The sequence below is a fragment of the Coregonus lavaretus genome (genome assembly GCF_964263955.1).
Source record: "Coregonus lavaretus genome assembly, chromosome: 1".
NCBI classification, from domain to species: Eukaryota; Metazoa; Chordata; class Actinopteri; order Salmoniformes; family Salmonidae; genus Coregonus; species Coregonus lavaretus.
This window is the reverse complement of record NC_139988.1, coordinates 53,369,262-53,430,833: the sequence shown is the minus strand read 5'-3', so window position 1 is coordinate 53,430,833 and position 61,572 is coordinate 53,369,262. Positions and strand designations below refer to the sequence as shown.

General features: G+C 46.2%; 2 protein-coding genes and 1 long non-coding RNA gene across 4 annotated transcripts; 1 reads left to right on the top strand and 2 right to left on the bottom strand.

The window, feature by feature from the left end:
• Positions 1-6,761: 6,761 nt before the first annotated feature.
• Positions 6,762-16,565, bottom strand: LOC311136866 (uncharacterized protein). Of its 2 annotated transcripts, XM_084171172.1 has the most exons (14): positions 16,503-16,565; positions 16,267-16,435; positions 15,454-15,980; positions 12,648-12,795; positions 11,759-11,812; positions 11,530-11,635; positions 11,344-11,412; positions 10,840-11,095; positions 10,395-10,448; positions 9,733-10,025; positions 9,062-9,082; positions 8,863-8,930; positions 8,184-8,342; positions 6,762-8,071 (listed from the first exon to the last, which is right to left on the bottom strand). In XM_084171172.1, the coding sequence occupies exons 10-14, from the start codon at positions 9,771-9,773 to the stop codon at positions 8,043-8,045; spliced, it is 318 nt and encodes a 105-aa protein (XP_084027298.1). In that variant the 5' UTR covers positions 9,774-10,025; positions 10,395-10,448; positions 10,840-11,095; positions 11,344-11,412; positions 11,530-11,635; positions 11,759-11,812; positions 12,648-12,795; positions 15,454-15,980; positions 16,267-16,435; positions 16,503-16,565; the 3' UTR covers positions 6,762-8,042. The 2 variants fall into 2 exon arrangements, 1 of the variants encoding a protein (XP_084027298.1); XR_014613896.1 differs by lacking the exon at positions 9,733-10,025 and having other exon boundaries at positions 6,762-8,342; positions 15,605-15,980.
• Position 16,566: 1 nt separating this feature from the next.
• On the bottom strand, positions 16,567-26,713 carry LOC311136875. Its single transcript, XR_014613897.1, has 6 exons — positions 25,749-26,713; positions 24,990-25,007; positions 24,150-24,806; positions 17,595-19,566; positions 16,870-17,000; positions 16,567-16,659 (listed from the first exon to the last, which is right to left on the bottom strand). It is a non-coding gene; the product is annotated as an uncharacterized lncRNA (long non-coding RNA).
• A 14,060-nt stretch (positions 26,714-40,773) lies between these two features.
• On the top strand, positions 40,774-44,644 carry LOC311135028 (epithelial cell adhesion molecule-like). Its single transcript, XM_084168881.1, has 8 exons — positions 40,774-40,985; positions 41,126-41,569; positions 42,524-42,625; positions 42,844-43,102; positions 43,363-43,428; positions 43,542-43,704; positions 43,857-44,096; positions 44,298-44,644. Exons 2-8 carry the CDS (start codon positions 41,512-41,514, stop codon positions 44,319-44,321), a joined length of 912 nt encoding a protein of 303 aa, XP_084025007.1. The 5' UTR covers positions 40,774-40,985; positions 41,126-41,511; the 3' UTR covers positions 44,322-44,644.
• The last annotated feature ends 16,928 nt before the right edge of the window (positions 44,645-61,572 follow it).

The window sequence follows — 61,572 nt, the reverse complement described above, 5'->3', positions numbered from 1 at the left end:
TGCTAATGCCGTACGCCACAGGATGTTTTTGTGCTGGTCAAGGGCAGTCAAGTCTGGGGTGAACCAGGGGCTATATCTGTTCTTAGTTCTGAATTTTTTGAATGGGGCATGCTTATTTAAGATGGAGAGGAAAGCACTTTTAAAGAACAACCAGGCATCCTCTACTGACGGAATGAGGTCAATATCCATCCAGGATACCCGGGACAGGTCAATTAGAAAGCACTACTCACTGAAGTGTTTTAGGGAGCGTTTGACAGTGATGAGGGGTGGTCGTTTGACGCGGACCAATTACGGACGCAGGCAATGAGGCAGTGATCGCTGAGATCCTGGTTGAAGACAGCGGAGGTGTATTTAGAGGGTAAATTAGTCAGGATGATATCTATGAGGGTGCCCATGTTAACAGATTTAGGGTTTACCTGGTAGGTTCCTTGATAATTTGTGTGAGATTGAGGGCATCTAGTTTAGATTGTAGGACGAACGGGGTGTTAAGCATATCCCAGTTCAGGTCACCAAGCAATACGAACTCTGAGGATAGATGGGGGGCAATCAATTCACATATGGTGTTCAGGGCACAGCTGGGGGCTGAGGGGGGTCTGTAGCAAGCAGCAACAGTGAGAGACTTATTTCTGGAAAGGTGGATTTTTAGAAGTAGAAGCTCAAACTGTTTGGGCACAGACCTGGATAGTATGATAGAGCTCTGCAGGCTATCTCTACAGTAGATTGCAACTCCGCCCCCTTTGCCAGTTCTATCTAGACGGAAAATGTTGTAGTTGGGAATGGAAATGTCAGAATCTTTGGTGGCCTTCCTAAACAAGGATTCAGACACTGCTAGAACATCAGGGTTGGCAGAGTGTGCTAACGCAGTGAATAACGCAAACTTAGGGAGGAGGCATCTGATGTTAACATGCAAGAAACCAAGGCTTTTGCGTTTACAGAAGTCAAAAAACGATAGCACCTGGGGAGCAGGAGTGATACTGGGGGCTACAGGGGTTGACCTCTACATCACCAGAGGAACAGAGGAGGAGTAGAATAAGGATATGGCTAAAGGCTTTAAGAACTGGTCTTCTAGTGCGTAGGGTACAGAGAAAAAAGGTGTTGTAGAATTGATTCAGGGCATTATGTACAGACAAGGATATGAGTACAGTGGAGGTAAACCTAAGCGTTGGGTAAAGATGAAAGAGATAGCATCATTGGAGGCACCGATTGAGCCGGTCTCCGCGTGTGTGGGTGGTGGGACAAAGGATCTATCTGAGACAGGTTGAGCAGGACTGGGGGCTCTACATTGAAAAAGTACAGTTAGAACTAACCGAAACAGCAATAGGCAAGGCATATTGACATGGGAGATAGGCATAAAGCAGTCACGGGTGTTATTCGAGAGAGCTAAGACAACAGCTGGTAATGGCGACGAAAGTTTGAGCTGAGGCTAAACAGATCAACAGGATGGGGTACTGTATAAATGAACAGTCCAGCAGGCATCAGCTGTGTAGCTGAGTGATCATAAGGTCCAGTGAACAGCAATAAGTAAGTCCGGGAGCAGTTCAGTGGCTGCTACGCTACAGTCGAGCTGGAGGCATGGCTGTTGATTGCGTGTGCTAGCGGGCCGCGGCTAGCAGATGGATCTTCGTGGTCGTCACAACGGGAAGCCTGTTGAAACCACATCAGACGATTACGTCGGCAGACCAGTCGTGATGGATCGGCGGGGCTCCGTGTCAACACTAGGAGGTCCCGTCCGGTTGGATAAAAGCGTCTGCTAAATGGCATATTATTATTATTATTATTATTATTATTATTATTGGGAGATGGGCCTGGCTCGAGGCTAGCTCAAGGCTAACTGGGGTTAGCTTCAGGACAGTGGTGATTAGTGGTGATTAGCCAACAACGACAGACATTCGGTTGCAGCTAGCTAGTTGCGATGATCCGGTGTTAAGGTCCAGTGATTCATTGATTCCGGCAGAAAATCCGATATGCTCTGGCTCGATAGCGCGATGTGCAGACTGGCCGATAATTGTCCAGGCTAGAGCTGGCTGGTAGGTAGTGCAGGCCACGGACAACCGTGAAGAACGCTAACGGTGGCTAATTTTACATTTACGTCATTTAGCAGACGCTCTTATCCAGAGCGACTTACAAATTGGTGCATTCACCCTATAGCCAGTGGGATAACCACTTTACAATGTTTTTTATGTTTTTTTGGGGGGTGGGGGGGGGGGGGGGGGGTAGAAGGATTACTTTATCCGATCCCAGGTATTCCTTAAAGAGGTGGGGTTTCAAATGTCTCCGGAAGGTGGTGAGTGACTCCGCTGTCCTGGCGTCGTGAGGGAGCTTGTTCCACCATTGGGGTGCCAGAGCAGCGAACAGTTTTGACTGGGCTGAGCGGGAACTATGCTTCCGCAGAGGAAGGGGAGCCAGCAGGCCAGAGGTGGATGAACGCAATGCCCTCGTTTGGGTGTAGGGACTGATCAGAGCCTGAAGGTACGGAGGTGCCGTTCCCCTCCCAGCTCCATAGGCAAGCACCATGGTCTTGTAACAGATGCGAGCTTCAACTGGAAGCCAGTGGAGTGTGCGGAGGAGCGGGGTGACGTGAGAGAACTTGGGAAGGTTGAACACCAGACGGGCTGCGGCATTCTGGATGAGTTGTAGGGGTTTAATGGCACAGGCAGGGAGCCCAGCCAACAGCGAGTTGCAGTAATCCAGACGGGAGATGACAAGTGCCTGGATTAGGACCTGTGCCGCTTCCTGTGTAAGGCAGGGTCGTACTCTCCGAATGTTGTAGAGCATGAACCTACAGGATCGGGTCACCGCCTTGATGTTAGCGGAGAACGACAGGGTGTTGTCCAGGGTCACGCCAAGGCTCTTCGCACTCTGGGAGGAGGACACAACGGAGTTGTCAACCGTGATGGCGAGATCATGGGACGGGCAGTCCTTCCCCGGGAGGAAGAGCAGCTCCGTCTTGCCAAGGTTCAGCTTGAGGTGGTGATCCGTCATCCATACTGATATGTCTGCCAGACATGCAGAGATGCGATTCGCCACCTGGTTATCAGAAGGGGGAAAGGAGAAGATTAGTTGTGTATCGTCAGCGTAGCAATGATAGGAGAGGCCATGTGAGGATATGACAGAGCCAAGTGACTTGGTGTATAGCGAGAATAGGAGAGGGCCTAGAACTGAGCCCTGGGGGGCACCAGTGGTGAGAGCACGTGGTGCGGAGACAGCTTCTCGCCACGCCACTTGTTAGGAGCGACCGGTCAGGTAGGACGCAATCCAAGAGTGAGCCGCGCCGGAGATGCCCAGCTCGGAGAGGGTGGAGAGGAGGATCTGATGGTTCACAGTATCAAAGGCAGCAGACAGGTCTAGAAGGACAAGAGCAGAGGAGAGAGAGTTAGCGTTAGCAGTGCGGAGAGCCTCCGTGACACAGAGAAGAGCAGTCTCAGTTGAATTACCAGTCCTGAAACCTGACTGGTTTGGATCAAGAAGGTCATTCTGAGAGAGATAGCAAGAGAGTTGGCTAAAGACGGCACGCTCAATAGTTTTGGAAAGAAAAGAAAGAAGGGATACTGGTCTGTAGTTGTTGACATCAGAGGGATCGAGTGTTGGTTTTTTGAGAAGGGGTGCAACTCTCGCTCTCTTGAAGACGGAAGGGACATAGCCAGCAGTCAAGGATGAGTTGATCAGCGAGGTGAGGTAGGGGAGAAGGTCACCGGAGATGGTCTGGAGAAGAGAGGAGGGGATAGGGTCAAGCGGGCAGGTTGTTGGGCGGCCTGCAGTCACAAGTCGCAAGATTTTATCTGGAGAGAGAGGGGAGAAAGAAGTCAAAGCATAGGGTAGGGCAGTGTGAGCAGGACCAGCAGTGTCATTTGACTTAACAAACGAGGATCGGATGTCGTCAACCTTCTTTTCAAAGTGGTTGACGAAGTCATCCACAGAGAGGGAGGAGGGGGGGGGGGGAGGAGGATTCAGCAGGGAGGAGAATGTGGCAAAGAGCTTCCTAGGATTAGAGGCAGATGCTTGGAATTTAGAGTGGTAGAAAGTGGCCTTAGCAGCAGAAACAGATGAAGAAAATGTAGAGAGGAAGGAGTGAAAAGATGCCAGGTCCGCAGGGAGTCTAGTTTTCTTCCATTTCCGCTCAGCTGCCCGGAGCTCTGTTCTGTGAGCTCGCAATGAGTCATCAAGCCACGGAGCTGGAGGGGAGGACCGAGCCGGCCGGGAGGATAGGGGACATAGAGAGTCAAAGGATGCAGAAAGGGAGGAGAGGAGGGTTGAGGAGGCAGAATTAGGAGATTGGAGGGAGAAGGATTGAGCAGAGGGAAGAGATGATAGGATGGAAGAGGAGAGAGTAGCGGGAGAGAGAGAGCGAAGGTTGCGGCGGCGCATTACCATCTGTGTAGGGGCAGAGTGAGTAGTGTTGGAGGAGAGCGAGAGAGAAAAGGATACAAAGTAGTGGTCGGAGACATGGAGGGGAGTTGCAGTGAGATTAGTAGAAGAACAGCATCTAGTAAAGATGAGGTCAAGCGTATTGCCTGCCTTGTGAGTAGGGGGGGACGGTGAGAGGGTGAGGTCAAAAGAGGAGAGGAGTGGAAAGAAGGAGGCAGAGAGAAATGAGTCAAATGTAGACGTACGGAGGTTGAAATCCCCCAAAACTGTGAGGGGTGAGCCATCCTCAGGAAAGGAACTTATCAAGGCGTCAAGCTCATTGATGAACTCTCCAAGGGAACCTGGAGGGCGATAGATGACAAGGATATTAAGCTTAAATGGGCTAGTGACTGTGACAGCATGGAATTCAAATGAGGAGATAGACAGATGGGTTAGGGGAAAAATTGAGAATGTCCACTTGGGAGAGATGAGGATTCCTGTGCCACCACCCCGCTGACCAGATGCTCTCGGGGTATGCGAGAACACATGGTCAGACGAGGAGAGAGCAGTAGGAGTAGCAGTGTTTTCAGTGGTAATCCATGTTTCCGTCAGCGCCAAGAAGTCGAGGGACTGGAGGGTAGCATAGGCTGGGATGAAGTCTGCCTTGTTGGCAGCAGAACGGCAGTTCCAGAGGCTGCCTGAGACCTGGAACTCCACGTGGGAGGTGCGTGCAGGGACCACCAGGTTAGAGAGGCAGCAGCCACGCGGTGTGAGGCGTTTGTGTAGCCTGTGCGGAGAGGAGAGAACAGGGATAGGCAGAGGCATAGTTGACAGGCTGCAGCAAATGGCTACAATAATGCAGAGGAGATCGGAATGAAATGAGCTAAACATCTGGGAAAGGAGAGAGCGGGGCCTCCCTCACCACAACTCCCAAATATAACTCTCCCAACTTCCACCTCAGAAACTATAATTGTTTCACTGAAACACCTGAATATAACTCTCCCAACTTCCACTTTAGAAATTAGAATTGTTGTAAACTACAGTGGTTCAATGTTTCTAGGAATAGACTCTAACTTACTTTATTCAGCTAGCTAACTTGGTACAGTATTCTTCCATGAAAACCGCCCAGGGCACCGTATCCTATAACGCCATAGCTAACTAGCATGCTAGCATCCAATAACACACGGTTTAGCACCAATACTTGGTTACAACAAACTACCAATAGTGTGTTAACACACTAAACAGATAATTCGTGTCCGTGTCTAGTTCCTTTCATAACGCAGCAATAATTAAACGTTGGCTAGCTAGCACAAAGTCAGTCATGCTAGCTACACAAGTGGACTACACATCTCGAATGTTCAGAAAGGGAAGCTTTATGTTGCAAAATTCTCATTGACTAAAATTATATTGTATTTAGCTGCTACAGTACTGCTAGCTGGTAGTGTTGGCTAGCTAGCAATGGCTGTGGTGTTGACTTTGTTTGAAAAACGGCGTCGCTGCGAACGAGTGTAGCTGGCTAAAATGATATTGTATTTAGTTGCTACAGTACTGCTAGTGTTGGCTAGCTAACAATGGCTGCTGTGTTGACTTTGTTTGAAAAACGGCGTCGCTGCGAACAAATGTAGCTGGCTAAAATTATATTGTATTTAGTTGCTACAGTACTGCTAGTGTTGGCTAGCTAGCAATGGCTGCGGTGTTGACTTTGTTTGAAAAACGGCGTAGCTGCGAACGAATGTAGCTGGCTAGCTAACCTCGATAGTTTCTCTATACTACACCTTTATCTTTGATACAAATATGTAGCTAGCTAACATTACACTAATCAAATCGTTCCATTGTAATGTAATGTGTCATATTACCTGCGGAGCGAAGTACAGCATGACTACTCACCTCGCCTGCCGTTCCGTTTATGCCATCTTGGATATCTACCTGGTAACAAGTGAGGAATTCTTCACAGAAACAATACAGAGGAATGAAAGTCATCCAACTACTTGCCTAATAGCAAGTAGCTAGTTAGCTGGCTAGTTTCAGCCAGAGGTTCTGGATAAAAATGTATGAAGAAATAATAGAATCTGTTCCACATTGGGTGAGGCGGGTTGCAGGAAAGTATATTTAGTTAAAGGATGGAAAGTGAGATTGAGAAATATATACGAAAAAGACTAAAAAAAACTGGCTATTTACATGAGGACACTACAGAAAACACGACCGCACTGCTATGCCATCTTGGATATCTACCTGGTAACAAGTGAGGAATTCTTCACAGAAACAATACAGAGGAATGAAAGTCATCCAACAGTAACACATACATCTGGCACAGTCACTACATACTTACAAATGCCCTTAGACATGGATACAGAGATACAGACATAATCCAAATAGGTTTCATAATCTCTATCAGATTAATTATTTTTTTATTTTATTTTTAGTCATTTAGCAGACGCTCTTATCCAGAGCGACTTACATGAGCAATTAGGGTTAAGTGCCTTGCTCAAGGGCACATCGACAGATTTTTCACCTAGTCGGCTCTGGGATTAGAACCAGCGACCTTTCGGTTACTGGCACAACGCTCTTACCCACTAAGCTACCTGCCGCCCTAATAGCACTATGTGTGTCCATGCGACAATGGCATCATTATAAGAACCTAATCCTACAACATCCTAAATGACCTCCCCAAGGTACAGTATATGTCCATAGGATATGCCCAAATACAGTGAGGGGAAATAAGTATTTGATCCCCTGCTGATTTTGTACGTTTGCCCACTGACAAAGACATGATCAGTCTATAATTTTAATGGTAGGTTTATTTGAACAGTGAGAGACAGAATAACAACAACAAAATCCAGAAAAACGCACGTCAGAAATGTTATAAATTGATTTGCATTTTAATGTGGGAAATAAGTATTTGACCCCTCTGCAAAACATGACTTAGTGCTTGGTGGCAAAACCCTTGTTGGCAATCACAGAGGTCAGACGTTTCTTGTAGTTGGCCACCAGGTTTGCACACATCTCAGGAGGGATTTTGTTCCACTCCTCTTTGCAGATCTTCTCCAAGTCATTAAGGTTTTGAGGCTGACGTTTGGCAACTCGAACCTTCAGCTCCCTCCATAGATTTTCTATGGGATTAAGGTCTGGAGACTGGCTAGGCCACTCCAGGACCTTAATGTGCTGCTTCTTGAGCCACTCCTTTGTTGCCTTGGCCGTGTGTTTTGGGTCATTGTCATGCTGGAATACCCATCCACGACCCATTTAATGCCCTGGCTGAGGGAAGGAGGTTCTCACCCAAGATTTGACGGTACATGGCCCCGTCCATCGTCCCTTTGATGCGGTGAAGTTGTCCTGTCCCCTTAGCAGAAGAACACCCCCAAAGCATAATGTTTCCACCTCCATGTTGGACGGTGGGGATGGTGTTCTTGGGGTCATAGGCAGCATTCCTCCTCCTCCAAACACAGTGAGTTGAGTTGATGCCAAAGAGCTCGATTTTGGTCTCATCTGACCACAACACTTTCACACAATTTGAATCTCTCTCTCTCAAGCTGGGCCAGGACTCTGGAGGATTATGTGTCTCTAGTCCACTGACACCTGCTCCAGATGCTGTACATCTGCAGCCTATAGCTCTGCAGACATGGAGATTATATACCAACAGGGCTGACGGACAGATGTGTCTCTATTGTCCTGCAGAGGTCAGGTAGACCAACACAGCACTAAGGTTTTGTCCTGCTTCTGAGAACTGCTGTGGATTTAATTTGATGTGATTACCAGTACAGTTAGTGTCTAGCTAGTATTTTGAGGTTGTGGGTTGAACACACCATGTTACTGTCTGTGAAGGTATTTAAGGTACTCACTTCCCTGTGTCTTCTTGCGGGAGCGGCAGATGCAGGCGAGGGCAGCCAGTAGGAGGAGGAATGGGATCCCGATGCCCAGAACCAGGCCCAGGATCAGGGGCTTCTTATCCTCTGCCACCTGGGCCCCGTCTATCCCCGTCCTGTTCAAACCACCCAGGTCTAAATAGTGGGCCAACAGTGGAACGTTAAGTTAAATAGACCATTGACACATTATTATGTCATACTTAGGGCCAAGATTATTTCCTGGCCAGTTCCCGTGTTAACAAAATCGAGGAGCTGGCCAGTGCATGGTTAGTTAATATATGGTTAGTGGAAACTCTTTTCCATAACCATAGTATGAAATCACCACGTGAAATGACCAGGAAAAACGTATGTCCCACACACAAATATAGGCCTTAACGCTTTAAAACATAATACGAAAAAGTAGTCCCTCCCATTTTCAATCTGTTTTCCTCCTTGCTGTCACATGCTGCGTAAACAATAGGTGTAGAATAACAGTGAAATGCTTAAAGGCCCTTCCCAACAATGCAGAGAGAAAGAACTAGCGCATTTCTGGACTGGAGTTTTTCCTGGTCAGGAAAAACAAATTATCCTTCAGCTTTTTTTATGTCCCAGACACAAATATAGGCCTATGTAAAAATTGTTCGATTGGACAGGCTGCCCACACGCTCCCTCTCACCTGTCTCAGTCTCTCTCCTCCAGCTCCCTGGTTCTTCCAGCCCATGGAAACGTTGAAGACATTGAACTCTGTCAACAACAACAAGGCCATCAGATGACCTCACATTCTATGATGTGGTCATGATCACCATGGTAACACTGACGCAGCAATGTCATGTGGGCAGTATTGGGGGATTTGTTTGAGAAAATAGAAGGCTTACCTGGTGGATTGGCAGAATCCCCTGCAAAGGAACAAATGAAAGGTTATCATCATTATACAAAAACAATCTGGTTAACACTTTACTTAAAGGCTCAATGCAGACATTTTTATATCAAAAAAATTAAGTTCCTTACTGTAATAGTTTTCCATTAAAATTGTCAAAAATAAACAAAAATTACTTTTTAGCAAAAAACTATTTCTCAATAAATAATTTTGCTAGGACTGTCTGGGTGTGGTCTGAGTAGGGAGGGGAAAACTGAAAACTAGCTTTTATTGGCAGAGAGGTTTGGAACTCTTTGTTATTGGTCTATTAACTTATTTACCGCTTGGTGAGGTCACCAGGCAAGCCGAAACTCCACCCATGCGAAACGTGGTGATTAGAAGGTCCTGTGTAGATTGTATTTTCAGCCAGCAACTATCCGCAAATAACACTGATCAAATCTTTTCACACTTTTACAGTGTTAGTTTATAATAATGATACAAAGCACAGGAATAACAGAATGTTGACTGCACTGGGCTCTTAATAAAACCTTTATATGCATAACAGTCCATATAGAAATGCTCCCTATATTGTTCTGTCTGTCTGTATTTGTTCACCTGAAATGTTCCCTGCAGATGGCTGCCCACTATGCTGTCGTATTGGCAGGTGCCACCGTTGAGGCAGTTGCACACCTGCAGGATGGGGGTGAACTGAGAGCTGAACAGCTGGTCATTAACTCTGATGATCAGGTAGACAGGCTGGATGTCGAGTGGTGTTCAGGTCAATATGCCATCACCTATAGGGAGAGCTCACTTTTCCCAACAAAGGCTTGTGGTGGTCTGGGGAAGAGCAGTGAGAAGCTTATAGTGTTGGCATCTTGAGCGCTGATCTGCATGTGAACAGTGGATTTGACCTTACAGCGGATCACTGTGGGCTCAGTCACGATGGGAAAGGAAAGGAAAGCCGGGGAACAGAGGCATGTTCCCTACATAGGAGAGAAATTGGAGCATGTCAATGACCAATAGAGAAGCATGCCAATTGACCTCAATCACCACTACACTGCATTTGATGAATTCTTACAGAGCGGATGGTATAATGCGTTGGAGTAGGATGAAGTTGCACATAGACGCTGATCTAAGGTCCATTTTGTGTTTACCCCCTTAAACTAGCCCAATTAGGGTAATAGTTCAGATTAGAGTCTATTATTGGGGAGGGTAAGCTGCTCCTAGATATTTGTCCATGGGGCAACTTTTACCCAGAGCATACAACAGTATGTGACTCAAAGAGGAAGGGCAAACATGTAGAATAAAGATATGAATTCTTGGACCTTTGGCTAATATAACAGTTGACTCACCAAACACCATAACCAGGTTGTGGTCCAGCTCCTGGGACTCCAGACTCTGCAAACCTAGGTCAGTGTCGTTAGAAGACAGGATGTCATGAACACACTGCAACCTGACTGCATCATACACTGTACAGACAGGACCTTATCATTTATGTAACCGAGGGGCTCTGTGTGTATTAGCACCAACTTATCAGACCAAGGCTGAAAGACCGCTCCTTTAAACACCTAGCAATGTCTGTGAATGGCTACTAATACTTGGCACTCCATGTGTGACTCTGAGTGGAGTTAGGAGTACTTAATCTGTGTGATACACTATATTAGGGGAGAGAGACCACATTAGCATGGTACTTAGAATAAAGCAATGTATTGGACATGCATTCTAAGTGGTATGTTAGTATGGACGTTCAATGTGCCTCCAACTCCTTCAATGTGACTTGACTCAAGCCTCACTCACAGGACAGGCCAAAGGGGTGCAGACGCTCCTCCAGGGGAAGGTTATGTTGGGGAATATCATCAGCTTCCCGTCAGACTGCAGAAAGTCATCGGTGTGGTTGGAGCTCCAGAAGCCCAGCAGGCCCACGGTCCAGCTGTAGAAGGTCTGGGGGACCTCCACCAGGGCAGCCAGCTGCTGTCCACCATCACCTCCATCCACCCTCCACGTGCAGCCCCCCGGCGTACACCGCCACTGACCGAGGTACGGTGCACCACATCTACAAGGACAGCAGTAGGGCACTGTTATGTCAGCTCAAGGGGATATGAGGATTGCATTCTATTGCTACTGTAATATTGTATGTAACAAGGGTTGGAGAATGATGTTCCAAGTGGTTTGTAAGGTTTTATAGAGGTTTACTATATTCTTAAATTGCATTATCTAGTCTGGTGGAATAAAAGTACAAGGTTTAATAGTAATCTTCTTGTTTCTGTGCCAAGTTTGTTTTGGTACTAAATGATTTCTTACCGACAGAGACCTCCACATCTTCCACCAGGACCCCCAGTCCCTCTCTGACTCTGCACACCGCCACTTAACCTGAACACACACACACACACACACACACACACACACACACACACACACACAGGTAAGGATAATCAACCACATGAGATTTACAGCCCATAATACAACCCATCAGGCACACACACTGACCTTGCCAATGCCCTGGTGAAAAGCAGCCATCCTCACCACCGCGGGGACCCGTCTGACCTGTCCGTCTGTCTCCAGCTCGCCCGTCTCGCGCTGCAGCGTGAAGATACTGGAGCCGGTGTGGGAGGAGAGGCGCACAATGACAAAGTCGCAGAGGGCCTTGAAAGAGTACTCAGTCATTTTACTCATTTAGCAGACGCTCTTATCCAGAGTGACTTAAAGTAGGTAGTACCTTTTCATTCAGTCCCACTGAAGGTGATGAAATGAAGGTTGCTGTACACCATGCCTGCAGACAAAACAGATACACATGAATAGGAAACCATTCACTAACCAAGTGTCACGATCGTCGGATATAGAGGACCAAGGCGCAGCGTGGAAGGTGAACATACTTATTTATTAAATGAACCACGAACAAAACAACAAATCGATTCATGACGTCCACAGGTGCAAAACACGGAACAAGATCCCACAAACACTGTGGGAAAACCACCTGACTAAATATGGTTCCCAATCAGAGACAACCAGCAACAGCTGATACTCGTTGCCTCTGACTGAGAACCACTCTGGCCAACATAGATATACAAAAACTAGACTAGACACAACGAGCACAAAACATAAACTCTACACACCCTGGCTCAACTTAAAAGAGTCCCTAGAGCCAGGGCGTGACACCAAGGCTGTATACAGTACATTTACACTGACAGGCAGGGTGCGATGGATCTGTCTATTATCACATAATGGGGCCAATCATGTGGGCTATATATTATAATAAACTGGGTGGTTCGTGCCCTGAATGCTGATTGGCTGAAAGCCATGGTATATCAGACCGTATACCATGGGTATGACAAAACATAAATTTTTACTGCTCTAATTACGTTGGTAACCAGTTTATAATAGCAATAAGGCACCTCGGGGGGGTTGTGATATATGGCCAATATACCACGGCTAAGGGCTGTGCCTAAGAACAGCCCTTAGCCGTGGTATATTGGCCATATACCACACCCCCTCGTGCCTTATTGCTTAAGTATATTGTGATCCAAGTAAATAATCATTAATTCAATGAGTTGACAGGAGTTGAAAGTAAATGAACCCCATTTCGCTGAGTAGAGGTAAGCTCTCACCAATGCCCTGTGTTGCCTTGGCCGCTTTTATGCAGCAGTCGGCTCACCCAGCCATAACCTTGGCAACGGTCCAGGAGTGTCTTGGCCAGATAGAGGTGGCACAGAGGAGACTGGATACAACACCACTGGAACGGAAGGAGCTCCTCATCTAGAAATGGAGGGAGAGAAATAAAATGAGATTTGGCAATAAGGATGAATTTTCTAGTTTAAAAGACATGCAGTTGATTATTACATCATTGAATGCCATCATTGAATTGAACAACATTCCAAATGACAGGTTGAGCTTTCACTATATGACTTAAATGAGACGTAACCTACAGTGAGCCCCAGAAGTATTGGGACAGTGACACATTTTTGTTGTTTTGGCTCTGTACTCCAGCACTTTGGATTTTAAATGATACAATGACTATGATGGTCAAGTACAGACTGTCAGCTTTAATTTGAGGGTATTTTCATCCACATCAGGTGAACCGTTTAGAAATTACAGCACTTTTTGTACATACAGTGCATTCAGAAAGTATTCAGACCCCTTGACTTTTTCCACATTTTGTTACGTTACAGCCTTATTCTAAAATGGATTAAATCGTTTTTTCCCCCCCTCATCGATCTACACACAATACCCCATAATGACGAAGCAAAAACAGGATTTTCGAAAGTTTTGCAAATGTATTAAAAATAAAAAACTGAAATATCACATTTACATAGGTATTTAGACCCTTTACTCAGTACTTTGTTGAAGCACCTGGCAGCGATTACAGCCTTAAGTCTTCTTGGTTATGACGCTACAAGCTTGGCACACCTGTATTTGGGGAGTTTCTCCCATTCATCTCTGCAGATCCTCTCAAGCTCTGTCAGGTTGGATGGGGAGCGTTGCTGCACAGCTATTTTCAGGTCTCTCCAGAGATGTTCAATTGGGTTCAAGTCTGGGCTCTGGCTGGGCCACTCAAGGACATTCAGAGACTTGTCCCGAAGCCACTCCTGCGTTGTCTTGGCTGTGTGCTTAGGGTCATTGTCCTGTTGTAAGGTAAACCTTCGCCCCAGTCTGACGTCCTGAGCGCTCTGGAGCAGGTTTTCATCAAGGATCTCTCTGTACTTTGCTCTGTTCATCTTTCCCTTGATCCTGACTAGTCTCCCAGTCCCTGCCGCTGAAGAACATCCCCACAGCATGATGCTGCCACCACCCTGCTTCCCCGTAGGGGAATGCCATACGAGACGCTTGGCATTCAGGCCAAAGAGTTCAATCTTGGATTCATCAGACCAGAGAATCTTGTTTCTCATGGTCTGAGAGTCTTTAGGTGCCTTTTGGCAAACTCCAAGCGGGCTGTCATGTGCCTTTTACTGAGGAGTGGCTTCCGTCTGGCCACTCTACCATAAAGGCCTGATTGGTGGAGTGCTGCAGAGATGACTGTCCTTCTGGAAGGTTCTCCCATCTCCACAGAGGAACTCTGGAGCTCTGTCAGAGTGACCATCGGGTTCTTGGACACCTCCCTGACCAAGGCTCTTCTCCCCCTCAGTTTGGCCGGGCGGCCAGCTCTAGGAAGAGTCTTGGTGGTTCCAAACTTCTTCCATTTAAAAATGATGGAGGCCACTGCGTTCTTGGGGACCTTCAATGCTGCAGATATTTTTTGGTACCCTTCCATCAGATCTGTGCCACAACACAATCCTGTCTCGGATCTCTACGGACAATTCCTTCGACCTCATGGCTTGGTTTTTGCTCTGACATGCACTGTCAGCTGTGGGACCTTATATAGACAGGTGTGTGCATTTCCAAATCATGTCCAATCAATTGAATTTACCACAGGTGGACTCCAAGTTTTAGAAACATCTCAAAGATGATCAATGGAAAAAATATGCAACTGAGCTCAATTTCGAGTCTCGGAGCAAAGGGGTCTGAATACTTATGTAAATAAGGTATTTCTGTTTTTTAGGTTTCATATATTTGCAAACATTTATAAAAACCTGTTTTCACTTTGTCATTATGGAGTATTGTTTGTAGATTGATGAGGATTTATTTATTTTTAATCCATTTTAGAATAAGGCTGTAACATAACAAAATGTGGAAAAAGTCAAGGGGTCTGAATACTTTCCGAAGGCACTGTAGTCCCCCCATTTTTGGGGACCAAAAGTATTAGGACAAATTCACTTATGTGTTTTAAAGTAGTCAAAAGTGTATTATTTGGTCCGATATTCCTAGCACGCAATGTTTACATCAAGCTTCTGGCTCTACAAACTTGTTGGATGCATTTCCTGTTGGTTTCCCACGGTGGGCCAGTATGAAAAATGTATGCACTCACTAACTGTAAGTTGATCTGGATAAGAGCGTCTGCTAAATTACTAAAAATGTAAAAATGTTTTGGTTGTGTTTCGGATTATGTTGTGCCCAATAGAAATGCATAGTAAATAATGTATTGTGTTATTTTGGATGTAGAATAGAATATGTTTCTAAACATTTCTACATTAATGTGGATGCTACCATGATTACGGATAATCCTGAACGAATCGTGAATAATGATGATTGAGAAAGTTAGAGGCATAAATATCCTACCCTCCAAAAAATGCTAACATCCCCTGTTATTGTAATGGTGAGAGGTTATGTCTTGGGGGTATGATATTTGTGCGTCTGTAACTTTCTCACTCATCATTATTCACGATTAATTCAGGACTATCCATAATCATGGTAGCAACCACATTAATGTAGAAGTGTTTAGAAACATATTCTATTCTTATTTACAATAAAGGTAAAGTCCTGGAGTACAGAGCCAAAACAAAAAAAGAATGTCCCTGTCCCAATACTTTTGGTTCTCACTGTATGTGTTTCTGTGCAGTGGCTCCAGAGAAGTAGCGCTCGCTGTATCCAGCCAACAGGGGACCTTGTGGGTCATACATACTTTGGACAGGATGGACAGGAAGACGTCACCCCAACTGCCACCCCAGCGCAGTCCCCGTAGCTCCCTCACCCGTATCCAATCCTGCTGGTTGGGGGGCAGGGTCTCAGGCCCAAAGGCCAGATCCTCCAGTGCTTAGGCGTGGGTACAGGGGCACGACGACACCCCCTAGGCCCACTCCTTCGGCTCACTCCTTTATGGCCCACATCTGGCACCTCTTCTGGGGGTCCCGTTTGGGCTCTGTGGGCCCGTCAGTTCATACACCAGCTGACCCAGCTGATCTATATTTCCCCACACCTCCTGAGGAAAAGTGGGCTCCTCCATCGGAGTAGCCTGTGAGGGTGTCATGGTGGATCCTCTGGCCAGGACCCCAGTACAACTCCCTGAAGCGTAGCAGGGCGAAGGAGCGCTCCACATCTGTAGTCAGGATTTACTGAAAGGTGTTAGTCTGGAAGTGGCCACGGGGTGGCACCACAGGAATAAAAAGATGGGGAGAGGATTTAGGTAGGTTACATTCTCCCAGCTAACACTTGAGGTTCTCACATTGCACACAACAATGGATGCCAAACTAGGACAGACATCAGAGGAAACCATACCACACCCTGTAACGTCCAATAACCCACTTTCCTGCTAGACATGCAATCATGTTTACCGCCAATAGACACCTACAGTATATGCCTCTATTGGAGTACGGCATGATTGGAATATGGTCATAGAAAACATTAGACCAATACCTCAGTGTGGTTGATTTCCTGGTAGGAGACAGCCATCACATAATCCCAGGTGATCTTTAGAATCCAGGCTGGGGTGAACGCAGGTTTGTCCTTCTGTTCCTCATACCGTACGATTGAAGACAATTTGGGAATATATACTGTATATCAGACATTTCAGCTGGTGGTATTCCTAGGAGAGAGAAAATAATTTAGATTAAATGAGATTAGATCAAACCCCTCAACCCTTGACCTCTCACCTGATAGAGCAGCTTCCCCTCCCCAGGGTGAGGTCAGCATCGTCACAGAACACGGACAGCATGCGTTGCCATGGAAACCACTAGGGAAGGGGACAGGAAGCAGGAACTGCTAGTTCTGACTGACAGACTGGAACTGGATGAGTCCATTATCTGAGAACTAAGCAGGATAGAGAATAATGTTTTACTAAATGTCCACAGCAAAGGCCATTTCAGTGAAGAATTACAGTGATGTACATTGTCTTGCAACTGCAAAATAGTAGAAAAATAGAATTGTACTAAAAATGAAAATAGTACTAATCACTTATCTTGCTCTCTTTGGTTCAGGGTTTCCAGTCTCAGAGTTGTGAGTAAAGATGTGGATACTTACATAGACAGATCAAACAGCTTGCCCATGAAGGGGAAACCCATAATTGGTATGATGTAGGGAGAGTTCCCATCTTCTGTGTCCAACCACACTCCTTTATCTCCCACCTGGTCACCAAACGGGTACAAATCACTCTGTGAATGAAACGCACAGTTAGTCAAACAGTGGCACACATCATTATAATTATGACATTATGATACACTTTTCACACATAGAAAAGCAGTTGAAGGACCCTGGGTAGTTTCTACAGGACGTGTGGGCGTGGCATGCCAAGGGCGACACACACTCATCCTGGTCAACACACCCTCCGTCCCCATTCCCCCCTCTCTCCCCCCTGGCATCCCACCCATTGGCACAGTGGACATGGACCTATCTAACAAGTAATATCTAACAATTTCACAACATATACCCAATACACACAAATCTAAGTAAAGCAATGGAATTAAGAATATATAAATATATGGACGAGCAATGTCAGAGTGGCATAGACTAAGATACAGTCGAATAGTATTGAATACAGTATATACATATGAGATGAGTAATGCAATATATGTAAACATTATTAAAGTGACTAGTGTTCCATTTATTAAAGTGGCCAGTGATTTCTAATCTATGTATATAGGCAGCAGCCTCTAATGTGCTAGTGAAGGCTATTTAACAGTCTGATGGCCTTGAGATAGAAGCTGTTTTCAGTCTCTCGGTCCCAGCTTTGATGCACCTGTACTGACCTTGCCTTCTGGATGATAGTGGGGTGAACAGGCAGTGGCTCGGGTGGTTGTTGTCCTTGATGATCTTTTTGGCCTTCCTGTGACATCGGGTGCTGTAAGTGTCCTGGAGGGCTGGTAGTTTTCCCCCGGTGATGCGTTGGGCAGACCGCACCACCCTCTGGAGAGCCCTGCGGTTGCGGGCGATGCAGTTTCCGTACCAGGTGGTGATACAGCCCGACAGGATGCTCTCAATTGTGCATCTGTAAAAGTTTGTGAGGGTTTTAGGTGCCAAGCCAAATTTCTTCAGCCTCCTGAGGTTGAAGAGGCGCTGTTGCGCCTTTGTCACCACACTGTCTGTGTGGGTGGAACATTTCAGTTTGTCAGTGATGTGTACGCTGAGGAACTTTCCACCTTCTCCACTGCGGTCCCTTCGATTTGGATAGGGGGGTGCTCCCTCTGCTGTTTCCTGAAGTCCACGATAATCTCCTTTGTATTGTTGACGTTGAGTGAGAGGTTATTTTCCTGGCACCACACTCCCAGAGCCCTCACCTCCTCCCTGTAGGCTGTCTCGTCATTGTTGGTAATCAAACCTAGTACTGTTGTGTCGTCTGCAAACTTGATGATTGAGTTGGAGGCGTGCTTGGCCACGCAGTCATGGTGAACAGGGAGTACAGGAGGGGGTTGAGCACGCACCCTTGTGGGGCCCCAGTGTTGAGGATCAGCGAAGTGGAGGTGTTGTTTCCTAACTTCACCACCTGGGGGCGACCCGTCAGGAAGTCCAGGACCCAGTTGCACGGGACCAGGGCCTCGAGCTTAATGATGCGCTTGTAGGGTACTATGGTGTTGAATGCTGAGCTATAGTTAATGAACAGCATTCTTACGTAGGTATTCCTCTTGTCCAGATGGGATAGGGCAGTGTGCAGTGTGATGGCGATTGCATCGTCTGTGGATCTATTGGGGCGGTAAGCAAATTGAAGTGGGTCTAGGGTGGCAGGTAAGGTAGAGGTGATAGGTCCACACACAGGGCCCCGATGCTCAGGAGGCCTGGCTGGCACACACAAAGGAACGACCCGGGCGTGTTGCGGCAGAGGGCGTGTTTGTGACAGGTTAGAGTTGTCCAGGCATTATTTGACGTGCTCGCAGCCTGTGCCATTGCCCTGGTAGCCGTCCCAGCTGTCAAAGACAAAGGAGCCGGGTGTGTTCTGGCAATCGGAGGTGTTCGGGCACTGCTCCAGCCCCACGGCACACTCGTCAATATCTAGACACAGAGAGTTGTTACTAGCCAGGAAGTCCATGTCACAGGGGCAGCAGTAGCTACTCTCAGCGTTGGTACAGGTGCTGTTGTCTGGACAGGTGAAGTTCTCCGCCTCACACTCGTCCGTGTCCATGCAGTGTGTCCTGTGGTCCTGGTAACCATCCCAACAGTCGCATGTATAGGAGCCCTCTGTGTTGAAGCTGTAGGAGATCTCCGGGCAGTACTACCGCCCCGATTGGCTATACTCGTCCACGTCCCAGCACGCCGCCACAGAAACTGTCCCGGCAGTGGCTGTAGAAGGAGCACTTGGTGGGGTGGCACGCTGCAAGAGGGTGGCACACACTGCTGGCATTCAGGCAGTCCTCCTCAGACACACATGTGTCTGCTCCGTAAACTAAGCCCAGGATGCAGGTGCAGTTGTACCTCCTGGAGGTTGTGGCACGTCATGTTCTCCCTACAGGTGGAGGGTGAGAGACATTCATCCACATCCTCACTGTCGAACCCGTCCCCCTGGTACCCCTCCTGGCACCGACAGAGGAACCGTCTGTGTTGTTGGAAAGGGTCAGGGAGCTACAGTTCTGGGGCTGGGTGGAGTTGTTGGGACACTGGTCAACATTCTGGCACTCATAGCCAGTGCCTTCGATGCCAGGTGGGCAGGTACAGTTGAAGGATCCAACCATGTTGAGCAGCTGGCAACGGGGTGGCATCCTCCATTTTGGGTTTGGCACTCATCAAAATCTATAATTCATCCAAAATGGGACAGTGTCAAGGAAACAGCCCCACAAGTTGCTAAAAGAAAGCTCACAAGCAAATCCACAGAAAAGCAGGGCAGGTACAGTATAGATGAACAGTCTAAACAAAGTAATGTAATGTATACTGATGATAGAAATGATAAGAGAAATGGTATGTGTAAGGGATAATTGATTGGTTAAGATCATTGCATCTTCGCTGACCTATTCAATCAGTAAACAGAACCAAGACATTCTATGGAAGGTCCAATAAACCTTGTTATTCAGAAGAGGCGGGACTAACAATCACATTCTGCGCGATGCGGGAGAGATAGAGTGCCATGATAAGAAGCCTACAGAACAAAGACACAACTAAAATAACTTTTAAAAAACAGTTCGAAATAATGTGACTTACCTGAAATCAGTGGAGTCTACTGGAGAACGGAAGAGAGACTTTTGAATAAAGAAAGGTAGGACTTTGCAACTGAGTGGTTATTGAGAAATATTGAGTGGTTCTGGTAGTTTCTGTGACAAAATCAAATCTTCTTACCAACGCAGTTTGTCCCGTTCTATCTGTAGCCCACTTTGCAGAAGAGGGTGGGATATTCACACACTGTCTCATTCTGGGGGCACACATTCTCCTGACACTCATTTAAGTCAGAGCAGGCGAGTCCATCCCCCTCAAAGCCTAGGTCACACCCATGTAGCCAGCGGGTGAGGGTTGGCAGAGCCCATTTGGGTGGCAGGCAGGGGCACATCAGGGACTGGGGGCCACACAGGGGTCATTTTAGGTCACTGTCCCATTCATACAGGAACAGACGTAGGCTCCGGGGGAGTTGACACACTCTGAGATGGGTGGGTGGGGGGGAGGGGGGGGGGGACAGGTTGTGGCGTTGGAGAGGGCACACTCATCCACATCCTGCCAACAGAAGCCGTCCCCGGTGAAGCCCTGCTGGCAAGAGCAGGAGAAGTCGCCGGGCACATTGGCACACAATACCCGCGGGTCTACATCCTCGCTTGGAGCTGTTGCCTGTGAATCGGTGCTTACAGGTACAGGTATGGGAGCCCACTGTGTTCAAACAGGTGGCATTGACGTGGCAGGGGTTGTCCACTTTGCACTCGTTGATATCCGTACAGGCCATGGTCACCTGGCAAGGGCACTCGTACGCCCCCTCAGTGTTGGAGCAGCGCTCATTGAGGTGGCACGGCTCCTCCATGGCCTGGGACTCATATACAATGAGTGTACAAAACATTAGGACCACCTTCCTAATATTGAGTTGCACCCCCTTTTGCCCTTAGAACAGCCCCAATTCATCTGGGCATGGACTCTACAAGGTTTCGAAAGCGTTCCACAGGGATGCTGGCCCATGTTGACTCTAATGCTTCCCACAGTTGTGTCAAGTTGGCGTGATGTCCTTTGGATGGTGGACCATTGTTGATACACACGGTAAACTGTTGAGCGTGAAAAACCCAGCAGCGTTGCAGTTTTTGACACACTCGAACCGGTGTGCCTGCCACCTACCATACCCCGTTCAAAGGCACTTAAATATTTTGTCTTGCCCATTCGCCTTCTGAATGGCACACATACACAATCCATGTCTCAATTGTCTAAGGCTTAAAAATCCTTCTTTAACCTGTCTCCTCCCCTTCATCTACACTGATTGAAGTGGATTTAACAGGTGACATCAATAAGGGATCATAGCTTTCACCTGGATTCACCTAGTCAGTCTGGCATGGAAAGAGCAGGTGTTCCTAATGTTTTGTACACTCAGTGTATATCCTGGCAGATGGTGCGGTTGACCAGGTCAAACCAGGGCGGACACAGACTGGAGAAGGAACCTTTAGTGTTGACGCAGGTGGCTTTGTTCCAGCAGCCTCCATTGTCCACCAGTTCACATCTGCACACTGGATCACCCCATCCCCAGAGTAGTCCACCTGACAGCTGCAGTTGAACGTGCCCGCCAGGTTGGTGCAGAGGGCATTGGAGTGGCACTGCTGTACCATGGAGCACTTGTCCAGGTCCTCACAGGTGATGCCGTTGCCCCTGTACACTTCCCTGCACTTACAAGTGAAGGAACCCGGGAAGTTGGCACAGGTGAAGAAGGGGCTACGGTGCCCAATGGCACACTCATCCAGGTCCATGCACTTTGAGTCATTGAAGATGTGGCTGGTGAGACAGTTGCAGTAGAACGACCCTACGATGATGACACACGCGGCCGAAGCAGGGCAGATATTAGGGGTGACACACTCACCGATGTCTGTGCACTCTCTTCCATCCCGATATCCGGAGCGGCAGGAGCAGTCATAGCTGTCCAGCACATTGATACAGGCAGTGTTTGGATCACATTTATTCTGCCAATTACACTAATTAATGGCCCTACAGGTCAGCCCATTCCCATTTAGTTCATCGAAGCAGGTGCAGCGGTACGAGCCCAGCATGTTGACACAGTCATCGAAGAGACTCTGAACTGGGAGTCTCTGAACTGGTAGCCTAGCGGTTAAGAGCGTTAGGCCAATAACTGAAAAGTTGCTGGTTCGACTCCCCGAGCTGACTAGATGAAAAATATGTCGATGTGCCCTTGAGCAAGGCACTTAACCCTAATTGCTCTGGATAAGAGTGTCTGCTAAATGACTCAAATCTCAAGTAAATGTATATCCAGACACAGGTAGTTCCCATTGCCCTTAAAGTATGTGTTATAGATGCACACATAGGAGCTGTTAGTACAAAATCCAATTTTATTTGTCACATGCGCCGAATACAACTTTACCGTGAAATGCTTACTTACGAGCCTTTTCCCAACAATGCAGTTAAAAAGAAAGAACCATTTGTACAAAAATACAAAAGGAAATAGGACGGCGGGCCTCCTACCGCAGGTTGTCACAGTGAGACAGTCCCCCAGCCTACCCAGCCGTCTGCCCAGGTCAGCAATGCCAGACTGTCCCTTAAGGAGAAGTATGACGGTACTCCATCGAAATGCCGTGGCTTCCTACTCCAGTGCTCCCTCTATTTCGCCTATCAGATGGGAGCCCCCACCACCGAGAGGTCCAAGGTTGCACGGTCATTTCCCTGCTGACCGGACGGGCGTTGGAGTGGGCTACGGCCATCTGGGAGAGAGGAGGAGCTGGGTTCCTATGAGAGGTTCATTGCTCTGTTCAGAGCAGTCTTTGACCATCCTCCAGAGGGCAGAGAGGGAGGTGAGCGACTTTTCCATCTCCAGCAGGGTGCCCAGACCGCTGCGGAGTACGCCCTCACCTTTTGGACTGTGTCAGCCTCCAGCGGATGGAATGAACTGGCGCTCTGCACTCTATTCCGCAGTGGACTGCGTGAGGAGGTCCACACGGAGTTGGCATGTCGGGATGACAACATATCCTTGGACGCTCTCATCACAATGGTCATCCGTCTGAATAACCTTCTTCAGGAGCGCCGGTGTCCACCTGCCACTCGCTTCCCTCCTTTGGCTGTCCTGAGGCAGAGCCTGAACCCATGGAGGTGGGGGCCATGCACCTCTCCGCGGCAGAGCGGCATCACCGGAGACAGCTGGGTCTCTGTCCCTACTGCGGCCAGGAGCGGCACCAGCTTCAGCGGTGTCCGGTGCGTCCCAACCCGGGTTCCACTGGAGCAGAGGGGCGGCCCCGTGACCTTCCGTCTCCCAGGGTAGGCGTCAGTATTCCATTATCGTTTTCCGCCAAACCTTTTCTGGTTCCCATTTCACTGGCTGGCTATCCCTCAAGTGTTGTCTCTACAGCTCTAGTGGATGCCGGTGCCGCTGGGAACTTCTTCAACCAGGCCTACGCCTCCTCTCTGAACATAACTTCATACCCGCTCTCCTCTCCTTTTCCTGTCCAAGTGCTGGATATGCGACCATTGGGATCCGGCACAATTACGCATATCACAGCACCACTCACCCTCACCGTGGGACCCATGCACCAGGAAAGCCTTCCCTTCCTCATCACCACCGCACCTGTACACAAAGTCATCCTCTGCCTCCCGTGGCTCCAACTTCATAACCCCACCATCTCCTGGTCGAGGATGAAAATCACTGCTTGGGGACCAGGATCCCGGAGGACCTGCTTTCCCACACCCTGTGGTTCCACGTTGGTGGAGGTTCCTGTGAGTGCCCTCCAGCCTATCAATCTGTCCTCCCGAATCGTTGGGACGTAGATGTGGACATCTGCCAGGCTCTGGAGAGGGAACCCGCTCCTGCTACCTGCCATCCAGAGCGCATCGACATCCCCACGGGGTGAGAGATCGGCTGTTGACCTGGGCACACACATACCTCGCCGCTGGACACCCACGTATCACCCGCACCATCAAATCCCTCTCCGATAAATCCTGCGACGTCACCGGCCCACCTTGGCGCAGGACGTTGCCCTCTATGTCAATTCATGCACCGTATGTATCCAATCCAAATCTCCCCGGCACGCTCCAGCAGGGAAACTACTTCCCCTTCCTGTGCCTCAGCGCCCTTGGTCACATCTGTCCATAAACTTTGTAACTGATCTACCCCTTTCTGATGGTTTTACCTCTATTATGGTCGTTGTTGACAGATTCTCTAAATCCTGCCGTTTTATCCCTCTCTCTGGTCTACTTACTGCTCTCCAGGTCGCTGAGTCACTATTCTAGCAGGTCTTCCGGCACTATAGCCTTCCGAAGGGCATCATTTACGACCGTGGTCCCCAATTCACGTCGCTGGTCTGGAAAGCCTTTATGGAGAAGCTGGGGGCCACGGTCAGCCTCACATCCGGGTACCGGCCTCAGTCCAACGGGCAGGTGGAGAGGACCTTGATGCTCTCGGCCCGCTCCACTACAGCCCTGTCAATGTAACAGGTGGCATTCCCATGTCAGATTTCACGGTTTGTGCATTCGTCAATGTCCGTGCACTGAAACCCATTTCCATTGAAGCCACCTATGTACTGCAGTCTTGCCCTCCTTCTCTATTTGTACAGAGGGCATTGGCGTGGCAGCCTCTGTTCGTAATCTGGCATTCGTTGACGTCCTCACATTGGACACTGTTGCCGAGGTAGCCATCCAGACACACACAGCTGTAGCTGCCCAGTGTGTTGTGCGATGTGCCTTTGGGTGGCAGCCGTTGAGGCCAGTAACACACTTGTCAATGTCCTCACCCTGTAATCCATCTTCCTGGTAGCAAATCCGACACACACATACACAGTCATTGACTTCAGCCTTGAGGCACTTGGCGTGGGTGTGGCATTTACTTCCCACCGATTCACAGTCACTCAGATCAGAAACTAGAGAGAGAGAGAGAGAGAGAGAGAGAGGAGGGAATAATTATTAGAATAGAGATAAATGTATTGAGACAGTTAGTTTATTTAGAACTCATATACTATACTAGACCAAAACAAAATGTAATTGATAAAGAGAGAGATGACTACAGTCAAGATGACATGCAACCAGATTGTGGACAGACTCACCTACAGAGCAGTGGTAACCTGCAAGAAAAAGAATACAGTGAAAATTGTGAAATTGAAATGCATAACATAGAAGTTTGCATGTTTATTTTCCTACTGCCTTGAGACTGTGATTTGGAGGCTCTGGAAGTCCTGTTAAAATGTCAGTGCATTATCCCCCATCCCTTGAATGAGTCACAGAGATGCCAGAACAGAAGTTATATCATAGAGCTCAGTTCTGGGAAAGTAGGGAAAGTTTCAATGTCACATGCACAAGTACAGTGAAATGCCTTTCTTGCTAGCTCTAGCCCCAACAATGCAGTAATCAATAACAATGTAATACTAAAAATAACAAAGTAGAACAAAAACACACGAGAACTAAAAATAAGAAATTAGAAGAACACGATAAAGTAAGTAAGCATACTATCTACAGGCTCAGTTCCAGTACCATATTTACAATGTGCAGGGATCCTGGATCGATAGAGGTAGATATGTATAGGGGTAAGGTATATAGGCATCAGGATATATGATTAAAGAGTAGCAGCAGGGTATTTGATTATTGTATGTGAGTGTGTGTGTGTAGAGTCAGTATAAATGAATGTGCATATTGTGTGTGTGTGTGTGTGTGTTTGTGTGTGTGTGTGTGTGAGCAAATGATGGAGTGAGTGTTTGTATGTGTGTTGGAGTATCATCGTGCGTAGTGCCTGTGAGGGTAAATAGAGACAGTGCAAAAATAAGAATAAAATACAAAGGTCAACTCAGTCTGTGTAGCCATTTGGTTACCTATTTAGTTAGCTAGTTAGCAGTCTTATGGCATTGGGATAGAAGCTGTTCAGGAGCCTGTTGGTGTCAGACTTGATGCACCGGTCTTTGGCTTGGGTGGTTGGAGTCTTTAACGATTTACCGGGTCTTCCTTTCATATTGCCTGATATAGAGGTCCTGGATGGCAGGGAGCTCGGCCCCAGTGATGTAATGGGCTGTCTGCACCACCCTCTGTAGCGCCATGCGATCGAAGGCGGTACTATTGCCATACCAAGCAGTGATGCAGCCAGTCAAAATGCTCTCAATGGTACAGCTGTATAACTTTTTGAGGATTTGAGGGCCCATGCCAAACCTTTTCAACCTCCTGAGGGGGAAGAGGCGCTGTCGCGCCTTCTTCACGACTGTGCGTGTTTGTGGACCATTTTAAGTTCTTAGTAATTTGGACACCAAGGAACTTGAAGCTCTCGACCCGCTCCACTGCAGCCCTGTCTATGCGGATGGGGGCGTGCTGACCCCCACCCCGTTTCCTGTAGTCCACAATCAGCTCCTTGGTCTTACTGACATTGAGGGAGAGGTTGCTGTTCCGGCCCCAATTCCTTGTTGTGTTTAATGGTGGTAAAGTATTTGTTACATTTCTTAGGGTCCCTTTTGTTTCCATAACCTACTTCCACTCAAAACATTAACGCAGGGTCTACTATTACCTTAACATGAAGCCTATTTTTAAGACATGAATCAACCCACCACAGGAGATCACTGAAAAGGTACTGATATTATTATCAAATTATAACCGGAACGTTGTTAAACATTGATAGGCTAAAATAGGGAGGAAACTGAAATAGCGGTAGTTGCTATTCATATTTGGGTTGGAAATATAGATAATTTTGCAAATGACTTATACAAATGTCAAGACATATTCCAAAAAAGGTATTTGATTAAATGTTTTAACTAATTATTTGGCAGTAACTGCTGTTTCTTTGATTAGGCCACAAAATGAACAACCTGAGAAAAAAGGACACTACTGGAATCCATTATTGTTTGTTCAAAGAATGTCCCCATAATGCCTTAGACTGTATTGTTGAGCATCCAAATAGGTGAGACTTGTAAGTCCAGAGGGGTTAGAAATAAACATCCCCTAAAAGCCCTGAATAGAGGAAACTGATCAAAAACAATCCCTGTTTTCTGATTGAATTACAAGCTAAATGCTAAGATTCTCTCTAGGCCAGGTTCAATCATTGTGTGTCTATGTCGGGACAGAGCTCCGTATGAACCTGGGTGGTGGTGAGTTTTTACGTAAGAATACAATCTACTGTAAGTCTCAGAGGACCTTATTCTGCACAGTAAAGTTATACAGTTACAGTAAACTAAAGGTTATGTTTGCCTCCTACCAAACCCCGACATTTCAACATTAGGCGCAGTATCCACTGTACTCTACGGGTAAGTTACTGGGCCATGAAGTGTAGGCTATTTGTTTTCAGGTCCAGAAATAGTTCAAATTTAAATCTAGTAGATTAGAATTGTTCTAATACAACGTTCCAGTTTCAATGTTGAAACCCAAATGATCTATATCTCAACTTGGCAAATGAAGAAGGTAAAAGAGACATACCATTGCCTTCACTTACGGATAAGGTAAAGATTCTGTATAGATAAAAAAATATTCTCGAAGACTATAGATATGAAAAGAATATGGCCAAGGTACAATGATCTGTGATGTAAGGATTCCCTTTGAAAGAAGGCACACCTGTTCATTGAAATGCTTTCCAGGTGACTACCTCGTGAAGCTGGTTGAGAGAATGCCAAGCGTGTGCAAAGCTGTCATCAAGGCAAAGGGTGGTGTCACGAATTCAGCCGAGGCTGCCCCTCCTCCTTGCTCGGGCAGGCTTCGGCGTTCGTCGTCACCGGAGTACTAGCTGCCACCGATATATGTTTCTGTGTTCCACTTGTTTTGTCTTGATTGCACACACCTGATTCCCATCACGTTAATTTGTTTCCCTATTTTACTCTCTGGTTTCCTCATGGTGTTGTGCGTGATTGTTCGTTGTTTTGCTGTCTTTCTTGTGAGCTGGTATTTTTCTTCATTGCGTGGAAGATATGCTCTGTTACTTTTGTTAAGTTAAGTATGTCGTTTACTAAGTTCTGTGTCCTGCGCCTGACTCCGCCCTACCGCTACACACTGACGCATGACAGAATCACGCACCCATAATGGAGTCAGCAGGCACATCCATTCCTCCAGGATCAGTGGAGGAACGCATCCAGCAGCACTCAACCATGCTACAGACTCTCGGCACAGCCATGGATCAAGTACTACAGTCGATGGAGCGATGGGAGAGAGGGGGTTTTCCTACACCTCCTCCCACTACAAATCCCCCCACATCGCTGTCTACTCCTTCACCACCTGGATCCAGTGGGATTCGGCTCTCGCTCCCGAGGGCATATGACGGAACAGCTGCCGGGTGCCAGGGGTTTCTGCTCCAGGTGGAGCTTTACCTGGCGACCATCCACCCGGCTCCCTCAGGATACGAGAGCGTGTCCGCCCTCATCTCCAGTCTGTTGGGGAAAGCGCTCGAGTGGGCCAACGCTAAGTGGGGAGGTATAGACGCAGCATCGGTGCGCTATGAGGATTTCACCAGCCGCTTCCGGGCAGTATTTGATCATCCACCGGAGGGGAGAGCGGCGGGGGAACGGTTGTTCCACCTCAGACCGGGGAGGAGGAGCGCACAGGAATTCGCACTGGACTTCAGGACCTTGGCAGCCAGCGCGGGATGGAATGAGAGGGCCCTGATCGACCATTACAGATGCAGCCTACAGGAGGACGTTCGTCGAGAGCTGGCCTGCAGGGACACCACCCTCAACCTCGACCAGCTGGTGGACTTATCTATATGGCTGGATAACCTGTTGGCCACCCGCGGACGTCCAGATCAGGGTCCGTCCAGTCCATCTCCCAGCACTTCCGAGCCTACACTGATGGAGCTCGGAGGTGCTGATTTAAGGGTTACCGGAAGGGGGGCTGTTTCCTGCACCAACTGTGGCCGCAGAGGACGCACTGCTGGTCGGTGCTGGAGAGGGTCCTCAGAGAATCGAGGCAGCAGGCAGGGCACTGGAGGACCATCCCAGGTGAGTAGGCACCCGACTCACACAGAGCTCCCTGTTGCTCACATGTGTATTCACGTTGAATTTCCTGAGTTTTCCCCGCATTCCAAGCATAAGGTGCTCGTAGATTCAGGCGCAGCTGGGAATTTTATAGACTGTCTATTTGCACATTGATTATTTGTCCTGTTGATGTGCCCTTCCCTATACATGCCTTAGATAGTCGCCCTTTAGGGTCAGGCCTGATTAGGGAGGTCACAGATCCACTCTGGATGAAAATGCAGGAGGGTCATGAGGAGAGAATCAATCTCTTCCTGATCGATTCTCCTGCGTTTCCCATGGTGTTGGGGCTTCCCTGGTTAGCCTCTCATGACCCCAATATTTCGTGGCGACAGAGGGCTCTCAAGGGATGGTCACGTCAGTGCTCGGGAGGTGTGTAGGTGTTTCCGTAGGTGCAACGACGGTGGAGAGTCCAAACCAGGTCTCCACTATGCACATTCCCCCCGAATATGCCGATTTGGTTCTCGCCTTCTGTAAAAGGAAGGCGACTCAATTACCACCCCATCGACAGGGGGATTGTGCGATAAATCTCTGGGAGGGCGCTGCACTTCCTCGGAGTCGCGTGTATCCTCTGTCACAGGAGGAAACGGCGGCTATGGAATCATATGTCTCCGAATCTCTGGGACAGGGATACATTCGGCCTTCCAATTCCCCTGTTTCCTCTAGTTTCTTTTTTTGTGAAGAAGAAGGATGGAGGGTTGCGCCCGTGCATTGACTATCGAGGTCTCAATCAGATAACTGTTAAGTACAGTTATCCACTACCGCTCATTGCGAGTATGACGGAGTCATTGCACGGGGCACGCTTCTTCACCAAATTGGATCTCAGGAGCGCGTACAATCTGGTGCGTATCCGGGAGGGGGATGAGTGGAAGACGGCATTTAGTACCACCTCTGGGCACTATGAGTACCTCGTCATGCCGTACGGGTTGATGAATGCTCCCTCAGTCTTCCAATCCTTTGTCGATGAGATTTTCAGGGACCTGCACGGACAGGGTGTAGTGGTGTATATAGATGATATTCTCATCTACTCCGCTACATGGGCCGAGCATGTGTCCCTGGTGCGCAGGGTGCTTGGTCGACTGTTGGAACATGACCTGTACGTCAAGGCTGAGAAATGTCTGTTCTTTCAACAGTCTGTCTCCTTCTTAGGATACTGCCTGTCCGCGTCAGGGCTGGAGATGGAAATGACTGCATTTAATCTGTGTGTAAATGGCCGACTCCAACCACGGTAAAGGAAGTGCAGCGATTCTTAGGGTTTGCCAACTACTACCGGAGGTTTATCCGGGGCTTTGGTCAGGTAGCGGCTCCCATTACCTCCTTGCTGAAGGGGGGACCGGTGCGCCTGCAGTGGTCAGCTGAGGCGGACAGGGCTTTTGGTCACCTGAAGGCTCTGTTCACCTCGGCTCCCGTGCTGGCTCATCCGGATCCTTCCTTGGCATTCATAGTCGAGGCGGACGTGTCCGAGGCTGGGATAGGAGCTGTACTGTCCCAGTGCTCGGGTATGCCACCAAAGCTCCGCCCCTGTGCTTTTTTTTCGAAGAAGCTCAGCCCGGCGGAATGAAACTATGATGTGGGGGACAGGGAGCTGTTAGCTGTTGTTAAGGCTCTGAAGGCGTGGAGACAAACACCCTTTTCTCATTTGGACTGACCACCGCAGTCTGGAGTACATCCGGGCGGCGAGGAGACTGAACCCTCGCCAGGCAAGGTGGGCCATGTTTTTCACACGTTTTGTTTTCACCCTCTCGTACAGACAAGGATCCCAGAATGCTAAGGCAGACACTCTGTCCCGACTGTATGACACAGAGGAGCGGTCCAGGGAGCTCATTCCCATACTTCCGGCTTCTTGTCTGGTGGCACCGGTGGTATGGGAGGTTGATGCGGACATCGAGCGGGCGTTACGCACGGAGCCCACTCCCCCCCAGTGTCCAGTGGGTCGGGTGTACGTTCTGTCTGATGTTTGCGATCTATTGGGCTCATACGTCACCCTCTTCTGGTCATCCTGGCATCGGTCGGACAGTGCGCTGTCTTAGTGGGAAGTACTGGTGGCCTACTTTAGCTAAGGACGTGAGGATCTATGTTACCTCCTGCTCGGTGTGCGCCCTGTGCAAGGCACCTACAGAGAGGGAAAAAAGTATTTGATCCCCAGCTGATTTTGTACGTTTGCCCACTGACAAAGACATGATCAAGGATTTCGGTCCTTCACGGAGTAGTGTGTTACCAATTGTTTTCTTGGTGACTATGGTCCCAGCTGCCTTGAGATCATTGACAAGATCCTCCCATGTAGTTCTGGGCTGATTCCTCACCGTTCTCATGATCATTGCAACTCCATGAGGTGAGATGTTGCATGGAGCCCCAGGCCGAGGGAGATTGACAGTTATTTTGTGTTTCTTCCATTTGTGAATAATCGCACCAACTGTTGTCACCTTCTCACCAAGCTGCTTGGCGATGGTCTTGTAGCCCATTCCAGCCTTGTGTAGGTCTACAATCTTGTCCCTGACATCCTTGGAGAGCTCTTTGGTCTTGGCCATGGTGGAGAGTTTGGAATCTGATTGATTGATTGCTTCTGTGGACAGGTGTCTTTTATACAGGTAACAAGCTGAGATTAGGAGCACTCCCTTTAAGAGTGTACTCCTAATCTCAGCTCGTTACCTCTATAAAAGACACCTGGGAGCCAGAAATCTTTCTGATTGAGAGGGGGTCAAATACTTATTTCCCTCATTAAAATGCAAATCAATTTATAACATTTTTGGCATGCATTTTTCTGGATTTTTTTGTTGTTATTCTGTCTCTCACTATTCAAATAAACCTACCATTAAAATTATAGACTGATAATTTTTTGTCATTGGGCGAACGTACAAAATCAGCAGGGGATCAAATACTTTTTTCCCTCACTGTAGACACCTGCCCAGAGGGAAATTACAACCTCTACCTGTTCCACAATGGCCGTGGTCACACCTATCGGTGGATTTTGTTACGGACCTCTCCCCGTCACAGGGGAATACCACGATTTTAGTCGCTCTGGATCGGTTTTCTATGTCCTGCCGTCTCATTCCTTTGGCTGGTCTCCCTAAAGCCCTACAGACTGCTGAGGCCCTGTTTACACACGTCTTCCGGCACTACGGGGTACCTGAGGATATAGTGTCGGGGTTCCCAGTTCACATCAACATTTTAACATTTAACATTTTAGTCATTTAGCAGACGCTCTTATCCAGAGCGACTTACAGGAGCAATTATGGTTAAGTGCCTTGCTCAAGGGCACATCGACAGATTTTCACCTAGTCGGCTCGGGGATTAGAACCAGCGACCTTTCGGTTACTGGCACAACGCTCTTAACCACTAAGCTACCTGCCGCCCTGGAGGGCGTTCATGGACCATCTGGGGGTCTCGATCAGCCTGACCTCAGGGTTTCACCCCGAGAGTAATGGGCTGGTGGAGAGGGTAAACCAGGATGTGGGTAGGTTTCTGAGGTCATATTGCCAGGACCGGCCAGGGGATTGGTCGGTGTACATCCCCTGGGCAGAGATGGCCCAAAACTCCCTCTGCCACTCCTCTACTGACCTGTCTCCATTTCAGTGTGTACTAGGCTATCAGCCGGTCCTGGCACCATGGCATCAGAGCCGGGGGGGGGATGGTTACTGTCATGAATTCAGCCGAGGCTGCCCCTCCTCCTTGCTCGGGCAGGCTTCGGCGTTCGTCATCACCGGAGTACTAGCTTCCACCGATCTATATTTCTGTGTTCCACTTGTTTTGTCTTCATTGCACACACCTGATTCCCATCACGTTAATTTGTTTCCCTATTTTACTCTCTGGTTTCCTCATGGTGTTGTGCGTGATTGTTCGTTGTTTTTCTGTCTTTCTTGTGAGCTGGTATTTTTCTTCCCTGCGTGGAGGTTATGCTCTGTTACTTTTGTTAAGTAAAGTACGTTGTTTACTAAGTTCTGTGTCCTGCGCCTGACTCCGTCTTACCGCTACACACTGACGCATGACAGGTGGCTACTTTGAAGAATCTCAAATATAAAATATATTTTGATTTGTTTAACACTTTTTTGGTTACTACATGATTCCATATGTGTTATTTCATAGTTTTGATGTCTTCACTATTATTCTACAATGTAGAAAATAGTAAAAATAAAGGAAAAACCCTGAAATGAGCTTTTGACTGGTACTGTATATATTTTCTATTCATCAGGTGGTGCTGCTAGCACCCTGAGCACCGCTACTTGAGCGCCTATGATCGTAGCAGAGATTTACTCACTGCATATGTTTCTATATTCTCTGTGTCTAGGAGATTTTCATTGGGTCTGAGAGTGCAGGCTTCTCTCGACTATAACGTGTGTGTCTTTCCGTCTCTCTGAGGTGGATGTGACTGTGTCCTCTCCTCCTTTCTTACCCAGGCTGCGTGCCTGTTCAGTTCCTCCACTGCTGTCTCTTGTCTCTCTCAGGGACCCAAAACAATAGGACATCTACCATACCTGAGAGCCCTCTGACACCTGAAACCACTGAGAGAGACAAGTTATGTATCGTTCCTCTCACAATAACTGGACTAGTCCCCTGAGGAATTCATTTGTCCTCCTCACTTGAAAAGGATAGAGCCAAATAGACAAGGGACACTGGTCGGGATGGATTCATCTATAAAGAAGTGTTGGAAGTGTTTTACAGTGCTATTCTGAGAATACAGTAGTTCACAATTATTTGATGTGAGCATTTAACAGTTGGCTTCCATTCTACATCTTCATCATCATGTATCATGGCTGCGTATTGTTTTCTAGGAGGAAGGCCTTTGCATAAACTGATCATGCAACATCATACTTTCAAAATCTTAGCTAGCAAGCTAGACAAGCAGTCATCATCATGAATCACGTCGACAATCTATTGGTAAATCCTTGTCATTTTAACAGAAATTATAGATAAAACGTATCGGTGCTCATCGGCCATTGGAAATAAACATTACACAACAAGTCGGAAATCGCTAATTCAACAATCAGTGGTTTGGAAGGGATCAGTGGCTAACAGCAAAAGTTGCAAAGCAATCACTATTTTGCTTCCCCTGCCTGCTATTCGGTGGAGAGGGTGTGTGGTCCAAGTCTGGGTTTAAGGGTCTCTTTTCCAAGCTTAAAAGGATAAACATTCACACACAACACCATGGGCCATAAAAGGTTGAATACATTGGCCATGCTGTCAATCCACTCGGAACTGGGAAATCTCAGACTTCAGTGAGTTCAAGACAACTGGGAACTCGGACAAAAACGAGCTCCGACTGGGAAAATACGTTTTGAATGGTCATCCAACTCGGAATTCCAAGTCGGGAACTCGGGCCCCTTTCTAGAGCTCCGACTTGAAGATCACTGATGTCATGATTCAACCTTGTTTTTTCAGAGTTCCCAGTTGTCTTGAAAGCACCACAAATCCAGAGAATGCCAGACTTTGATGACAAAGTTTCATTACAAAATTTGCCCACAAGAAGGACCTCTAAGCCACCTTCCAGTTCAAGTGAGCACAGCACAACAATGGTGAGTCCAAAAATGTATTGTATGCTGCTGCATAAATTATGTAATATGCCAGGGAGGTATGTAAACTGTCTGTAGGTAAGAAAGTAATACTAAGTGTATGTTGTGTAGTAAGCTGTTAGCAGCCCATGTGCCTCACCCTAATAATTTGATCCCTTTTCCCCTCATAATTTAGCCTACTGTTCTGACTTACTGGTGCACATGTAGCCTATAGCCTGTTTTAGAGAAATGTCATCATTGAATATTGTAAGAACTTTCATTGTCTACTTATACTGTATGCCCCCTTTATTTATCCTACGGTTCTGACTTGGTGTATAGGGAGAATACTGTAAGAACGGCCCATGTTCTGAATTCTGTCTCTGTACATTTCAAAAGTGCTGAACAAATAGTTATATTGTCTACGTCCGTCTTAGCTCGCTCATTAATGTCTTAATCGAAATTACAGATTGCCTCTTATCTGCTCATTGTTCCCTTGTGCCATAGTTTGTACATCTCAATTGTCAGTAGAAACCACATTTGTTTAAGCAAGTCAGCCATATCAGCTATATATTTTTTAGAGGCTGAATGAACTGTTTCGCTGCCAGACAAGGCTCCGCTGATAGCCATGTGTGTAGTGGTGGTAAGGATTCACTCCACGGTGCTGAAAAGAAAGCTCTGCTGTTGGGACAGCTTTATGTAGGCCCTAACAGTTTGTGGGCACCGTTAGTCACCATTATAGTGCAATGAATGTATTGTTTAGTGTTGTGTAGTGGCTTTGCTGGCATGCATGAAAAAATATATATGTTGAGTTTGCCCCACCAAGATTTACTTGCTAAAATCACCACTGACCGTGTGCCTCTAGGAATCAGAGCCCGCATTCACAAAGCGTCTTAGAGTAGGAGTGCTGATCTAGGATCAGGTCTCTCTTACATTTACATCATTTAGCAGACACTCTTGTCCAGAGCGACTTACAAATCTCTTCTTATTCATTATGGTCTACAAGGAGAAACTGATCCTAGATCAGCCCTCCTAATCTGAGACGCTTTGTGGGCTCATTGCAGGTACTTCACTTGTTAACCTAACATAGCTGGCATAAAATAAATTAAATCCCCTACATAGGCCTACTGATCTTGACCAGAAGAAAAAAACATTAGGAGGAGGTTCTCTTCTACACTGTTTAACCAATCCAGTAAATGTGGAGGAGGAGTTAAGATGGAGCGTCGCCTTGTTAACGTCCAAAAGCGGAAGTCGAGTCACAGGCTCTCTTTCCATTTCCCCTGAAAACCGGAATATCAGGTTGTTGGGGGCTCTGCAAAAGCTATTCACTGGTAGATCTGCTAATCAGCTGTTTGGTGAGATAAAGGCTACAGGTAGATAATATAGGTAATAAAGTACTACTGTGTTGATAAAGCCAGTTAAAGGGAAACTACCTGTCTTGTTTATCAGTTTCATTCCAAGGTGGAACAATCACTTGAATAGAGTGTTTTGATATGACTTTTTTATTTTCTGATCAATATCGTATTTCAGGTAAAACTCATGTTTAGTCATGTTGTACAATACATTTTCCACTGGTGGATGAGTAGCCTAAATTATTTTCCACACTGCCTTATCTGATGTATCTGAGAAATATGACTCATAGCCAAATTAGTCATCACCATGGAGACTTCAGTCAGTGTTTCTACATTTGGTTTTGTGAGATTTTTTTTTACCTGGGTTGTTCAAATGATACTGTATCTAATTATATATATATATATATATATATATATATATATCACATTATGTGATATATTTATGTAGCCTGTAGTTTGTACATCTGGTATTTTACATTTTGTAGTTAACCCTTGAATCAAGGGTCAGATCCCACTCAGTGGCCATGGGCCTCGGATCTGTGTGAAAATATGTGAAACAGCCTATTGACCTATCCAATATTACACTGAACAAAAATATAAACGCAACATGCAACAATTTCAAATATTTTACAGAGTTACAGTTCATATAAGGAAATCAGTAAATTAAAATAAATAAATTAGGCCCTAATCTATGGATTTCACATGACTGGGAATACAGATATACATCTGTTGGTCACAGATACCTTTAAAAAAAAAAGGGAGGGCCTAGTGTCTGCAGGTTTTTGGTTCTTCTTTTCAATTAAGCCATAGACAACCAGGTGTGGGGAGGTCCTTACTAATTAGTGACCTTAATTAATCAACGTACAAGGGAGGAGCAAAAACCTGCAGCCACTCGGCCCTCCATGGAATGAGTTTGACACCTGTGGTGTAAGAAATATCAGGACAACTTCTCTCTTCATTAAGCAGGTTTCCATCCAACCTTTTATTTTTAGTAGGCGTACATGTCAGATAAAACATGGAATGACAGGCCTGATGGAAACAGAAAATATTTCAGTAAACTGTCCAGATGTTGACAAAACTAAATATGCTAGACAAGGTGGGATATTTTTTATCAGTAAGCAACCTGGTCTCAGAGCATTTCCTATTATTCTGTACATAAATATGAGACACTCCATTTAGAATGATATGTAAAGTTTTGTATAATAATACGAAATGCTCTGAGACCAGGTTGCGAGAAATATAGTTGGAAATGCTTTTATGCCCAAATATTGATATAATAACCATATTGAAGTAAACGATGACATTTACATTTACATTTTAGTCATTTAGCAGACGCTCTTATCCAGAGCGACTTACAGTTAGTGCATACATTTTCATACTGGCCCCCCCGTGGGAAACGAACCCACAACCCTGGCGTTGCAAGCGCCATGCTCTACCAACTGAGCTACAGGATGACAATGTTGTGTGGTCCTCCCACCAGTGGCGGCTCCTGAAAAAATTCTCAGGAGGGGCAATTTTTCTGATGATTTAGGTGACCTACACACATTTAAAAAAAGATATGTCCAGCAACAACATGAAGACAGGGGCAGCATATAAGTCAATACCAGAAGCATTTATTGACTGATCTCAAAAGTGTTGGCTTACCAGGGTTGGTGGAGCCCTCAGTTTCATCTTTGCCTCGCAAAGCTAACTCAAACACTCCGCAAAACTTCACACACTGGATTAGCCGGCTGAGGATGTGGCGGTTCTTGCTAATGTCGTAGTAAATATATTTGTTATAGTGAATATGGAATATGATATGTTGAGTAAAATGTTGTGCTAAGATCTATTTAGGTCAGGAGCTGGTTATAAGTTCTGTTCCTATCCAATAACAATGGACAAAAGGGTCCTATCTTGTCAGCCTTGTCAGCAGGTGGCCAAGGACAACACCCACGCCATAGGCCTCTCAGTTCTTCCAACTCACGAGTTCTTGCTCTGAGGACACACACACACACAAACACACACACACACACATCATCACTGTTAAACACACACACACACACACACACACATCATCACTGTTAAACACACACACACACACACACACACAAAAATCCCCTCTCTTAGGCTGAACATTTGAAGACAGAGAACCCGACTCAGAGCCAATGCAACAGTGACAGTAGCCTGCAGGGGACCTCGCCCAACTCATCAGGACCAATCAGAAGATCAGAACTACTAGATTGAACCTACTTCATTTATTGCATAAAATGTCTGCACACAATGTTTCGGGGCTCTCTTCAGATAATAATAATAATAATAATAATAATAATAATAATATGCCATTTAGCAGACGCTTTTATCTAAAGCGACTTACAGTCATGCGTGCATACATTTTTGTGTATGGGTGGTCCCGGGGATCGAACCCACTACCTTGGCGTTACAAGCACCATGCTCTACCAGCTGAGCTACAGAAAGTGGATACTCATGGATGCGCATTGCAATTGTAAAATGTCAACACAATTGGAGACACCACGTCATTTTTGGAGACATGTTATTGACAGTAAACTATTGTAGATGCGACTGCTAACTAACTAAAACATTTTAGCTGGCTAGCTAATCATCTTAGCTAAATGTGGGGCAAACAATTCAGTTATTTACCGTTAATTTGAGGGATTGGGGTGAAAGAAATCGAGTTACATAGTGATACTTTACGATATACTGTATTGACAATATCGCAATATTTTAGCGCTAGTTGGCTGTACCTGCACCAAAACACCATTATTGTTCCTTCATAGCTTGTTCTCAATCTTTTCACATTGGGAGCCAATTTGTTTTCAGCACTTTTATTTCCATGACTGATCAAAACTCGTTCTCATGGCTTTCTGATCCCTCTGCAACAGACATATGGTGCGCAATAAAATCACAGTATCGAATCGCAATACGTATAGAATCATGAGACTCGCAATGCTGATGCATATATCTTATCGTGAGGTTCCTGGCAATTCCCAGCCCAAGTTCATTTGCCACAACAAATCTCTTCGCTAGCAAACGCGATGTCTTCTCCAAAACGACAATGTGTCTCCAGCAATGTTTACTTTTTTGACGTTCTATGGCATCTCCACTTTCCAAGCATATATGACCACATGTAATATTTTGGTAAGTGATGCAAATAGTGAACTATGTAGGGCCAGGATGTAAAATATATGTAGCTGCAGCAATTTCTCTTATCTGATATGGTAAGTAATGGGGCTTAATTTATAGCTCCCTAAGAGTTTGACGAACGGGTCCGTGAACGCGATTCCAGATATATTTACCTCTGAATAAACTGCCTTTATTACACCATATCCACATCCAGTAAACTTGTGATTATCAACACTAACCTCATCGTTGTGGCGGCGGACAGCTAGCCTGTATCCCTCGTCATCCAGTTGAGTGAGTGGCAATGTCTTTTTTCGTTCGTACCAATTTTTGGAAAATCCTCGGGTGTAGGACTTTCCGCCTTTAGTAGAAACCTGTTGAATTATTAAATTTGGTCTGGGAGGTCCTAATTGTTTCGTTGCCAATTTATCTTCATTTGTTCGCCGACAAAAAGGAACTTCTTTCAAACAATCCACTCTTTTCTCAGTTACGTTCATGGTTACGTAACGTATGACGAAAGCGCGTAAGTGCAAGCCCACAGACACCCATTGAGATTGTATTGAAGGCTCTGAAATTTGAAAAAAATAGATTTTACATGGGAGTCTATGACAGAAGTTCTGGGCGATTTTCAATCTGACTGAAATCGCCCCAAAAGGGGGTGGAGCCATTTGAAGCACGACTTTAGCCTGATTCGACATTTAGTGGCAGTGTGGCACTGTGGCAGATCAGACGTATAGATTACAACACTGATAACTACTGTTGCCGTGATATAATTGATTAGAAAAAAAATCCCTTCCTTTTCCCGTTTGGCAGTGCGTCGCCCATATCGCCCTATTGAACAGGCCGTCCCTGCCTCCCACTATGACTCGTTGGGAAAGCATGCAGTTTATTAAGCTACAGATGCAATAAATGATGATGAACTTCAATGTGGTGAAAATGCAAGGTGATGAGCTTGATGCTCCTTTCCAATAAATACTGAGGGTCTTATTCTGGTGACATAATAATCGATGCTTGGCTGCCATTTGACAAATAAAATGAATCTCGCTTTTTTGTCCATAATAACGCACAGCGTTTTATCTGCAACAAGTCAATTTGATGGAAACATCTCTGGTGGGAAAATTAGCATATCGTTTTTATGCAGATTTTAGAATTTTCCCATGAAAATCTGTCGCCAATTGGATGGAAACCGAGCTACTGATGAATATTTAATTAACTCTCTTGGACCGTAGACCTACACAGCTGTGGCGTAGATTACTTTTCTATCAAACCCGCATCCAAACCAATCTCAGGCTGTATAGGCTGATTTTGTAGGCCTAAACATTTCATTTAGAGCAAAACATATTACACTATTATAATGAGTTAGACCTCAGTTAAAGCCTACCAAAATATGTCTAAAACACAGCACTCACTAGCATCCTAAAATCACCATATAAAAATCCTCTAATCTCAAACATTTGGTCAACAGAAACAAAATGAACAGATCTCTGAAAAACTCAAAATATTCTACATCCAATTATAGCCTTGTCATAGTGTGAATAGCTTACTAACCTAGACCTAGAAATCCCAATTGTTGGAAATGACACAGGAATACATATGGGAGACTCAATCCTTCCATAGCCTATTCAAATGTTATTTTGAATTTGAAGCATGTTGGTCAAACAGGCTATAGCCTACCTTTTAGTCTAAATCAATGTTGATCAAAACAGTTAAATAGGATAGATTGTAATGTTGCTCAGTAAAAGAATAGGCCTACATAATATTAGGTTACAGACTAAAGTTAACTATTTGCTGCACGCTCGCAGTCTGGCACGCTATCACATAAAAAAATCCTACTCAAATATTTGGTCAACAGAAATAAGGAACACATGTCTGAAAACCTCAATGTTCTACATCTAACTATAGGGGTGTCATCATGAAAATACTAAGCTGTGAGCACAAATATATTATTTTAGATACAACCGGAAATGCACAGTTAAAGTTCACTGTAAGACAAGTAAAAACAATTTTGCTGGCTTGCGAGGCAATAAATCAGCATTTTATGTGATACAGACCCAACCCAATTTGGATTCAATTCTCTCTCAGCTCGGACATGTTTTGGGTCGGATCAGGTCCACCTTGGATATAAAAAATAAATAAAAAAGACAGGATCCAGTTGGGGTCGGGTATGAATTTAATGGATTCGGTTCGGATCTCAATTTTGGCATCCGAGAAGACCTCTACCGCATCTAATATTTCATTGGCAGTAGTTTGATTATATACATGTTTGTCTTTTCTAAATTATATTGTTCTCTATCTTTCTCAGGTAATACGCCACACACCCTCCTCATTATTTAAATTAGCTGACGTCATGAGACTGATTCTGTTCTTATAAATCAAAAGTATTTTTCAACTACAGCAGCCAGTATCAGATATAGTAATACATTTTACAAGCTCGATGGATTAAGTGATTTCACAGGTGATATCGACATTTTTAAGGAATTACACACACACCATTGCTCACCAATCCGTATCAGTGCTTGTGTGGTGAACAAGATTTCATTGGAGTTTATCTCAACTGGTTGGACGAGCCGCACCCGTGGAAAGAAAAGGACCGTTGTGTCGCTCAGGTGTTTACTCCATCTTGGTGCTTTGTGCTGGACGGTCACAACGCTTACTAAGGACGTTTAATCTGTTCTCAAAGTTTCTACCATGAAGATTTGGATTGCACTTCTTCTTGCGACTTTCGCAGTGGGTGCCTCAGCTCAATGTAAGTTCATTTAATTTAGGCATTTTAACAAGGTGAACAAGGGAAAGGTTTATTCGCATGTTATTATTTTCTATGAGAAGACATGCCTTTAAAAAAAAAAAAGAAGAAAGTAGACATCTCTAGCCAATTATGATAGTTCGAGGTTATTGGTTCCAAAATTGATAGCTAACAATTAACTTTTTTTTATTTTGACCTCTGCGTTTCGCTGCCTAGCCTTAGACAACCAGCCAGCCCTAATCAAGCATTTCGGTATGATAAACCAATTGTTTATCGCCAAAATATTACAATGACAATACATGTTACGCAATTGTATTTTCTTTATACATTGGACTTAGTTATACACCAACGAGACAAGTTTCGGTGCGCTAAAGAGTGGGGGTGGGGAGGTATTGTTTTGTCTAACCAACGCCCAGTTCGCGCTCTACCTGTAGGCCTACACCCTCCATGGGAATTCCTTTGGGACTTGCTTTTAACTGCCTCCGCTCTAATAAACATGGATATTTCAACCAGGCATGTTACTCCATTACATCACCTGTTGTTGGCCTCATGGTAGTCTGATTAGTCAGGCTGTAATACACAATTAATTGGTATATACAGCCTAAAACGAAAGCCTGTGAAGTCGTGTAAATGTTCCTTACAGGCCACACATTAAAAATAATTTTACCTCGGTGCCAAACCGAACCATATACCTACCGGCTCTCTAAAAAGTCGGGTAAACAATACTTTCCTGTGGATATTTTGTCTCAAATGTCGAGCAGCTGAAGGACAAACCGCACAGAACCAACTGGTAGAATAGTTTTAAATGTCAAAAAACATTTCTCAACATTCTAGCTTGTAAGGAGCTGTACACGATTTTGCAGGCATTAGTTTCAGGCTGTACCAATTGTGTATTACAGCCTGATTTAATCAGACTAGCCTCATGTATAATTTACTGGTTTAATTTGTCTTCCACAGGCCAATGTAACAATATGAAGTGGGCTACATGCGATGGAACTCCTTGCCAGTGTAGCATTATGGTTGGAACTGAATTGACACAAAACCTGAACTGCTCTACATGTAAGTACCTCTCTCATTACTATGTCAAGCAACATTAATCTCATTTGAGAAACTTTTAATACTTCCTGTTATAAATATTACAACTAGCCTACAGACAAATGTAAAAGGGGTTTGTGGGTAGACACAGTTTTTCTGGGACTGGCGTGACTTGTTCTCATTCAGTGTTATTTGGCCTATGAATGATTCTTATATGGTCTCTTATCCCTCTCCTCTGTCAGTGATCCCCAAATGCTACCTGATGAAGGCAGAGATGTACCGTGCTAAGAACAACCTGTCCACTCGTACTGGAGGAAAGCCAGTCGAGACCGCCTTTGTGGACAATGATGGCATCTATGACCCAGAATGTGAGGCCACTGGTGCCTTCCGGGCCAAGCAGTGCAACAACACTGAGGAGTGTTGGTGTGTCAACAGTGCTGGCGTGCGCAGAACCGACAAGGGAGACAAGAACCTCAAGTGTGAGAAACTGGTGGAGACCTAGTAAGTTTCTATCATGTATCTTGTCATTCCTTGTGTATTTAGATTAAGAATCATGGGTTGCCGTCATTTATGAAGGATGTGGCTTCAGCTTTAATTGGTGTACAGACTGAGCACGTGTTATGCTAGTGAAACATACATTCAGGATGATTAAGAAAAGGTATGCTAAGAAAAGGGATATGATGCATCTAAATTCTGATGACTAGGCCATTGTACCGAGTATTGAAATCTAATCTAACCCCGTCCCTCCCTCTCTCCTACAGTTGGGTTCGCCTGGAGCTCAAGCACAAGGAGGTGGCCAAAGCAGTGGATTCTTCTAAGTTGCAGGCGTAAGTATTTATGTCCGTTTCATGGTATTCATGTACATTTTATATTATAGCACTCTTGTGAAATGTTAACACGTGCATGAAACTACTCACTGAACTTTGGTGTCCTCCTGCAGTGCCATTGCAACTGCCATCCAGACCCGTTACAGCGTTGACAAGACCCTTGTGAAGGAGGTGCAGTATGACTCTGAGGCTCGCCTGATCATCGTCGATGTCCAGAAGGAGAAGGGAGACCGCAAAGCTGACCTATCGCGTATGGCCTACTACATGGAGAAAGATGTAAGCCATGACCTCTCCCCACGCTTTGCTATTTCACTTCAGTAACAAAAATCATGGTCTCCCTTGGAAAATGTCTTGTGACCTCAGTTAAATAAACAAATTATAGTCAAAGCCCAGATTATGAACCTGTGAATATTCCATGTTATTCCCAGGTCAAGGTGCTTCCCCTGTTCACTAACCCAGCTAAGTTTGAGCCCAGTGTGGACGGTCAGAAGCTGGAGATGGAGAACATCTTGGTGTACTATGTGGATGAGGAGGCCCCCACCTTCACCATGAAGAGGCTGACCGGGGGTGTTATCGCCGTCATCGTGGTGGTCATCCTGGCCGTGGCCGCAGGACTGCTGGTCCTTTTCTTTGCGAGGAAGCGAGAGCAGAAGTACAGCAAAGCAGAGGTGAGCGTTCCACTGATAACGAGATTAAGGAAGCGTTTGAAACAACGTGTCTATAAACTGCTCCTGTTGTGGTCATGGTTTTATGAATACAACCTTCAGTATACAGTAAGGACATTCACCAAATTTAGAACCATACTGGCACGTTGAAAAACCAATTGCCCCCTGATGCCTAATGTTTTTGTTTGGTTCCTTGTCTTTCAGCCCAGGGAGCTGGAGAACCTGTAGACAACCCTTCACCTGAGTCTGTTCTGCGCTGGAATATGAACTTGTATATTACAAAATATTGTTACTTGAGAGATGCCGTTTGTAAAGGATTGGTGATTTTATTTGGCACTGTTACTTCCACCAGCATCTTTATATATAAGCTGTTGGAATTTTTAGCTTAATGTCTATACAATGCCAAAGCTACTGTGCTTCAGGATAAATGTCCATGTTGATTGAAATGCATCAATGTTTTTATTAAGTTTGAATGCCGCAGACTGTACAGTTTCATATGCATTGTGTTTTGATGGCTTGTCTGTTTTTAATAAAGTGTATTTTAAAATGTCTCCTTTGCTTTGCCTTTTTACAATTTTGTTACAATCAGTTTATTTGCCTGTAGAATGACAAGGGGTTCTTAGACTTAAAGTTTAATAGCGTTCAGCATTTGAGCCATGTATACCTTTTTAAGGTGGCTCAATGGAAAATTACTGTGCAGAGTCAAAATAATGGGGGAGGGGAACAACTGGCAACAATTTGCATGATATGACTTTGTTTGCCAGCCTGGCTAACTAATGAGGAATATACTCAAACCAAGTCCATAAAACTTATCTAAACTATTTTTTTCACCCCCTAAACTATTTTATGGCTAGTATTGGTCTTGAGCGATATCAGTGATTTGTAAATCAAACTTTATTGGTCACAGACATTTAGCAGATGTTATTGCGGTTGTAGCGACATGCTTGTGTTCCTAGCTCCAACAGTGCAGCTAAACAAGTTACTTCACTCCATGACATGCCTACTTACACAACTCTGACTTGATCCCAGCTGAGCTCGGGTAGGGTGGAAACAGGAACCACAATGTTTACTCGCACTGTATGCTTCAGAACCGGTTTTAACACTCCAAACCAATGCATTCAGTTTGTATTTGGATATGCTGGTGAAAAGACACTGGTCTGGTCACATGTTCAGTTTCTGTGATACTCTGGAAATGCGGGAATTGTTTATGAAAGATCTTGAGCTTGTTCATATGAACTGAAATGACTTGTATGTTCATGCCAGCCGACTGAGAAGGGCCTGTGTGTAGATACTATGACCCCACCTGTTTCGTGAGGGATGTGGTTAGTCAACCTCTGCTCTGAAACCATTTGGCATTACGTCAAACCTGTTTGTCAAGTTGAGGTCCTCATAATACTCTACGGAGAGCTATGTTATTACTTACCAAGAGGTAGACTGAGTGGCATGCCATCTCAGGATGGTAACCTGTATATAACGCTGTTTTAGAAAGTTAAGTCAAAATGCAAGGTCATAGCACATCAGTGTAATTCTGTAGAGAGACTGGTTAATAGTATATATATATATATCAGCAGCTATACAGAGACAGATTATTAGCCATATTGTTGGGTTAAGATTCACCTTTTTAAACAGTATTGTATTTGAAAGGCACCAGACAGGCTGTAATTTCCACATTAACACCAGAAGCTATCCATGGATAATCTGTCTCAGCTTGGTTTGGTGTTTGGTTCTGGAAATGTTTACTAGCAGTACAACTACGAGTAGGTAGCATTTTGGGATGTGTCATGATCATAAGTGTTACCAGGTGTTACATCAATGGACCAATGAATCGGACATCTTACTGTAAAATCTATATCATCATACATTTGGTAGACTTTCTCACTGGAGTTTCTCTTTTTCCTTTAAACAAGAACTAAAATACACACATATACAAACATAGTCCCCTGTAGCTCAGTTGGTAGAGCATGGCGCTTGCAACGCCAGGGTTGTGGGTTTGTTTCCCATGGGGGGCCAGTATGAAAATGTATGCACTCACTAACTGTAAGTCGCTCTGGATAAGAGCGTCTGCTAAATGACTAAAATGTAAAAATGTAAACAGCTTTATCAAGGAATATATAATAGGCATTTTCAATAGTCATTGCCAATTGCTTTGCCTATGTTCCCCTTTCAAATGCTTCTTCCTTTTTTATCTCATTGTTTCCCCCCTCTCCTAAGCAACACAAAGTGCCTCTAACTAGTTCAGACAGGTTTGGGTGTTGTATGTCCCCTTTCCCACTACTCCTCCGTACCTGGAATGAGGGTGGGACAGTTCCCGGCAGGCCTAATTAAGCGCCACAGCGTCAACCACAGAACAGCCTATCAGGGGACAGGAGGACAGGTAGGGGGCGGGACAACAGTCTGTGGGACACATACTGTGTAATAGGTTTCTTTTGTATAAATTTACATTTTACATTTTCGTCATTTAGCAGACGCTCTTATCCAGAGCGACTTACAAATAAATGTTATTGTTTCTTAGGACAAGGTTGTAAAATCAGTCTGTTTTATAGGATAATTACACTGAACAACACTGCTTTAAATGGCTGCTGGCAGTCAGATAACCCTGGACTGCCTGGGGATTCCAAATTCCTGTCTGAACTACAACTCCAAGGGTGTTAGTTTGCCAAGGGCGTTTATTTAAATATGTGTACAATAATGACAATTGAAATGATAAATTCTATATATAAATGTATGGCATATCAAAATAAATACCTAAAACATACAGTATAAGCTTGTATTTGGGAATGACATACAGCAAGAGCTCGCATAGGAAACAAGCAACAAACAGTTCAAAATGGATTCAGATTCTAATAAATTATCATACTGATCTACAAATATGCTTTCCAGTTATTCAAAATTGATGCTTTGGTTTAAATTCATATCCTCTGAGGGAACTTGTCAACTGTCACAGCTTCCCAAACCCCTCTCACTTCCACTGTCATACCACACCTTTACTTTCTGAGATGTCTCTTTGCCCTCACAAGCCCACAATTCTTGTGAAACAGCACACATGCTTTTCAATCACTGTTCAATATTATTCCATAAATCCACTCTCTCAAACACCACATCCTATCACTGAACAACAGCCTCTTTGTTAAAGTGGCACTCCAGTCTCCTTTTCACCTTATTTAACACCTGATTTGCTTAACACTATTTTGCTCAAAACATATTTTTTTTTACCCTTTAGTGTGTGTACTTTACTGTATTTATACATGGGATATCGTTTTAAAAAGTTCAAAAATCGCTTCATACCCCCCGTGGTAATCTAGTAGGTTGAGTTTCGGACCATTTCAGTTTCACAACACTACGAGCCACTCAGTAACCCAGAGGCAATAGGGCCATATCTTAACATTCCAACTACTCTGTTCATAAAGCATAGTCTTTCTCAATACTGTACTATACCACAATACTGTGCATCACTCACTTCCATTGCATACTTTCCTATGTCTCCACTAACTAGCCACTTACACCTATCCCTTTCCTTAATCTATGTAGTGTATATACAATTAACTTTTCATAAAGTAAGCCTCTTCATCTGTGATGCGTGATTTGAAGGAGTCAGGCGCAGGAGGGTAAATCACAGTATACTGAGTTTATGCCGTAATCCAGCATAACCAGTCCAGTGCGCAAAACAGGCGCACTGGAACAAAAATGCACATGGGGAATGAGGGGAATATGAACCAGGTGTGTGTAATTGACAAGACAAATGGAATGAGGAGATATGGAGCGGCAGTGGCTAGAAGGCCGGTGACGACGAACGCCGAAGCCTGACCGAACAAGGAGGGGAGGCAGCTTCGGAGGAAGTCGTGACAGTACCCCCCGCTTGACTCGGGGACGGCCAGGAGGACGCGGAGCAGGGCGAGCCGGATGGCGACGGTGGAAATCCCGCAACAGGGAGGGATAGAGGATATCCCTCACCGGGACCCAGCACCGTTCCTCCGGACCGTACACCTCCCACTCCACGTGGTACTGAAGGCCCCCCACCCGACGCCTTGAATCCAGGATGGAACGGACAGAGTACGCCGGGGCCCCCTCGATGTCCAGAGGAGGCGGAGGGAACTTCCGCACCTCAGACTCCTGGAGCAGACCAGCCACCACTGGCCTGAGGAGAGACACATGAAACGAGGGGTTAATACGGTAATCATGGGGGAGTAATAACCTATAGGTAACCTCGTTGATTCTCCTCAGGACTTTGAACGGCCCCACAAACCGCGTGCTCAGCTTCCGGCAGGGCAGGCGGAGGGGCAGATTCCGGGTCGAGAGCCAGACCCGATCACCCGGTACGAAGACCGGGGCCTCACTGCGGTGGCGGTCAGCGTTGGCCTTCTGACGATGCGTCTCCTCCGTCCCACGTCTCCTCCGCGCGCCGAAACCAGTCATCCACCGCAGGAGGCTCGGTCTGGCTCTGGTGCCATGTTACCAGAACCGGTTGGTAACCTAAAACACATTGGAATGGCGTTAGATAGTGGAGGAGTGACGGAGAGAGATTTGGGTATATTTGGCCCATGGCAAGAACACCGACCACTCCCCCGGCCGGTCCTGGCAGTAGGACCGCAGGAACCTACCCACATCCTGATTTACCCGTTCCACCTGCCCATTAGACTAGGGGTGGAAACCAGAGGTCAGGCTGACCGAGACCCCCAGACGTTCCATGAACACCTTCCAGACCTTAGATGTGAACTGGGGATCCCGGTCAGACAATATATCCTCTGGTACCCCGTAGTGCCGGAAGACGTGTGTAAACAGGGCCTCCGCAGTTTGAAGGGCCGTGGGGAGACCGGGCAGAGGAAGGAGGCGGCAGGCCTTGGAAAAGCGGTCCACAATGACCAGGATGGTGGTATTACCTTGGGAGAGGTGAAGGTCGGTAAGGAAATCAACACTCAGGTGAGACCATGGCCGTTGTGGAACTGGTAAAGATTGTAACTTACCCGCTGGGAGGTGCCAAGGTGCCTTACTCTGGGCGCACACCGAGCAGGAGGAGACATACACCCTCACGTCCTTAGCCAAGGTAGGCCACTAGTACTTTCCGGTTAGGCAGCGCACTGTACGACCGATACCTGGGTGACCAGAGGAGGGTGACGTGTGTGCCCAGTAGATCAGACGGTCACGGATAAGAGCAGGCACGTACTGCAGCCCAGCTGGACACTGAGGTGGAGATGGCTCTGTGCATAACGCCTGCTCTATATCCGCGTCCATACTACCGGCGCCACAATGTAGGAGGCCGGGAGTATGGGGGTGTTGTCTCTGGGCCTCTCATCTGTGTCATACAGCCGTGACAATGCATCTGCCTTCACGTTCTTCGTACCCGGGATGTATGATAGTGTGAAATCAAACCGGTTGAAGAATAGGCCCCACCTGGCCTGGCGAGGATTCAGCCTCCTCGCAGCACGAATGTACTCCACGTTACGGTGGTCCGTCCAGACGAGGCCAATGCCTCCACACGGTAGGGGCTCGCACAACAGCCAACAGCTCCCGATCACCAACATCGTAGTTCTGCTCCACCGGGCTGATCTTCTTAGAGAAGAAGGCACAGGGGCGGAGCTTGGGTGGCGTGCCCGAGCGTTGAGATAGGACAGCGCCTATCCCTACCTCGGACGCATCCACCTCCACTACGAATGGTAGTAATGGATCGGGGTGGGCCAGTACCGGGGCTGAGGTGAACAGACCCCTCAGGTTACTGAAGGCCCTGTCTGCCTTAGCAGACCAGCGGAGCCGGGACGGCCCACCCTTCAACAGAGATGTAATGGGAGCTGCGACCAATAATCAATGCAAGGGCGCAGACCCCCGTCTTTCTTCTTCACAAAAAATTAACTTGAGGAGGCGGGTGAAGTGGAGGGACGTATAAACCCCTGGCACAGGGACTCGTGACGTATGTTTCCATAGCCTCCGTTTCAGCCTGTGACAGGGGATACACATGACTCCTGGAAGGCACAGCGTCTACCCGGAGGTTTATCGCGCAATCCCCCGCCCAATGAGGTGGTAACTTGGTCGCCTGCGTTTTGGAAAATGGAAAACTGTCTGGACTTTACACGGAAACACAGAGACACCTAACCTGACACTCTCGCGACCACCCTGTGAGAACCCTCTGCGGCCATGAGAATGTGGGGTTGTGGATTGCTAACCAAGGGATACCTAGTACCACAGGGAAAGCAGGAGACTCAATGATAAAAAAACGTGACTTGCTCGCAATGAGTCTTGTGGGTAACCATGGTGATTGGTGCGGTAACTTCCCTAACAAACCCGGACCCTAATGGTCGACTGTCAAGTGCTCTGATGGGGAGTGGAATGGATAGGGGAATCAATGAAATGCCTAGACTGTGTGAGAATGCCCTGTCCATAAAGTTCCCAGCTGTGCCTGAATCGACTAGCGCCTTACACTGGGGCACTACAATGTGATCAGGAAAGTGGATGGGTAGGGTACAGTGCGCAGCAGAGGGCTCTGAACAAGTGTGGGTGTTCGATACCTGGGGTGATGATGCGAGAGTGCCCTGCCTGCCGTCTCCAGACCCAAAAGAACGATGACGACATCGTGCGGTGTAATGTCCCTTCGTGCCACCAGAGTGACACTGGCGCTGTCGTTCTCCGCTCTCTCGGATCACGGTTCCACCCAGCTCCATCAGCTCGTGATCCGCGTCGGCCGGAGTTGGAATGGGCAGACCCCCTCCAGGACGTCCTCTGGCCACCAGCAGGTTGTCCAAACGGATGGCCATGTCCACCAGTTGCATGAAGGACAACATGATGTTCCGGCAGGCTAGCTCCCTTCGGATGTCCTCCTGCAGATGGCACCAGAAGTGGTCAATAAGGGCCCGCTCGTTCCACCCGGACCCAGCTGCTAGAGTCCGAAACTCCAAGGCGAAGTCCTGCGCAGTCCTCATCCCCTGCCTCAGGTGGACCAGCCGCTCGCCTGCCCATCGACCTTCGGGCGGGTGATCGAAGACAGCCCGAAAGAGGCGAGCGAACTCCCCGTAGTTGTCCAACGCGGCTCCTCCTTCGTTCCAGACCACGTTGGCCCACTCCAGGGCTTTCCCCGAGAGGCAGGAGACGAGGGCGGACACCTTCTCCAGCTCCGATGAGGCTGGCTTGATGCTGGAGAAGTAGCGCTCCAGTTGGAGGAGGAATCCCTGGAATCGTTGGACGACCTGGAGAACCCGATCCATCGCTTCTCCCAAGCTGGCTAGCATTGTTGAATGCTCCTGGACCCGTGCCGGGACTCCAGGCATGCGCTCCTCTCCTGCTGACTCCATTTTGGGTGGGTGATTCTGTGATGCGTGATTTGAAGGAGTCAGGCGCAAGTAATCACAGTATACAGAGAATATTCCGTAATCCGGCGTAACCAGTCCAGTGCGCAAAACAGGCGCACTGGAACAAACATGCACACGGGGAAAATACCCCGGCAATACAAAATACTGAGCTCGACCTAGCTACTAATCTTCACAATGAACAATCACCCACATGGACAAGGGGGGCAGAGGGAACACTTAAACACGTACTAATGAGGGGAATATGAACCAGGTGTGTGTAATTGACAAGACAAGACAAATGGATGAGATATGGAGCGGCAGTGGCTAGAAGGCCGAAGCCTGCCCGAACAAAGAGGGGAGGCAGCTTCGGAGGAAGTTGTGACATCATCTCTCCAACCGTAAGGCCAGTTTGCTAAAACAGCAGCCAAACTAGCTAAGCCATCACTAGTCCTATGTTATCCCATATCCACTCAATAATCATATTCTACATGGCACTTGTTTTTAAAGGGCCAATAAGGAATGACTACATCAATTTTTGGACTGTTAAATTAATTATATATAGCCATTGATTCTTGAAGAATATTACTTATAAATGAACTTCAACTATCATAACCCAACAAAACCCCAGATATAAGGTTATTTTACTCAAATGTTTGTAAACAAAATCAATGTAAACAAACACTGTATAGCTTCACAACATGGTTCAACAGGGTGACCGCTTTGTTATTGTTTGAACTCCGGATTGGCCCTTTAAGGCTATATCATACACACACTGATCATTTTGGTTTCCTTTAGTTTATTTCACACCCAGAAATAACACAGAAAGCTCCTCTGTTGGAAATTGGCATTATAAGTCACAGTAATAACAGAAGAAAAGTATCCAGAGGTACAAAAGTTAAAAGGCAGGAATTAAACTTTGTCTACAGAGTTACAAAGAATAGAAAACAAGCAATAGAAAATACTGAAAAGCTGGGGCCTCCCGAGTTGCGCAGCGGTCTAAGTGCTTGAGGCGTCACTACAGATCCGGGTTCGATCCTGTGCTGTGTCGCAGCCGGCCACGACCGGGAGACCCATGAGGCGACACACAATTGGCCCAGCATCGTCCAGGTTAGGGGAGGATTTGTCCCATCGTGCTCTAGCGACTCCTGTGGCGGGCCGGGCGCATGCACGCTGACACGGTCATGTGCACGCGCAGTGTGTCAAGAAGCAGTGTGGCTTGGCATGGTCGTGTTTCGGAGGACGCATGGCTCTCGACCTTCGCCTCTCCCGAGTTCGTACGGGAGTTGCAGCGATGGGACAAGACTGTAACCAATTGGATATCACGAAAAAGGGGTAACGAAAAAATAAAAATAAATACTGAAACGTTTAAATCACGAAAGGCTTTGGAGTTTAAGGCTGTCTGTCATTAAATAATATTCCTTGGTACCTTAACAGAAGAGTCAACAGCTGAATTAATGAACGTTTCCTGGGATGAGACATTGCTCACTATTGACCATTGTATCATGTACCCACTGTACCATGTCATAAGTCTCTGCACTGGAGTTCGACAGTCCCCTGTCATGTGATCAGAGACCAGACTGGGTGGCGTTCATTAAGGCAAACGAAATAAAATGGTTGTTTCTTATTGGACAGGTTAAGATTGTACCTCCCTGTTTCAATCCATTTTGTACCTACTGAACACAACACTAAGTCAATGTAAACTGCTGATCCCCTGGCCTGATATATGTAGCGCACTTGCAGCCTGTAGGGGGGCGATCACAGGAGGGGGAGAGAGAGCGAATAGGGGGAGAGTGAGAGTGAGTGTGTCTATCACACACTAACCTTGGAGGTGATCACAGGAGAGTAGGTGCCTTGCTAGGTCTGCCCGCAGCTGGTGGTAATTTGCTCCTTAGCTTTTTGCTCTTGAGATTGACAGGCTGAGCCACCAGTAAAACAGGGGCAAAGAGGTGGTGGGCAGTGGCTTTCTGTTTGTTGACGGGCGCTGATGATGTAGCTGGAGATGAGAAGGGTCATCTCCCTGATCTGCAAAACAAAACAGGCCCTCTTCACATGAATGCAAATTAACCTGCACAGCTAATTTGAGCCTCTGACACTGGAAGAGGCTGCAGCGAGAGAGAGGGTAGGAGGAGAGTGAAAGCGCACGAGAGTGAGCGAGCAAGAGAGAGAGAGAGAGAGAGAGTGTATGTGTCTATGTCTATGTGCCTCACACACTAACCTTGGAGGTGGCCAATGAACAGGTGTTTCTCTGTGGGCTTCTAAAGTCCTGTCTGCAGGCTCCAAACATCATCAGGTTCTTATAAGGGTGGGACACCAGTAGTTTCTATACAGTAAAAGGGAGAGTGATGGGCGTAGTGAGAAGAAAGACTAGCAGGAAACCACAGGAAAAACCCAAAGACGAATATAGTCTTCGCTGGTAAAGACAGAAATAGAAACGCTTGCGATTGGAGTTGTGCGCCAACACGCTGATGCCATCCTCATGCACTGCCAGCCACGGGTGGGCATCCTGCTCTGGAGAGGCCATGCTGGACTGAACAATCATATGGACAGAGAGACAAATCAGGGGAGAGCACAGAGAAATAACAACAAGTGAACATCTCTATGTCATTCAATGCAAATAATTCATACATGCATATCTTTGACATTCAGCGATAACAATCATCGCTTCATAAAGGCTAACTCTAAGATGAAGTGAATCACATCCGTTACTAGTGTGTACCAGAAGTGCCTTCGGAAAGTATTCAGACCCCTTGACTTTTTCCACATTTTGATATGTTACAGCCTTATTCTAAAATTTATTAAATAAAACATGTTCCTCAGCAATCTACACACAATACCCCATAATGACAAAGCGAAAACAGGTTTTTAGAAATTGTAGCAAATAAAACAAGTAAAAAAACATAAGTATTCAGACCTTTTGCTATGAGGCTCGAAATTGAGCTCAGCTGCTTCCTGTTTCCATTGATCATCCTTGATATGTTTCTACAACTTGATTGCAGTCCACCTGTGGTAAATTCAATTGATTGGACATGATTTGGAAAGGCACACACCTGTCTATATAAGGTCCCACAGTTGACAGTGCATGTCAGAGCAAAAACCAAACGATGAGGTCGAATGAATTCTCCGTAGAGCTCCGAGACAGGATTGTGTCGAGGCACAGATCTGGGGGGGAAGGGTACCAAAAAAGGTCTGCAGCATTGAAGGTCCCCAAGAGCACAGCGGCCACCCCTTCAAATTAGTGGATTCGGCTATTTCAGCCATGCCCGTTGCTGACAGGTGTATAAAACCAAACACACAGCCATACAATTTCCGTAGACAAACATTAACAGTAGGATGGCCTTACTGATGAGCTCAGTGACTTTCAAGGTGGCACCGTCATAGGACGTCACCTTTCCAACAAGTCAGTTTATCAAATTTCTGCCCTGCTCGGTCAACTGTAAGTGCTGTTATTGTGAAGTGGAAACGTCTAGGATCAACAATGGCTCAGCCCTGAAGTGGTAGGCTACATAAGCTCACAGAACGGGACCGCCGAGTGCTGAGGCACGTAGCACGTAAAAATCGTCTCTCCTCAGTTGCAACACTCACTACAGAGTTCCAAACTGTCTCTGGAAGCAACGTCAGCACAAGAACTGTTCGACGGGAGCTTCATGAAATGGGTTTCCATGGCCGAGCAGCCGCACACAAGCCTAAGATCACCATGCGCAATGCCAGGCGTCGGCGGGAGTGGTGTAAAGCTCGCCGCCATTAGACTCTGGAGCAGTGGAAATGCGTTGTCTGGAGTGATCAATCACGCTTCACTATCTGGCAGTCCGACGGACAAATCTGGGTTTGGCGGAATGCCAGGAGAATGCTACCTGCCCCAATGCATAGTGCCAACTGTAAAGTTTGGTGGAGGAGGAATAATGGTTTTGGACTGTTTTTCATGGTTCGGGTTAGGCCCCTTAGTTCCAGTGAAGGGAATCTTAACGCTACAGCATACAATGACATTCTAGACAATTCTGTGCTTCCAACTTTGTGGCAACAGTTTGGGGAAGGCCTTTTCCTGTTTCAGCATGACAATACCCCCATTCACAAACCGAGGTCTATACAGAAATGGTTTGTCTAAATCGATGTGGAAAAACTTGACTGGCCTGCACAGAGCCCTGACCTCAACCCCGTCGAACACCTTTGGGATGAATTGGAACGCCGACTGCGAGCCAGGCCTAATCGTCCAACATCGGTGCCTGACCTCACTAATGCTGTTGTGGCTGAATTGAAGCAAGTCCCCGCAGCAATGTTCCAACATCTAATGGAAAGCTTTCCCAGAAGAGTGGAGGCTGTTATAGCAGCAAAGGGGGTACCAACTCCATATTAATGCCCATGATTTTCAAATCAAATCAAATCAAATTTGCGCCGAATACAACAGGTGTAGACATTACAGTGAAATGCTTACTTACAGCCCTTAACTAACAATGCATTAATTTTTTTAATGAGATGTTCGACAAACTTAATTGGTCTTTGTCCAGTTCGCAAGCCCGCACGCACGCACATACCTCGGCTTCAAACAGCTTGGCCCCGAAGAAAGGCCACTTCCTGGTCACAGTCAGGTAGATGTGTACACACTCGGATGAACTTCGACCCCTGAGTGATGCCCATCGGGTGGACAGACGCTGGTACAGTTGCCTGGGGGGTGGGAGAGGGTCATTTATCAATGACAGAGTATGTGAGGGGGATTAATAAATAACAGAAAGTATGTGAGAGTTAGACCGAGAGAGAATAGAAATCCCCCTAGAATGGTGTGTGAAACTTGGGTAAAGAAGGACATAATACCAGACCTGGGTCCAGATACTATTTAAAATCTTTCAAATACTTTTAGCGTTTGCTTTAAGTGACTGTGTGTGCGTGTGTGTGTCTCTCTCTCTCCCTCTCTCTGTACACTAACTGGTAAAGAGACCTGGTATGTGTTGTTGAGGAAGTGAACAGGTACACTGAAGGGCAGTGAGTGGTGGTAGGGGTCCTGAGAAGGATAGACAGGATCTCAATACGGGACGCCGGGGCGTAACGGTCACCCTTCTGCTGCGTCCGCTCTACCGACTGCTGACAGTAGAAGGCGTACTAACCCACCTCTGTCCTGAGCGAGACACGGGAAAGTACAGTCAAATTGCAGGCAAATATTGGGTTGTGTTACCAAATGAGAGACTAGGAAGTCAGACTAGGGACAATTTGCATGCGTGCATGTGTGAGTGTGTGCTCACCTGGAGTCTCCATGCCTTTGTTGTATACAGTCATCTCCCTATACATCCACACTAGATAAGGGAAAACTCTGTTTAAATCCATTGCAGTTCACTAGAGCAAATTCAAATACATACTCTGCATGTTCCAGTTTAGTACACACATAATGCATTCACAACAGTCTATTCATGACCGCCACAAGCCATTGCATTTGTCAGGTGTGGACTGTTTGTAGTTTTACATGCACTCATGCTGCCCCCCTGTGGTGTAGAGTGTGCATATGTACCAGCAAGAGTCAGGGCTGTCTACTGGGTCTGTCTCTTGGGTCTGTCTCTTGGGCCTGTCTCTTGGGGCTGTCTCTTAGTGCTGTCTCTTGGTGCTGTCTCTTGGTGCTGTCTCTTGGGGCTGTCTCTTAGGGCTGTCTCTTGGGTCTGTCTCTTGGGGCTGTCTACTGGGTCTGTCTCTTAGTGCTGTCTCTTGGTGCTGTCTCTTGGTGCTGTCTCTTGGGGCTGTCTCTTGGGGCTGTCTACTGGGTCTGTCTCTTGGTGCTGTCTCTTGGTGCTGTCTCTTGGTGCTGTCTCTTGGGGCTGTCTCTTAGGGCTGTCTCTTGGGGCTGTCTCTTGGGGCTGTCTCTTGGGGCTGTCTCTTGGTGCTGTCTCTTGGGGCTGTCTCTTGGGGCTGTCTCTTGGGGCTGTCTCTTGGTGCTGTCTCTTGGTGCTGTCTCTTAGGGCTGTCTCTTGGGTCTGTCTCTTGGGGCTGTCTCTTGGGGCTGTCTCTTGGGGCTGTCTCTTGGGGCTGTCTCTTGGTGCTGTCTCTTAGGGCTGTCTCTTGGGGCTGTCTCTTGGGGCTGTCTCTTGGGGCTGTCTCTTGGGGCTGTCTCTTGGGGCTGTCTCTTGGGGCTGTCTCTTGTGAGTCTGTTTGATGAGCTGACAGAAGAACTCGTTCTGTAGCTCTGGGTTGGTCAGGAATACCTGCAAAGCACTCTGGGCCAGGGCCAGGGACATGTGGTAGACAATGGCTGGAGCATCGATGGCCACATTGATGAAGAGCTGGCATGTCTGGAAGAGAGGGAGCGAGGCGGACAGAAAGAGAAAGAGAGATAGAAAGGAGGAAAGAGAGGTTCATTGGAATAACTGTCATAGCTTTTTGAATATTATTAATTGTCAAAAGATTGCAATGCCCATGTCTAACTCTCTTTGCGTGCGCGTGTCTGTGTGCATGTGTGTGCATCCTACCTTAAAGAGCTTGATGGCCTCAGTCTGCAGGGCCTGAGAGGGCAGGGTGGTGAGAGGAGAGGACAGACCCTCTTTACTGAAACACAGCATGGAGTGTCTCCAGATCTGAGAGGCTGAACGAAAGAGAGAGAGAAAAAGAGAGAAAAAGACGGTAAAGTAAGTCGGAAAATGCAGTCAAAACTATTGACATACTGAAGAGAAGTCTTGAATGCCTGACTTACAGACTTTTCAGATGTTGAAAGAGACTAACTGATAAGATGCTGAAACACACAAAAGTCAGGAAGAGCAGTATGACACTCACTTGGTTCTCTTCTTTCTGCTCAAACTCTGTGCCCACCTTACCCACTGTGGTGATACAGCCAAGCCTCCTAAATAAACCAGAAGACAGGACACAACTTTTACATTGCCACACCACTATAGCTACAGTGCATATCATAAGTATTCACCCCCCTTGGATTTTTTCTCATTTTGTTGCGTTACAAAGTGTGACCGTAATGGATTTAATTGTGATTTTCTGTCACTGATCTACACTAAATACTCCACAATGTCAAAGTGAAAAGAAATTTCTATAAATGTTTACAAACTAATAAAACAATGTAATAGAAGTATTCACCCACTTTGTTATACACACAATACCCCGTAATGGATGGTGTATCAAAACACCCAGTCACTACAAAGATACATGTGTCCTTCCAAACTGAGTTGTCAGAGAGAAAGGAAACCGCAGAGGGTTTTCACTATAAGGCCAATGGTAAAGTCTCGTGGACAGATTCACGTGTAAATTGGAAGTGACAACTTTAGCGAGAATTTTACTTCTGGGTAACCGAGATTAGGCCAATGGTGATTTTAAAACAGTTACAGAGTTTAATGGCTGTGATAGGATATAACTGTGGATGGATCAACAACATTGTAGTTACTCCATAACTAACTTAAATGACAGAGTGAAAAGAAGGAAGCCTGTACAGAATACAAATATTCCAAAACATGCATCTTGTTTGCAGCAAGGCACTAAAGTAATACTACAAAAAATGTGGCAAAGGAATTCACTTTCTGTCCTGAATACAAAGCGTTATGTTTGGGGCAAATCCAACACAACAAATCTCTGAGTACCACTCTCCATATTTTCAAGCATAGTGGTGGCTGCATCATGTTATGGGTATGCTTGTAATTGTTAAGTACTGGGGAGTTTTCCAGGATAAAAAAGAAACAGAATGGAGCTAAGCACAGGCAAAATCCTAGAGGGAAACCTGGTTCAGTGTGCTTTCCACCAGACACTGGGAGACGAATTCACCTTTCAGCAGGACAATAACCTAAAACACAAGGACAAATCTACACTGGAGTTGCTTACCAAATAAATGTTTTATTGGTCCTGGAGTTGCGTACCAAATAAATGTTTTATTGGTTGAATCGAATTTTATTGGTCGCATACGCATATTTAGCAGATGTTATTGCAGATGATATTGCGGGTGAAGACAGTAAAGACAGAGAGTGTTCCTGAGTGGCCGAGTTACAGTTTTTACTGAAATATACAGTGGGGAGAACAAGTATTTGATACACTGCCGATTTTGCAGGTTTTCCTACTTACAAAGCATGTAGAGGTCTGTAATTTTTATCATAGGTACACTTCAACTGTGAGAGACGGAATCTAAAACAAAAATCCAGAAAATCACATTGTATGATTTTTTATTAATTAATTTGCATTTTATTGCATGACATAAGTATTTGATCACCTACCAACCAGTAAGAATTCCGGCTCTCACAGACCTGTTAGTTTTTCTTTAAGAAGCACTCCTGTTCTCCACTCATTACCTGTATTAACTGCACCTGTTTGAACTCGTTACCTGTATAAAAGACACCTGTCCACACACGCAATCAAACAGACTCCAACCTCTCCACAATGGCCAAGACCAGAGAGCTGTGTAAGGACATCAGGGATAAAATTGTAGACCTGCACAAGGCTGGGATGGGCTACAGGACAATAGGCAAGCAGCTTGGTGAGAAGGCAACAACTGTTGGCGCAATTATTAGAAAATGGAAGAAGTTCAAGATGACGGTCAATCACCCTTGGTCTGGGGCTCCATGCAAGATCTCACCTCGTGGGGCATCAATGATCATGAGGAAGGTGAGGGATCAGCCCAGAACTACACGGCAGGATCTGGTCAATGACCTGAAGAGAGCTGGGACCACAGTCTCAAAGAAAACCATTAGTAACACACTACGCCGTCATGGATTAAAATCCTGCAGCGCACGCAAGGTCCCCCTGCTCAAGCCACCACATGTCCAGGCCCGTCTGAAGTTTGCCAATGACCATCTGGATGATCCAGAGGAGGAATGGGAGAAGGTCATGTGGTCTGATGAGACAAAAATATAGCTATTTGGTCTAAACTCCACTCGCCGTGTTTGGAGGAAGAAGAAGGATGAGTACAACCCCAAGAACACCATCCCAACCGTGAAGCATGGAGGTGGAAACATCATTCTTTGGGGATGCTTTTCTGCAAAGGGGACAGGACGACTGCACCGTATTGAGGGGAGGATGGATGGGGCCATGTATCACGAGATCTTGGCCAACAACCTCCTTCCCTCAGTAAGAGCATTGAAGATGGGTCGTGGCTGGGTCTTCCAGCATGACAACGACCCGAAACACACAGCCAGGGCAACTAAGGAGTGGCTCCGTAAGAAGCATCTCAAGGTCCTGGAGTGGCCTAGCCAGTCTCCAGACCTGAACCCAATAGAAAATCTTTGTAGGGAGCTGAAAGTCCATATTGCCCAGCGACATCCCCGAAACCTGAAGGATCTGGAGAAGGTCTGTATGGAGTGGGCCAAAATCCCTGCTGCAGTGTGTGCAAACCTGGTCAAGACCTACAGGAAACGTATGATCTCTGTAATTGCAAACAAATGTTTCTGTACCAAATATTAAGTTCTGCTTTTCTGATGTATCAAATACTTATGTCATGCAATAAAATGCAAATTAATTACTTAAAAATCATACAATGTGATTTTCTGGATTTTTGTTTTAGATTCCGTCTCTCACAGTTGAAGTGTACCTATGATAAAAATTACAGACCTCTACATGCTTTATAAGTAGGAAAACCTGCAAAATCGGCAGTGTATCAAATACTTGTTCTCCCCACTGTATACTATATACATATATACTACATATTCTATGCACATACTGTCCATAATGTCTATACATCCCATCACATATACAGTGGGGGAAAAAAGTATTTAGTCAGCCACCAATTGTGCAAGTTCTCCCACTTAAAAAGATGAGAGGCCTGTAATTTTCATCATAGGTACACGTCAACTATGACAGACAAAATGAGATTTTTTTTTCTCCTGAAAATCACATTGTAGGATTTTTAATGAATTTATTTGCAAATTATGGTGGAAAATAAGTATTTGGTCAATAACAAAAGTTTCTCAATACTTTGTTATATACCCTTTGTTGGCAATGACACAGGTCAAACGTTTTCTGTAAGTCTTCACAAGGTTTTCACACACTGTTGCTGGTATTTTGGCCCATTCCTCCATGTAGATCTCCTCTAGAGCAGTGATGTTTTGGGGCTGTCGCTGGGCAACACGGACTTTCAACTCCCTCCAAAGATTTTCTATGGGGTTGAGATCTGGAGACTGGCTAGGCCACTCCAGGACCTTGAAATGCTTTTATGAAGCCACTCCTTCGTTGCCCGGGCGGTGTGTTTGGGATCATTGTCATGCTGAAAGACCCAGCCACGTTTCATCTTCAATGCCCTTGCTGATGGA

Coding starts and splice junctions, on each gene's coding strand:
- LOC311135028 (XM_084168881.1), top strand. CDS start 41,512: ATGAAGATTTGGATTGCACTTCTTCTTGCGACTTTCGCAGTGGGTGCC. Junction 43,103..43,362: donor GAGAAACTGGTGGAGACCTA/GTAAGTTTCTAT, acceptor TCTCTCCTACAG/TTGGGTTCGCCTGGAGCTCA. Junction 44,097..44,297: donor AGAAGTACAGCAAAGCAGAG/GTGAGCGTTCCA, acceptor CTTGTCTTTCAG/CCCAGGGAGCTGGAGAACCT.
- LOC311136866 (XM_084171172.1), bottom strand. CDS start 9,773: ATGACCAGCTGTTCAGCTCTCAGTTCACCCCCATCCTGCAG. Junction 9,083..9,732: donor AGTTCACCCCCATCCTGCAG/GTGTGCAACTGC, acceptor GTTCCTTTGCAG/GGGATTCTGCCAATCCACCA. Junction 8,931..9,061: donor GGATTCTGCCAATCCACCAG/GTAAGCCTTCTA, acceptor TGTTGTTGACAG/AGTTCAATGTCTTCAACGTT.